The 64,298-nt window shown below is 28.0% G+C and overlaps 3 protein-coding genes across 4 annotated transcripts; 2 read left to right on the top strand and 1 right to left on the bottom strand.

Moving 5' to 3' along the window:
* Positions 1–23,554: 23,554 nt before the first annotated feature.
* On the top strand, positions 23,555–36,114 carry LOC132935753 (uncharacterized). Of its 2 annotated transcripts, none has more exons than XM_061002365.1 (3): positions 23,555–23,822; positions 31,583–31,805; positions 35,275–36,114. In XM_061002365.1, the coding sequence occupies exons 2-3, from the start codon at positions 31,619–31,621 to the stop codon at positions 35,628–35,630; spliced, it is 543 nt and encodes a 180-aa protein (XP_060858348.1). In that variant the 5' UTR covers positions 23,555–23,822; positions 31,583–31,618; the 3' UTR covers positions 35,631–36,114. The 2 variants fall into 2 exon arrangements, with proteins under 2 accessions (XP_060858348.1, XP_060858349.1); XM_061002366.1 differs by lacking the exon at positions 23,555–23,822 and adding an exon at positions 23,837–23,980.
* A 5,172-nt stretch (positions 36,115–41,286) lies between these two features.
* Positions 41,287–48,025, top strand: LOC132933682 (condensin complex subunit 2-like). The gene is made up of 12 exons (XM_060999962.1): positions 41,287–41,478; positions 41,563–41,679; positions 44,104–44,208; positions 44,282–44,452; positions 44,517–44,793; positions 44,858–45,049; positions 45,260–45,436; positions 45,541–45,787; positions 46,078–46,174; positions 46,300–46,443; positions 47,457–47,564; positions 47,630–48,025. The coding sequence occupies exons 1-12, from the start codon at positions 41,455–41,457 to the stop codon at positions 47,837–47,839; spliced, it is 1,869 nt and encodes a 622-aa protein (XP_060855945.1). The 5' UTR covers positions 41,287–41,454; the 3' UTR covers positions 47,840–48,025.
* Positions 48,026–55,562: 7,537 nt separating this feature from the next.
* LOC132933683 (BUD13 homolog) lies at positions 55,563–63,996 on the bottom strand. The gene is made up of 6 exons (XM_060999963.1): positions 63,381–63,996; positions 61,066–61,159; positions 60,385–60,664; positions 60,173–60,324; positions 56,219–56,415; positions 55,563–55,883 (listed from the first exon to the last, which is right to left on the bottom strand). The coding sequence occupies exons 1-6, from the start codon at positions 63,391–63,393 to the stop codon at positions 55,711–55,713; spliced, it is 909 nt and encodes a 302-aa protein (XP_060855946.1). The 5' UTR covers positions 63,394–63,996; the 3' UTR covers positions 55,563–55,710.
* Between the last annotated feature and the right edge of the window lie 302 nt (positions 63,997–64,298).

Genomic DNA, 64,298 nt, shown 5'->3' with positions numbered 1-64,298 from the left:
GTACGTATTTACAATAAGAATCAATAAGAATTTGAGATGGTAATAATTTGGTAACTAGTAACCTGAATAATTATTTATGTATAACAATACATAGGTACTGTTCATTTCAGTGGTCGTTCAAAGTTCTTTTTCGATATATAAGAATATTTTAAGGCTAAACCATCCACCTTCGTTTTTCTGAAGACGTCAAAATATGGTTCTACATATTTTTTTCAACACAAAATAATTAATTCGTAGACGCATAATAATTTGATAGGTAGGTAGTATTTTTGGACAGTTATTATTTATCATAATACCTACTTTTTTACTTTTAAATTCGAAGCGAAGCAGGCATTTTTTAATATTCCAAATTGTAAGAAAGAACCATCGAACAAATTGTGAAATTTTTGTCATTTAATAATATGATAGGTATGCATTAATAGATTAATATAACTAATTCGACTTTGATTAGGTATATAAGCAAAATAAGTTATTTAATAACTTAACAGTTAAATACTTAATTTATAAGTTCATATTTATATATATATTATGTAAATCACCAATTATTTATTTACCTGTTAATTGTGATATTTATGTATATATTATAATAATTTTCTCAAATATGAAACTGGATTTGATATATCTGGAGAATTTTAAAATTGTATGTTTTCTGCCTGATTATTTTTTTTAAACATTTCCAAATTGAAAGATATACAAATTTAATAGAAAATTCATACTATACTATGTATTTATACTGTACATAAGTTACACTTATAGTTATAACTAAACCACAATCGTCGTTCACCGCTCAAAATGTTATGGACTTCAAGTTTGAATAACTCTATTTATTTTTATTTTTATATAAGTTGCAATTTAATTATTATTGTGTTTTATTCGAGTCAAATTCGTATCGTTAATTAGTGTAAGAACATCGAATTAAATACAAAGTTACTCATATTTACTCACTATACATATATTTATCTAGTATTTAAACTGAAATTCAGATAACTATAATAAACTATGATATGAGGGTAGTATTTTTTTTATTTGGGAAGAGTTTTATTCCAATAAAGAAGTTTTCACCGAGCACTTCTTATTTACCTACAGTCCTACAACTATTATTTTAGTTTTCAGTATTTAATATTTTAATACCAAAATATGTCCATATATCCTATAATATACCGCATTTACTAATTGGTGACCTTTATTTAACACCTTTTAAATTTCAACCAAACAAAAATAAATCACTATATTTAAATACATTTCAATAATACCATGTAAATGTTGTGACACGCATTCTGTGGTGCATAGATTTATCCTCAGTCGTATTACGTCATATACTCATATGTGGGTGGTAATAGTGTAATACACACAATAATTTTAGTTTATTACTACAAACTGAATTACACAACGACCGAGCTTACTTGTATACCAACGAGCACCATTGGTTTATACATTTATGTATAGGATGAATAAAATATAATAGTTTGTTAATATTGTATATTTATATCCTTTTGGTTTTTATAAAGTTGAAATTGCAGGATTATAGGTAAACAGGGTGATTTGCCGAGAAATTTCCTCCTTAACAATGAATTTATTCAAATATTCTGATTTCGGGAATTTTGTAAGCACCTATACTTACGGTTAACGATCATATTTTCAATTGCTTAGATTTTCTTTGAAACTTAAAGAGTTAAATATTAGGTTCTTAAATCTATTTTACATTTTTGTAAGACCATATTTAAGGGCCATTACCCTTAGTATATAAATTTTAATAATCGTCCGAATTTTGGTTCAGATACGTCAACATTTAAAAAAAAGTCATCTCCTTAACAGTTTAGGTACAGTACAAAAAGTTGATTCTTATATAGAAAAAAAGTTTGTATCGCCAAAATCCCTCCTTAAATGGTACCTACAACAAATATTCATCATTTAAAATGTGGTACTTAAAGACTATATGACATAAACGCCAAAGATATAAAAACACATATCATTTGTTCCAAAATTAATGGGTGGTTGTAAACTCTCTCGATTTGAATTACCTGTAAACTCTCCCGCTATGGCCAATTCTCCCGGGTCTACTTCAGTACTATAGATACCTGAAAGGTTAAATATGTAAACTCTCCCGAGTTTGTAATATCTTCGTTTGTATTTTGTAATAGTACCTATCATTATACGGAATATGATATGGACAAAAAATTCAAGTAGGTGTATCGTATATCAATTATAGTAAATAAAAAAAAAATTATAATTCATTCAGGTGAACATAATCTTAACATAGGTCAGTTTTCTATAGTTTTAAAAATCGGGAGAGTTTACCATTACCCAAATGAATAGGACATAAGCGCCAATAAATTAAAATAAAATACAATTATACTTAATATAATATGATACAAACGCCAAAGATATTAAAAATAAATACCTATATAATCGTAAGAAATTGTATTTTATAACATGCATAAAACGCCTTTATTCATAATCCTGTTGTAAAATTAATTTTAACTGCATAACTACTAACTATGTACCTACACTTAAAAGTTACAAAATAATGTTATAACTCAAAAACTCTGTCGCTCTATCGTAATCAGATAACACATTTTTATTTTTTACTTTATTTATTTATTTTATTTATAAACGCCCAGTGGGTATAAAATACAGATATTTAAAGTTATTTCAGTTTACATAATAAAAACAGGTTATGAGGAGCAACAAAAAAAACATTTATGACAACATTTAGAGCTAAAGACAATGAGATAAAATTATTTTTCATACAATGTTTTAACACTCCAAGAGAAAATGAAAAAAAAAATCAAAATGATTAAGTTTATTACCTTAAGTTAACATTTGGTGAATCAGTGTGAAGAGACAAAAGTTACGAATACTTACGAATGTAGTTAGGAATATAAAATGTGGATCCTAACGTTTTGTTTGATACATTTATATTAATTAGAGCAAGTCAATTTTGGAATTTAGTAAGATATAAAGCCAGCGTAGTCATTCAATTTCCTTCTGAATTCCGAGTGTTCAATATTAAATGTTAAGTCTAATGATTGGAATGGTAAATCATTATTGTTTGTTTTATAATCCAACATACGTAAAAATCGACTTGGTATTCATTACAATTTTTTTTTATAAGATACTTTTGATGTGGGCTACTGCAGATTCAATAACCATAGTCCAAAATCAATCGTACGAGAGAGAAATATAAAACACGCAAGCAAATAATCAAGAAACTCCCAGCAATTACATTTTAAAAACCCAAATACACGTTTGTCGATTTATATTATACGTTTGGCGTTTTTGAACGATATGGTACTAAATTTAATAATGAAGAACACAGGTATCTGGAATTTTGGCGCTTTTGTACGATACGATTTGTTTTTTTCTGATCTCGTTTTTGGTGCATATTTCTTTCACCGGTAATTCTGTATGAGTACTATAAAATATAAAAGGTGGGCAAGTGGGTACAGTGGGTCACTGTAATGGATGGTGTTAAATTTGAATTCACTGATATAATATCATTGTGAGTATGAGAAAAACGATTCTGAGCGAAGACCGGTCGGTTAGCCTATAATATTACTATAAGTATGTTTAATGATATAATTGTGATTAAAGTAATTTATGTATTATAACCTATGTACGTGGTCCCTTGATTTAGATTTTCAATCCTTAGCTATAAAAGTTGAACATTTTATAAATTACTAACTACAAAATAATTATTAATTTTTAAATTTGATAAATTTTGTCAATAGTCAAACTTCAAATGCTTATTAAAAAAATTGTTTATTTATTTTAAATATTTTCAACTGCTAAAGTAACAATATATCAGGAGCCTTGTATTAAATTTTCACGCTGTTTGGCCCAACAAATAACATTTTATTGATATTTACAGGGAAAAAAAACTAAAAAAACTGAAATTAAAAATTGTCCGTGAACAGCTCAAAACGAGTCAAAATATTTTCAAAAATGTTATGGTGTATAGAAAATAAGAATATAAACATTCAGTAAAATTTTCATGTATCTACACTTATTTGTTTTTAAATAACAACAAAATAAGAAAATCGCTAAATGAGAAAGCGAGTGAATACCCAATGTTGTAAAAATATGAATTTCAAACGCTCATAAAAATTTAATTTGACTTTCTTGTAGACATTTTTTTTGTTGATAAAATTAGACAAACTTATGAGAAATCTTCTATATCATTTTCAAATCTTGGATTTAAAATAAAAATTGTTACGAATTTCTAACTCAAAATAATTTGTACATTTTTGAGATTTTTACGTGTCTGGAGAACATTTGAACTTTAAATACTTATAAAATGAAATTATTACTATGGATTTTTAATATTTTTCAAATTTTATTTTAACAATATTTCAAGAGTCTTGTCTTAAATTTGCAAGTTTATTTACCCAACAAATGAAATTTTATTGGCATTCATAGAAAAAAAAACTAATAAAATTAGAAACTGAAAATGTTTGCGGTAACAGATCAAAACAAATCTAAATATGTATTTTAAAAATTTTATCGTGTATAGAAAATGCTAATATAAACAACCATAAAATTTCATGTATCTACGGTCATTTGTTTTAGAGTTATACCAAAAACTAAAATCAGTTTTGTCAAAAACCGATTTAACGTAAAAGTTCTCAGTTTTCCTTAATTTTTTTTTTTGTTTTTCTCGGCACTTTTTAACACTAATGGGAATATGGACCTCCCCGATGCACCAACTAGATTCACTTTTTTATCGAATAAGATACTGAAGTTGAAAATCAAACCATTATTTCGATTACATATCGTGTAAATAGACACAAAAAAACACACATCATTGTAAAATCAAAATACATTCATCGCTCCGCTCAGAATCTAAAATCAGAATTTGAATAAATTCATTATTATAGGAAAATGGGCGGTGATCATGCTTGGTGAATCGCATTGTATTATAATTTATAACAATGCTTATATTGTACTCTTATAGTATAACAAGTAGAATGTTCAATATTATTGTATGACACATTATTTTAGGTAGTTTCAATGGGGGCATTTAAGCGTTTTTAATAATACTTAATACTACCCAATTACAAAAAAAAATATTACAATTTTAAATCATAGCACCTATTTGGTATGTTTCAATATTATAATAATACTATATTACCTAATATGTGTTTATGTAATAAATTATATTATGTAAATTAATACATTGCTCTAAATGGACTGAATCAACCACCGAAAATGGGTCCCGGACCACAGACGCATATTCTAATAAAGGCCGGACCAGGTTTTGTCAACTTAGAAATAAAACAAAGTGTGTACTTAAAGTTTTTACTCATTTAAATGCTTAAAGCACAGTATACGCATGTATGTAGAATGTAGATATAGGTACATTGTACGCGCACCGTTGCCATAACGCCACAAAAATATATTCTTCAATTATGGGTAACAACCATTACACGAAATTTGCTAATAGTTGAGTAGTTAATTTTTGGTTAAATGTATATAACACTCAGATTTCCCACTTACGGGTAACATTTATATTCCAGAATGAGCATTGTTAATTATAAATAGGTACCCACCTACGTGTTTAAAATTATTGAAAGGCATTTTTGTCGGTGGGGTTGTAACCACTCGAAGTTTAATTTTAACTTTAAATTCATAATTTTGAAACTTAATTTAGGAAACTTATTTAAAAAAAAAAAAGAATTGTAACTATAATACTTTATACCACTGAATATATTAAGTGCCTACAATCTACATGTATACATTTATTTCTTACCTATATTTATACGGGGTGATCCGTTTAACGCAAGACACTCTTCTTTATTTCAGTAAATCAAATAAGTTTCTGAAAATATTTTTTTTTACATAATTTTAAGTCGATACAAAACAATACTTTTGGAAAAAATTATATTTTTTTATCGTTATTATAATTTTTTAAGTTTTAGTCTTTTGAATGACAACGTTCAATTTTAATTTAATATTCCAAATCAGAAAACTATTCGAGTACTTCAATCTATAAAAATCAAATTTCGCACAAGCGTAGTTTATTAGTTATATAACTTTAAGTAGGTAGGTGCATAGTTATAACTCATAAGCTACCTTCTCGTCAAAATTATTCGATTGTTATGTATCAACTCTGAGAAGTACCCACTCGAAAAAATGTTTTACTTTAGAATGATAAAAAAATAAAAAATACATGTTGTAATTAAAAAAAGAAAGCGATTTAAAAAAACGATAACGTTAAAAAAAAGTAAGAAAAGTATTTCCAAAAACGTTAATAAGTAGTTTTTGAAATGATGATGGGCGTCTAGTACAACATAATGGATCACATTTACACCACTTGAAAAATATAATGCAAAACAAGTACCTATATAGGCAAAGTAAATAAAAAACTATAATATGTTATTAAGTTTATAGGTATATAACAACAATAGTAACAACCCTGACGGGGCCTTGAGTCTACACACTATAGTAGGTCGTACAATGTCCATGCTAAGGAAAGTAGTCTCTGGCACTTCTAAGGGTCATCTAACGTTGTATATAATATTATTGTGTTAATAAACGATGTTACGTGGGGGTCAAGCAACGTGCAAACATTTCGGCCCCATCGTAGTGATGCCACAAAAAAAAAAAAAAAAGTTTACAATTTATATATGTACCTAAGACGTGTGATGCATGCAAATCACTGATAATATCGTATTGGATATTATAATATATAACCACAGCAATTAATAATACGATAAAAAAAATATAAAATCTCTTACTTCGTATTACTATAATTTCTGTACATTTGCGAAAAAACAACATTTTAAATATGATCACTGTCCAACCAATAACTGAATAACCACGCAATATTATTCTTATGACATTTCACGTGACGTGGAATTATTAATGGCTTTTTAGTTTTCAACTTCTACAGCATTTCTCAATAGGTATAAGAGTTTTCATTAAATATTAAAATCACTGGAAGAGATAAAAACTGTGTAAGAACTAATTACCTAATAACTACTGCAGTGGTGTAGTCGTAAATATTGTTTTGGGTATACACCTAAATTGAGAAATATATAATGCGTAGCGGGCTCTGCCAATCGACTTGAATTTATCTATTATTATACATTTATTTAAATACATAATAATATATAATTCCATTATAGCTAATTTGTTTATTTATTATTTATAATTTATAAAATATTCCACAGCGATTTTTTTTTCTGTTGGTTCTTCTATAATGGCTCCACTTTCCTTGATCGGTTATCATCGGCCGATCTGTGCTACAACAGCCAGCTTCCAACAGGGTTCGATACACTAAAAGGTGGCCCGCTTATATTGATAAACATAAGATTTGCCATATTTTTTATTGTCAATTCAGATCTTAGGTCCCCGTTCACATTCTGCTGTAGAAACTGGCAATGTTTTTATAAGTATATTTAATTCCTGTATTTCTTCATTTATTTTATTCGCGTGAATAAAATGTCTCATTCCTTGAACTAGTTCAGATGTATTTAATAAAAATCTACGGCCAATTGTTGTATTTCATTTTCACCATGTCTTATAATATCAATAATATCTATTGGCCATGTATTTTCGTTTAAAATTTTAATATCGTTTAATATTAAAGTATCATTTTAATTATTGTCGGGTAAACGGGAATGTAGATTATTACATACACTTGTTATGAATTGATTTGGGTTGATCCAAATTAATTTTTGATTATTGGTCAAACTGATTGTTTTGAAAAGCATAATTATTTGAGCTTCTTTTGCTCCTGATTTAACTTTAAATATTTGTTTTATTAATTTAAATATGTTAAATTACAAACATGTGTTATCAGTATCTAGTAACTACAATATACTTGCCTAATTTATTATGTTTACGTAGAATTCAATGTTTACAGTTTATTAATAACTTCTCATGATTGATAAATAAACCACGAGTAATTCGTAAAGTTATGACGTTTTGACAATTTTAATTTTTCCTATTTCTTGTAGTTTTATAATTAATTATAATTAGTTATTCTGATGTCCCGATTCTCTTGGAGTTATGAGAATAAAAAAAAATCAGAAATTTTCAAATTATATGTCTATTATTAATAAATTGTGGCAATATATGGTTATCAACCAATAATGGCTTCGGCCGTATACCCGCGTATTTGTTTTATTTTCTTTCCTATACGCATTTGAGAATTTTAACGTTTTGGGTATAAGCCGTATACCCGCGTATACCCTCCACTACACCTGCACTGCATAACTATAATACTATCTTCGTGAAATCGTAATAATTGCATAAGTTTGACATTATATTAATTTTTCTTGACTTTCAATATCACTTATCAGTATAAATATTATGAATTTTATATTTTAAACAAAGTTGTTGAAACTGATTAGTGTTTATGATGTGAGTGAAATTATTATTCGTAAGATCTTAAAATCACCACTAATGTTCAGTAATTTCAAATGTGAAACGCCTACTCAATGATTTCTATTTTCACCGCCTCATATTGTATTCCACTCGTTTACTTATTGTACCTACCTAATTGTACCTACAGATTGTACATTTTCATTAAATAAACGGATTAAAAAGAAAAAAGATCTTGAAGCTTTTTGTCATTACGTATTTTATTATTTACCATAATATAGGTACCGCTACATTTATACACAATGAAGTATTGAAAATATTTTTATTGACTTTCAGATATTTATACATGGAATCTATTCACAGCGCGTTCTATGGAATGTTGGTATTGATTTATAAGCTGTTACGCAGATAGGTAGATAGTTATATTAATTTAAAGTAATATCAAAATTATATCCGCTCGCCAATCGAGTTACCATTATTTCCAATAGATTAATGGAATATTTTAGAATATCAATAATAATACTGATGATTATTATTTTACATTTTTATTTAAGTATTAAGATATTAAAAAAATATATTACGATTCCACGCAAAACCTTAAAATTACCATGTTAGTAAAAAAGAAACGCATTAATTACAAAAAAAAAAAAAAACTGATTGTAAAATATTTATGATAATCAAAACACGTGATATTTAAGTCATTTAAGGTCTTAAATCACTTTCTCGTGCAATGTAATTAATGTCATCCGAGTATGTGTAGAAACTAGTTTGTTCGCAAGATCATACAGGATATCGATGGTAATGATAATGATGCAATTCTTGGAAAAATGTGACAAATTCAACTATTTCTCCATTTATGTATGAGATTACCAATATTTAGTATAGCTATTTGTAAGTTCAAAAAATAAAATACTATTTTATTTCAATTTTTTTAAAGGTTTTACGGCTAAAATAATAACTTGTTGGAATTACAGGACAAGAAATAGGGCAGACGTTAACTTCGTATTTAAATTTAAATTTCTGGTGTAAAATTTTTGTTCAAGTACCAACAATATTAAACATTAATTATTTATGAAGAATTAATTATTATTAAAAAAACTGTGTTCTTTTAGATTTTGAGGGAAACATGTATTTGCTTTGCAATGATGACGTGGGTTTTTTATGTGTCCGTCGTCATATTTTATTAGAATATGAAAATGCTTCAAGCTCCAACTTTGAGAGTAGTTTCTGGTAGAAAATTAGATCAAATTGGAACTTTAAGAGATCTCATAAGAAGAAATTACAATTTACTTTTTTAATAATTGGGAAAAACTAACCAAACATAGCGGAAAACAATAATATCTATAAAACACCAAGTTTTGACGCTTCGAAACATTGACCAAACATTCATAGATCATATTAGTATTATAAATGTAATCGTCATGATGCAATAATATTTAAAATATTTTAGCTCCTTTTGAGCTAACTATATACATACCTATAACTGCAGCAGAGTTTCGAGACATTGTTCTATTGCTTAAAATTTAAAAGTGATATTATAATTTTCTAAAATCGATGAAATGTTAAAAAAATAATCATACTATTTTTAAGCTGTTTAAAAACGTAAGTATGAATCCAATTCATTCTGATCAATCATCAATGGCAGGTTGGTATCGAGAGTTTACCAGTTAAATGCTGATGACTATACCAATGGTTTTGATAACAAAAGTACCTAATACCTATATTGTGCTATATTTTTAGAAAAAAGTTGTTCAACCTGCCGTTTTTATGATGGAAAAACAAATTACTTATAGTAATTTAAATAAATTATAAAATATTATTGTACGTTGACATTCCGTCTCCGACCAGAGACGTGTTTCGTATAGGTACAACGGTTTGTCATTGAATTCAAATTTAGCACATCCTGCTGAGTGCCGATTATAGTTCCATATCTAAATATCTAATCAATAACGTGGAACACTCAAAACCAGTTACTGTATGTCTATAATATTATAACAGGAAATGTTCTCGGTGTTTTTTTCATTAAATTTGTTTTCTAAAACATACCAAATATGTTATGTATTTCAAGTTTATATTTTTTAATTTTATAAAGTGAAATGTAAATGGGTAGTAAACTCCTAAACAAAATATAATATGTACCTAGTTTATAGTCCATACAAATATATTTTATACGTATATTATAGTATATTTATAATTGCTCTAATGTGTTGTGTTCTACTACATATCTAATTAACAAATTGATATATTCGAGTTTTCATTTGACTTTATCCTCTTGAAAGTCAAACTTACTTCCTTCTTACTACCTAAACATGTTTTTTGTATGTGAATAGGTACCTATATAACGCGTATATACGCGAGTATTATAATGTTCCCATAATTAGTATAGTTTTAAAATATCAAATTGAACTGGTTAATAATGGGTACTTGTTTTAATTTTCTATTGATTTATTGTATTCTTTATTATTATATCTTTAACTAATTTAAATTAATATTGACATATCATGTAAATACTAAATACTTCGTTGAACGCTTAAGTTAGTTATTTGCCGTATCAATTTGATATTAGGTAGATGAGTTAATGTGAAAACACTTAAGGTATGTTTAAAAATAGATCCTTTTCAAAACAATAGCTTTCACGCTATGATCAGAATACTCAATTATAAACAATAGTAATTAATAAATTATTAAAATTTTGATATTTGATTGATTTTTAAATTTAGCTACCAATGAAACAAAATAATAGATCACAACTAGAGTAAAATATTACATAAAATTGTTTACTCTATTTATTGTATTCATTGTTTTTGTTATTATTTTTTAGACCATATACAATTTTAATTTAATATTCCAAATTAGAAAAATTTTCTGAAAATTCCAATGCATACAAATATAATTTCCATAGAGTAACTAATTACATATAAAAATGTTAGGTTCCTATTTAAGTAGTATCACTGGACGTTCGTGACAAGGTGTCGCCTAACCACATATCTTGCTATTGTATATTGTTATAATATGTAATATATTTATAATTCCTGTTATTGAAGAATTAATACAGTTTGTAAATTTTTCCTATTTTAATAAAAACAAAAGTGTTTAAAGTTATGATTGGCGGAGTTGTGGACTAATATTTTACGAAGTTCGATAAACTTATTTGGAGAGGCTGAAGCCCCAGCTTTATTTCCATAAGCTTTATTGTTTACACAGATAAAATATAATTTATGTAAAAAAAAATTTAATAAAGTTTCTTGTATAAAATAATTCCACGCATTATTATAGGTTAGGTTTGATTAATAAATGTATTTAATATTATCTAGTTAGGTATATTACAAGTGCCTATATTCACAATAAGTACAATTTGCGCTTTAGTTTAATTAAATATTAGCACGCCCTCCCATAGCTCGACCAATTTGGTTAGCCCTACTTTGATAATTATAACTAATCAATTACTGTTTAAAAATTTGATTTTTAAACATAAAAGTATATGCTTAGTATATGCTAGTGTATGTTTGGACTATGAAATTATTAATGTACTATTTTGATTTTCAAAAGAATAAAACTTTGTGAAAAAAAAAATACGTTAAAACTTTATGAGATAATTAATCTTTACTATAAAAAAAATCACCCTGCGTATAATGCAAGCTGGTGCCAGAATTGCCAAACGTATTACAAATAGTTATTTTTCATGGTTCTATAAAAAAAAATACAATTCGTTATTATTCTTATTCTTATTATATTTATAGGCGTGTCCATAAAAAAAATATTTCTAAGATAGTTGGAGATAATATACAGTCCACTCAGATACAATTATATATATATATCAAATTAGTCATGTTCTCATTGTGTCAATTAAGGAATTTTAGATTCTAAGTGGAGATATCAATGATGTGTTTTATTTTATATTTATTTATTTAATTCGTGTGTCCTTCATCACTTTTACGAGCAATAAAAACATACTTCAATATTCAACTTTGAGTGTGGTTTCTGGTAGAAAATTGTATCTAGTCGATACTACGTTTGGTCAAAAGTAAACTTTTTGTCATTGCGTGTATTATTATCTACTATATATCTACCCAATGATATTTTCAAAGTTTTCGGATTAAGTAAGTTTAATCTATTTATACCACGGACCTATTCTCACTGTTCTATGGTACATCGGTATTGGCATATAAGTTTATAACAGCTAGTCATAAGTAATAACTAACATTTATTAAATTAAATAATATTATAATAACCATTAGATGAATAATGTATAAGCGATTTGTTTTTGGCAAAAATTAGTTCAATCTATTCGCAAAATAAATATATAATACAATATCCTTAGAAATATAATTTTACTCCGCTTGTTTTTCATCGTATACAATGTTTTATCATTGAATTCAAATTCGACACATCCATTAAATGCGACCTTCTCAATGACGTGGTACCCTCCACACCCACTTGTACAGTAGAGCGAGTATACCCAAGTTTTTCCCTTCATTGAAATGCTTAAAAACAATCATAATAAGTACCATATAATATAGGTACCTGGTACAAATAAACAAACACAAACATATACCTACGATATACATATTACATACCCATAAATAGGCACTTACTATAAATTTACCTTTAAACTATTATTTTATATTTTTAAACTGCTGCTTGTTGCTTTAATGCTTAAATTGTTTACTCATGTGCCGTATTTTAAATCGTCTTATCTACCAGCTATGTTGAAAAATACTGCAGTTGTGTTTTAAGATAATGGTTCAAATAAAATTATTTTCTTCAATACACGAAAAAACACACGTGCATGTGACGTTTCATTACAATAGTATAATACCGAAAGTGTTAAAGAATGCTGAATAATATTGAGACGTGAGAACCTAGTCAGATGTCCTATAATTATCTATATCATACATAGCCTGAAAGATGAATAGGTATAGATATATCTGCCAACAGTATCGGAAAGAACCACAACAGATTTTCGGGTGGTAAGAATCTTAGAAATCATTGTACCTAGTTAAAACTATAGTTTACACTATAACTGGAACAGAACGTGAGAATATGTTTGTTCGATTACAATCTATATTCTTATCTTACTTGTGAGCTATTGGCCGTTATTAGCATTTTAAAGTTAGGTACTGGTACCTGATTATACTTTGTTTTTCGACATTTGAAAAATCAGTAAATGTATTATTTACAATGCAGTTATAATGTGTCTGTTTCATAACTTATTCCAAAAAAAAAAAATGAAATAATTTAAGACATTTTAACTATGAAATATATTCCCTATTATATTATATATTTTAATATAGTTCAAAAGTTCAAATTTCAAAGTAAATTGAAATAAACGTCATTATATTTCGATGTAGCATACCTATATTATATAGGTAGTACCTATTTATATAATGCGGCAGTGGCGAATCCAGGGGGGGGGGCTATAGGCTATTCCCCCCTCCAATATTGACCGTATATTAAATTGATAGTCATTAATTATTAATTTATTTGTATTATTTATTTATTAAAGTATAGTCGCATGTGTCCCCTCCCCCCTAGATACGTCACAGCACTGCAATAAATATTTTTATATTAATTATTTGGATTTCGGTAATTAAAAATATGTTTATAAAGGTTTGTATATTATGATTAAAATAATTGTATACCTATAAATGATAAGATTGTAATAGTGGGAACCTATACTTTATAGCATACACTTTTTTAATCAGTTTTTTCATTAAGATTGTTAAAAAAGCGATTGATTTATTTTCTTTTATCAGACGTTAATTATATATGATTTTAATAAATAATACTAAAATAATTAATAATTTAATATGTTCTTTTGGATAATATTAATTCAACCTCCCGACTACCGTATTGCTATTGGTAAAATAGATTACCAATATCCGTATGAATATACGATAAAATATCTTTAGTAATATAGGCTGACAGTCCATCTCCATTCGGAATCGTTTTTCGTTTGCAATGACTTATCATTGGTACAAATTTAACGCATGCATAGGTATTATGAGAACTCATGTTTTTTAGTTAGTTTTAGATGTTTGTACTTTGTAATTTGTATGCAAATTCTAATTGAAATATTGTAAATAATTATTGAATTAATTTGACGACAAAATGGGTACTGTTAGTTAACTGAGTTTACCTGGAATAATAATGTACTATACTATACGTTTCTCCAAACAACGAAAATGGCCTAAAAGGCTGTAATCGTGTTTACATATATTAATATTTAATTATATTAAAAACAGTTCTGTTGTTATTGTCATTAAGTTTATTTAATAACATTATACATTTAAATTGATTATTATGGTTGCATTTTTTTCACACAAAATTATATCATAAAATAATAAACAATATAATATGAATCTCCGCAGACCACCTGTTTTTTCCGGCTGGTTCGTTTGCCTGACCAATGCATATACAAGTATATTGTAATAGTTGTAATATACACTAATATTATATTATAATAATAATTCTTTTGTTGGTCCGTTTCACTACTCTAATTATGGTAGGAATAACACCCTATTCAGCGGTTGATGCGTCCGATGAATGAGTATCAAAGTTTCTTTTAAATTTCTCCTGTTATTGTTATTATTAATATATTATTTTTATTTTTATCACTATCATCTCTTACATACTTACATTATTAATTTAATTTTTTTATTTTTTATTAATAATTGTTGCTAATTCTATAACTCCGTTGCATTTTGCATTATTTAATTGCTGTCGTGGTATATAGTTGCAGTGTATACCTATACTGTCTTCTGATATAGTGAGCATTATGCCCATTAAATAATTAAATAAAATCAATTTAATATTATAATATAATGAACAGGCTCAGATAGAAAGTCGGTTGTCTGTCAAGACCCTTAAAAAACCAATAATGTCAAATGAGCCTATTCTATATGACAAAAATCGATTTAATTTAATAATTGTTAAGTGAAACTGGCCAGTAACCGGTAACAATCAACGATATATTTTTATATGCATGAAAAATAAATATTTATTATGAACCTGAATGTTATATTTATTTTTGATTATCTCTTCAAAAATATTATTTTTATAGAGTATTAAAAGTATCTCCGATATTTGAAAACCACGTGCCAAATAAAACAAATAAAATTATAATATTTTCATTAATAAGTAAATATTTTTATCAATTTAAATAAAAATAATTACTTTTATAGAAGTACGAATTACCGAAACGTAATTGATTGACGACTAACGAGAATGTCTAGTAATTAGTTATATTATAATATTAGCTTGGGTTCATTATATATTTCATGCAGGTTAATTTAAATGTGGACCTATACTTATTTTAAATCATTTTTCAAATATCTCTATTACTTTTTAACCCAATAGTACCAATAATTAAATAAAACATTTTATGAGTAAGTAAATAATTAAAATAGGTATCATGAAATAAAATATTATAAAAAAACTAAAAATTATTTTTTTTACAATCTATATATTAAATAATACAATAAGTATACATTTTATCAGAAAATAAGATAAATTGAATAAGGTTCATGTGGTCGGAGAAAATATCCATTGCTATTACTCTACAAACATTTATATATATATATATATATTTAATATAAATAATAATGATTAGGTACCTAATAATATTATAGTAAGTTATCTATGCAGTATGCACTATAAATTGATTATTCGAACTTCCGTTATACTAACCTTCTATTATCTTATCTATTGCAGACGTACCTTCTGTTATTCGAATGTTAATGCGCATGTAACGCTGGTACACGTAATGGTGTGTATAATATGTTTTTTATAATAAACTAATGGTTATAATAATAATAAATGTATTTACAGTGCCTTATTCGAACGTTTTGGTCCCCGGTGCAACATATTTTGCCCCCCCCCCCCACCCACCCCCAAAAAAGTTATTCCTTGATAAGATTTACCTAACTATTATTTTGTGGCATAAATGCAGTTTATCTCTATAGATTTTTGAATTTTTTTTTCAGAAATCTATTTCCAATCTTAATTGTATTTATAATAGATAATAATCTAGATACATTTATAACTTTCTCTTCGATTGGAGATCTGAAAATAAAGTGTTAATTATTAATGTACTCAAAATATGCTTTAGGTACATATACTATTTTTATTTCTGATTCAATTGTTCAATAATGCCAACGCAAAACACCTTTCTTGGTTCGTACTTGTCTTCATAGTAGACCTTAAATATTTTGTCTAAAAATTGGGCTCGCACGGTCACGGGGTACACTTACACTCCCCCCCCCCACTAAATACGCGCCTGTACGTGTATTGTATTAAACGATTTACAATATCCGACTTTTGCGTTTTTGAACTAGGTGCGGTCCCAATAAGTTCAGATAATCGAGGTCCTACACTGTACTAATTGTAGTAAATTAAAAAATTCTATGGACGTATATAGTCAAATACTCTAATGTTATTACTGAACCCGTCCCAATACCTATCGAATTAATTAAATAATTAATACCTACCACTGGATTTCGAAATATGAAAACACAGTAGGTAGTAGTTTAAGTATATTAAATAAAATTGAGTTGTAGAACAATTTTTTTTAAAACTTGTCGGCGTTATACTTAGACACTTTTACAATAATGTATTCAATTTAGAATTATTTTACGACACCTTGATATGTTTTTCCCCAAATAGACTGATTTTAAAAATATAATTTTTATGTATGTACATTTATAAAGTCTGCGTACAATTGTTTCTATATTTACAAAAAAAAAATTTAATTGTATAATATCAAATTTTGTGCGTCATTTTAAGTTAAAATAATTATAAAAAACCGCTTATTATATTAATATGACCATTAATATAACTTCAAGTACCTATTTATGAGAAAAGGTTTCATGATTTTAGGAAGATGTTATGTAGGTTTAAGTGTGTTAAATAATAAAAATAATAATGCTAATACAGTATTATTGTGTTACCTTAGCAACATAATTAGTCGTTTAATAAATTAAACGTAAAACGATCCTTCCACGTATCATTACTTATTCATATTCTGTAATAGTCATTTAACACACACTTTAATGAATAATAGATGTTCTAAGTTTATTTAAACTTTGGAGTTTTATACTAAGTCTTATATTATTTCTAGCTAAAAAAAATTAAATTCCCAAATGGACCTATAATAGTTAGTTATAGTAATTGTTACAATAATAATGATGAATCGAAAATCAAAAGCTATTTTATTTAAATAATAGCAATCTTTATTGTCTTAAATTATATCATATTAAACTTTTTAGTTTTTATTTAACATGATTATTTTATTGCTTATACTTTCTTGAGAATGAATTACAAAATGCAAAGGAGATTTGGATATTTTACTCCTTAAAAAAAAATCTACCTAGGATCTATATACCTACCTTTAATTAAATAGGAAAACATTTAATATATATTTTAACTTATTACTGATAACTAACTTTAATTATTTATAATCTTTTAGTGTAAGACCTATATAAAAAAATGTATATTGTACCAATTTAATAAACGTATAAAATCAAAGACATTTTTTAATTTTGGTAATCTAATTTTTTAAACACCAATATGTAATGATAGCCACTCTTCATAACTAAGTAATACCATTGAGTATAATATATTGTAATACATATACTAAATACTCAATGGTAATACTAAAAAGAGTATCGTCGTCATAATCCTTAATATATATTATATTATAATATTGTATATACAGTCATACAGATGTTTATGTTATAACAGACATCACTAGTCATATATTTTTATGTCCTTATCCGAATAAACTGTTCCATCGGCCCGGACGACACTCATCGACCATCGGGCCGATCTACACAACAGCACTCTCCCTGTGTACACCCTTGGTGACAGTCATACTTAATGAGGTATACCTATAATAAGTGTTCAGTATAATATTTTTGTGTCCTAAATAATAAATGTATTCTTTCAAATATCTCTAATATATCAACCGTGTTCTTGATTAATATTAAACCATAAGAACATCAATATTAAACCTATTTCTACTTCCTTCATTCACATTCGAATACCTAACAAGTCTGCAGTCGAACTAGGGCAAGTTAATTTTATTATATGATTAAATACGTATATATTGCACACACAATCTATTTTCACATTATTACAAATATAAATATTTCCAAAAACTTGAATTTAAAAAGAAATTAAATATTGATCAGTAGGTACAGTAAAACTGAGTTCATTTATTCGCGAGGTAGGTACATACTACATATTATGTACTTCACATAACATTATGAAACCATGCGTTGGATACAATATACCCATAGGTAATTCCTAAAAGAATAATATAATACACGACACTATCACTATGTACCTATTTTAAGCTTGACAATGGATGGACCGCTTATAAGTACTATTTGTGGATTCGAAGACAATACATTTACGTTCTCGGAATGTATAACTACTTAGCGAGTGTACCTATACACCTACATATTGCACATTATATGCAATAATATGCACACACATCAAAAACCAGACAGATTTAATGTGCTTCAAATAATATAACTGTAAAACAGTATTTGTCTCTGAAAATCTGATGCTCTCGGACAACAATACCGGTCCTGTCAGCGTCCTCTGTAATTATTATAATAATAGATATATCCTTTTTCTAATAAATAACGCCATTAGTATATAGTTGTCGCGCTCGCATACACAAAACGTGTTAGATTATTCCGTGCATCGTATTAACTATGAACACTATAAAGGACTGTTCGGGCGTGTTGAATTCCACACGGGCGTATCCAACAATGACGCGTCGGTAAATGGCATCAAGTACAAAAAACTATGTAATTAAATGTAACGGCCAAGAAAAGACCAAGCACAGTATGGGTTGACTGTATAGGTGTATGTAGATATATATAATGCTACATTTTCCGTCAACATTGATTTCCCTGCGAAAGCTGACGAATAAACGAAAGAATTACTATAAATACCGTAGTTGTTCAACATTTTTATTATTAAACCGTTAGAACATGCATTTTCTACATTTACCGAGCATAAAAAACTGAGAAAATCTGGTGGCATTATTAAACTAGTGTAATATTTACCATCCGTCTAAGTAAAAAAAATAAAACACTAACGATACATTAACCAACGCTAAAATCAAAACAAAATGCAGCGTTGATATGAGTCGAAACAACTAATTCCGCACTAGTAGGTAATCATAGTAAATGTAGATATAATATGACATTTTCGCCAAATTATTATATTAGGTAGCATTTTTCACACGTGGTATAATCTTCAAAATATATGGACTTTTTTTAGTTATTTAGGAGGTACCTAGGACATTTGAAATTTTCAATTATTTTGGTTTTTTTTCAAATATCTATATCGATAGATACATTTTCGCTGTGTCAAAAAGCTTGCAAATTGAATTCAAGGGTTCCTCATAAGTTGTTATTAGAGTTATTTACAAAACCTAAAGATACATAGAGAATATATTTTTTATTATTATTAATTGATGTTCATACTTTGAGAATATTTTACACCTGCTGTACAGCAAAGAGGTTACTACTGTCCACTACTACCATCTTGTATCCTTTTTATTTTATTTTGGTTCAGATACATTTTTTTTTTTTGGAATTTCCCAAAAAAGTTAATAATTATTTTTAAATTTGCCACATTTTATTTCCATAACTGATTGAAGGAATCACAAAATTAATCGTAAAACAAGTTTGAAAGACTCTGCACTTGACATTGTACAAGGTGATACATTTAAGTGTCTAAACCAGGGGGTGATGAACCTTTTTCGAGTCACGTGCCAAAATGTTGTCATCAAAGTTTACAAATGCACGTTCCTGCAGTAATAATTTATGTGCATAGTTAGCTTCTTATAAATAATTTTTCTCGGGATGATGCGGGTCTTGAAAAAAATGTAGTGTAATAATTTTATTATTTTAATATCAGTTGTCTGCTTTGTTAGTCTTAAATATTTTAATGAAACACAAACAGCTTCATTCAATAATGAATTATTCCTAATAATTAACTGTGGAAAGTAAACTTTCACATAGTATGTATAATGTAGACGAAAATATTGAGTTTATTTAGGATCGAGCCGCTTTTTTCAAGCAAGTACAAAATATTATTTCTGGAAGCAGTGAGATCCAATATTTTATAATAAATTGAAGACTTCATTTTTAGAAATAATAAATTATTTTGTTTATTATTTTTTTTTCACTTAACTCAGGAATAAAGAATGAAATAAAAATTATTTTACTTGCCGTGAAAATTTGGTCAACTTTTGGCCGGTTTCCCACCTCAGGTCTTTATTTCGAAAGGTTATAACTTTTTTAAAAATATTATTTTTCAGGGCTTGCATTTGAAAAAAAAATCTGTTTTATGTTATTTACAATTAAAACGTTGTACACATTTTGCATTTATCGTTATTTAGAATAGTATTAATACCTATTAAATGTATTAATATTAACTAATGCGGGCAGGTGATGGCCTGAATAAGGAATATAATATAATCGATTCTAGTGTCAGTATGCATGAAATAAATTTTTCTACGAAACGAATATAACTTTTAAATTATTTCGTTTCTTGTATTTTTTGTTCAATGAAATTCTATAAATTACGTTTTGCGATATTTTTCGTTTAATGATATTCTATAAATTACGTTTTGCATTATGTTTTGTTTAATGGTACATAATATATTTTGTTAATCGTCATGTTTTGTTTAGCGGTATTTAATTATTTTTGATTATCGCTTTCCGTTACCATTACATTTACAAATTTCAATCGTTTTTTTGTTAATTATAACGTTATTATAACGTTTGCGAGCCCTGTAATAGTTTTACATAATTTGATTTCTTTGCAAAACAACACTTTTCATTGTAAAACCAAATCTAATTATTAACAGTTCAGAATCTAAAATTATTATAGGTAATGCAGATATTGTGGTGTATGTCGTATGTGCGTAGGCCGTTTAGGTATTGGGAATTGTAAATATTGTTTTAATTATTTGGATCGTTGAAAAAGATTTTAAATTATCATCACTCGGCTAGTCGTTGTATTAGGAAAATTATGTAGGTATCTAAGTATATTATATAACTAATAAATATACTCATTAGGTCCTCACCATTCCCCCCGTTGCGTTAAATGTAGGGAGGGTAATCTCTCAAGTGATAAAGGTTGTCCCTTTTAGAAAAAACATCATCGCAACCATCATGTTAAACACAATGCGATCAAATACAAACATACAATATTCATTCCACCCCTACCTTCACAGTAAGGCCACAAAGTGACTCCGATCCCCCCACTCTACTAAAAAAATGTAAACAATCATATGCAAAAATCACAGGTAATGCACCACCGCAACACCACCGCAGTTAACAATAAAATATAATCTCAAAATCCCTCAAAGAATTTATGTCCACCATTAGCCCACTACTTTTATTAACAACATTATTAAATAATCTTCCATCGTAAACTATTTAAAATCAAATGTGCCTATATATTTTCGATATTTTTAAATTGCTCTAAGAATAACCTATGAGATATGACTTATGAAGAACATAGTATGACATGTTCAAGCTTTATGACCGAGATAATCGATATTAAAAAATATTCGGAAAAAATACCAATAAAAGTAGAAAATGTTTATACATGAATACGTAGCTAAAAAAAAATCAAAATATTTTAAAATTATATCATGTCTAGAAAATGCTATACAGATTACAGGTACATTATTAAGTACATTATGCAAATTCCATCCCAATAGCTACGGTTTTTTTTATAATTTTAACGAAATCCTAGAGCTGCAAAATAATGCCATTTTATCGATGTTTCTTTTAGATTTTTCCGATTATTTAAAAGAGTATAGAGGCACTGAGAATTTCCTATTTTTGAATAAAGTACCAACTAGATTAAGTTTTCTAGCAGAAACCTGCCTCAATGGTGAGATTGTAGCACATTTTCTGCTCCAAAACGTAATGACCCAAAGATTAAAAAATGTAAAAAACAATCATCATCATAAATTGTATGTTTATACCTACAACCCATAATCATAATACATTCCTTGCTCTTCTCAGAATAATACATTAATAAAGTAAATATACTAGTATGTTCAGGTGCAGGTTACCTTAGTACATACGTATAAAAAACCATTAAATTGTGTTATGTTTAAGATCCGTAGACCATGCCGTGAACTCATAAATATATAACTGTCTGATAAGAAGTCACTGACATTAATATAGTAGTTACATTTTACTCTAATTCATCATTACATTTCTTAAAACCATAAATGGTTTATTTTAAATATTTATATATTACTTAGGTATAGTATAGGTACCTAATTTATAATTTAGTCATTTTTCAATACCTAATAATTTTTACTGAAAACACCATGAAGCACACAAAATTATTTTTACAACCATTATTTTGTCGAGTTTTTAGATTTGATAAGAACTCGAATTGTAAAATTGAAAAAATAAGTGCCAAGAAGTAAGAACATTAGTATTTTAAAAATGCAAATTTAAATATAAGCCGATATTTTTTGAAAATTAGGTTTACCAACTTTTTATTAAATACTCACCAACATTTTTTTAATAATAAATACCTATAATATTTCATACATATTATTTATGAATCGTGACTATATAATAATAATAATAAGGAGATTTTGAGGAGAAGCTCTGCATACCCATGTAATACAATTTAATATATTTAAGAGTGTTATTTAATTTATCGACACCAAAAATATGTATCATAAATTCATAAGGTATACAGTGATCCCAAGTTTTTCTATAAGTCCTTGCAGTTATTTCTATGATATTATACCGTGTGATTACACTAAATCATCCTCCCCCCCCCCAAAAAAAAAAGTTTCCTGTGGAAGTCCTGGAAAACGTCACGTGACTATTATAGTTCTTATAGACTATACTATTAAAATATTTATCGTTTCTCGCATAACTACGTTACAATAATATTGTTACATAAATACATAACACATTGATTATACCTATCTAGTAATGATCGAGATTTGCGTCGGTCGGCACGTCGGTTTCGCGGCGTCTTCGGCCAAACCGGTACCTATAATAAACATACGGCGGCCGTGACCGTGGTAGTGGTATTCGGCGGCTGCGGTTGACGCGGGCGAACCGGTGCGCGGTTTTTTTTTTTTTCGCTTTCCACAGGCTTTCGCACTCTGCCACCGCCCCGAATTCGCCTGGTGGGAATCAATTAAATACCCGGCACCGGACTGTACCGACGAACATTCGACATTTAGAGGCCGCGAACGCACTCGCCCAACACGCAACGATAATATAACACGTACACGGCGGCGCCGAGTCTCCTCCGATTTATTGTATCGGACTGGTCATAGTATCCGTCATTTTGTCCGATCGCCGTTTTTCACACCGCTTATTGTGACTTTTGCGAACTTCGTTTTTCGCTCACTCCTCGTTCGCCGCACAGCCGTACGCATATACGCCGCCGCCGTCGACGAACCCCGAACGAATCAGGTACCTACATGCATACTACTCTATAATATTATGTTTCAGTAACACACACAATAACAGTAACTATTATAATGATAACAATATAACGTGTATAACATTAACTGCTGTCGGACGGACGAAGATACCCGCACTTGGAGTGTACCACCTATATATAGCTATAGGTAGGTACGTCATATATTATATACTATATAGTGGGTACATAATATTATAATCTATATTTAATGGTAGGTGTATAGTTGTTGAAACGGTAAGCTGGAGAAACAGCGGTCTTATGTCAACCCAGTGCAAAAGCCTTCCCTAGAAGTCTAAAAATGCATTTTGGTTTAAGGAAGGCTTTGGTTTTCGATTGGTAACCGACTTTAGGGTTTAGACGGTTTGCGATTAAGAACGACATGGAATTATATTAGGTTCCTACTTATCTAGTAAACACGAAACCAGTATTATTTAAATATTATTTTGCAGTGCCTATGGGCACCTGCTAAACTAAATTAAAAGTAGATAATTCAAAACACAAAGTGTTACACAATAAATATATTTTATTTAGTGTACATAATTAAGTATTACGAAATAAGAATAATAATTATACTTTGAAAATTAAATTTTATATTTTAGTTGCTTCCTTAATTATAATGCTTTTTCACTAATCCCGATACCTATTTTTAGGGGGAAATTATACGGTGTATTATATAAAAAAAAATGACTTCACAGGAAATATTCTCACACCTAGTTAGTAATATGTCAGATTTTGATGGTTTTTTTTAATCTGAAAGAAGAGAACTTTTCGCAGGTCGAATCATAGCCCAAATTTAATTTTTTTTTTTAAATGGTGCTAGAAAAATTCATTTAAAAAATAACACATAATGAAAATTATTCAAATGTATATTTTAGCTTCTATAATAATTACTATAGTTTTAAAATCTGGCTTTAATCCATCCTGCAAAACGTTCCCTTTTTAAAATAAAAAAAAAAAATTTAAAAATCCGACTATTCTACGAGGCGTGAGAGATTTTCTTGTTAGACATGTGCTTATACTAGAAACGTACCAGCTCCGACATCTTTAATATTAAGTATTATACTGAACATACTTTTAATTATTATTTTCCTCATTAGTAAAATATTAGTGTTATTATCTTCAAAAGTCATTATTCTCTGTAAAATTATTTTATAAATTATTTTACTACACCTTCTTACCTTTTTTATTTCACAAACTTTTTATCCAACTTAATACTTTAAACTCATAATAACCAATAAATTTACTATAGTAATTAAGTTTGATAATTCTGGCATATTCTAAACTGATCTTAAGAGGACGCTACACAGCCATCTGTTGTCTCCGTCTTACAAGTGCGTAACATAGCAGATGTACGCTCAGGAGAACACGTTTAGTTCCGTTAGTTTAAAAATTAGAGTGAATCGGCCTATTATGAAACTTGATGGTAAGTACAATAATTGTGTTTGTATGTGGGTTTTTTTACGAAAGTTCATTTTTTTAGGAAGTTATGCGTATATAATATATTGTAAATTATAAATGCACATATCTCACTTCAAACCTGAATTATCGTAAAAAACCCACATGCGAACACATATAATGATGATCTTACCATCCAGTTTTGTAATAGGTTGATTGACTCTAATTTTTAAACTAACCGAGTTAAACGTGATCTGCTGAGCGTAAATTTGCTATGTTATACTATGTAAGACGGAGACAAAAAATATCCATGTAGCGTCCTCTTAATACAGAAAAACCTACTGTATTACTAGTAAGTATACTTAACATTTCATCATACAAGATTGATTACACTCACTCAAATACTTGGTACAATATTAAAATATGAATAACGTTACACCACGTTTTTCTTCTGACACCATAGCTACTGAAATACGTCACATTTTCCACTGATAAATAAATTGAGTCTGATATTTAATGGATCATATATTTTTCCTACAAAATTAGGTACACTAAAATATTTTTATGTTAGCGAAACAAATAAGTAATGACCACTTACAAATATAAACAGAAAAATAAAAATATAAAAAGTTACCTACCTATTCTCTAGACGCGGTTCATTCTTTAGATCAAAGCAAAATATTATATCAAATAAACGTCACAGACAAAGCAATTTCGTTAAATATAAAATATAAAAAACAAAATAAATCATTTTGCTTCAACTGTATTTGGACAGATATACTATATTTTAGTATTTACTATCACAAAAAAAATATAAGAAAATACTTTGAGATATATTATGTGTAAATAAGTAAACAATGGATTACATAGAGAATATACATAGGTATAATTTGGTATTTTAATTAATAATTTGCACACCAAACTGCAAACCGCAAGATAAAAAAAAAATTGTATTCCATCAAATAAAATAAACTAAAATATCACACATATATTTAGATTTTAGTTACCTATATAATTCATTAAATTGTATTAAATCATTTAAATTTTAAATCAAATATTGCTGGGAGTTATCAATGGATAACTTCCCAATCCTATTATTCGCCGTTAATTTTATATTCTTTCCTTTATCAAATCTAATTATTGTACAAATAACTGTATAGATTGTAGATGTATTTTAATAATAAATAAAAAAAAAAAAAAAACCAAATATATTAATATGTTCAAATATCTAAAAAGTATGCATCATTAATCCATAATATTCGCATGCTCTTGAAGTTACTAGGTATCCCATTAAATTAAAAATTTAATGTAATTCCAATATTCAAATATTATTATAGACCCAAATACGAATAGTACCTATAATAATATTATAATATATACTATACAACTAACAACGATTTAAAAATTACTTTTTAGTGATATCTATAAATAATAGGGACACGGGACAGTAGGTATAAATATACTTTTTTATCTATTATTATTATTTAATATTACTACCGATAAAATAACAACCATACAAATTGAGATCTTTACATTCGTTGTAAGTTTTAACTTTAGAGTATATCATAATAATTTTTATAAATATTGCAGACATTAATAACATAAAAAGTACTGTCTAGTGATTCAATAAGTTATATTTTATCGTAAGTATTAGCTAAAATTTGTAAGCCCGTTTAAAAATTAAAAAATATATTTACAAAAACACTAATCGTCTATTATAATTATCCATACATCGTGTTAAGATATAGCTCAAAAATGTTATTATTATTGTTTAATTTATTGTGAATGGCAATAAAGAATACCAAATGTATAGCGTACGTGAGGACTGTATTGTTGGCCATTGTTATTACACCGCAATAATATGTCGATATGTCTAATGAGTTGAAATGTAAGTTATTAATTCTTATATATACATTTTTTTTTATAAATGTACAAAATACTGATGGCACATTTTAACCAACCATAACAAACGGGTGTCAACTTATCTCTTCCTTGACTAATTGTCAACCATAGTTAATATATATAGGTACCTATATATTATATTTTCGCACATATCCAGTCATTATGTATTCGACTACGTGGATTTCGATAAGTATATAGATTACACGCTTAAAGAAAACACTAGGTTAACATTTATTTGAAATTCCTGAGCGTGCTTACTTACAATTTTACGAAACTATAGATTAATATCACAGCTAATAATATAATTAAATGTTCAGGTCTCCAATCATAAATGCTTTATAATTTTGACTTGAATATAATGATCCTATAGATGTCGTATATTATTTTTAACTTTTAAATTGACATTCTCTACATTGAGAAGTAGATTTTATATTCTTAGCCTAACAAGACTTCTGTGAAGAAAAAGAAATATGACACGTCTATGTACCGCCCCTCCTTTGTTCGCTACTTCGTGAGCATTAATCTTGTCTCTAATGGAGCTCATGTATTTGGTACGCTCGGGATAAAACTTTTATGTCTCCCGAGTTTTGACAGTTTTAATTCGATCAAAATTATAGCACAAACTCCTTAAAAAAATTGCTCAAATCATAGATTTTCATTACACTATGAATAACCACCCACGGTATACAAAATTACAAACATAAAAGCATAGGAAAAATGAATTTTCTTTTTCTTTCACTTCGACCTATATAAAATTCGTGGCTTTTTAAAAACGGTTCAATTTCCTCGTACAAAGAATTTAACGTTCCAACAGTAATACATCATGGAAACATGCATATTAATATAGTTCTCTCACTCAAATCCTATACCTATCAATTAATTCAATTGCAATAGAACTGCAAATCATTTCGCTCTAACCGACAGCACTTCTAAAAAACAATAATCAGTACCTATAATAACTACTCACATAATATGTTATAAAATATGACATGTATATTAGATTTTAGGTGCCTGTGTTGCAAACTTACCAACCACAAAAAAACAATAAGTATAAAGTTTAAATAATAAAAAATAGATTATTTTTTTTTGCTAAAATCTTATGCGTGGTTCGTTTATTAGTATAATTAAGATCAAGTTTACAACTTTTGGTGTACCTATAGTATTATAATATTTGCATAAACCATTAGTTGCGTTTGAAAACTATGTATAGGTATATAGTATATACTATATATAGGAACAATGATCGTGATCGTTAAAAAAGCAGTCTGCGCTTATAACAATTAATAAGTGTGTGTCTGCAGTGTACCTACTGTTAAGGCCGTAAACGTCATGTTCTGAAGTTGGACGATTCCAAGTTCAATTATGTTGAATGACCCGGCTATTGCAATAATACGTCATGATGCCTACCTACATTATATTATTATCACTCGAATACTCGACTGCAACTGGTTTATCGGCGATTCCAAAAAAATACTATACTTTGTCACTCATTAACAGTCGTTTAAAATGTGACAATAATAATATTATGCAAAAGGTATCGATTATATAGATACATCGAACGCAACACATATAGGTAGATCTAAACTATTCGTATATAATAATAATTCATAATAAATCGAATCCATTGGCACACAAATACGCGATTTGCATAATATGATATACATGTGACCTATACGTATAATAAATAATAAATATTGATTTGTGAAACGTCGTATGAATATAATATATGTGTACAACTGTAATATGTAACTATACATATATACGCGAGTACCTATATCGGGAACGTTTTGGCTCCCACCGAAATACCTCGGCGTCGCCGGTCGTTTTAAAATTTTGAATCATTATTCATTATAAAAGTCGCGTGAAAATAACGGTTAGGACCGCACATCGAATGTTAATAATCGTATTTGTTGTCACAGCTCGTGGCGAATCACCGTCATCATTATTAATGGATGTGTATGTATAGTAGCTAAAAGCGGATACGGTCTATCTGCAAAAGACTGAGTTGATATTCCAAAGTGGCGTGATATATAAACGTTTCGGTTTCCGACTGGAACGCGACTGGAATGACTTTAAAACTTAAAATCATTATTGCCGCCGCACCAAGAGTTTCGATTATAGAAGCAATAATTAACGGACACAATGGAAATGTACATTATTAGAAATCCGATAGTCGCGCACATGCATATTAAAACGCCGGAGTGCGTATACATACACATATTTACTATTTTATTGTCTGTGATGATGGGTACGTCTGTACTATATTGTAATAATATGCGGTGAGAGTATTTGGTGCCAGCCATGAATCTCTGTTCGCGACCGTCACATTGTGGTTTTCATTGCGACTGGACACCCGCATAATATTACATTAGACGCCGTCGATTACAATGGAATTTAGTCGAAAATGTATAGGTAGGTTAGGTACGTATGACGCCGTGTGCTCCACTCCCGAGTTTGGATCTCACGATTGTCGTTCGATCGGAAGACAAATGACAATCATTATCATTATATGCAAACTAGAACGATCCTCGAAAATCAACAAACACACACACACATACACGGTATAATGAAAAGTAAGCCAACGTTCATATTAACTGCTCAAATTCGATATAAGTATAGCTTGTTAATAATGCCATTGATTATACATAATTACCATGTATAATCAATGATAATACTCTCTCAACTACTTCATTAAACTATATAATATGACATTATCCCACAATCTTCTTCGAATAGAATAAAAAAATTAATAGCACAACAAACGAACAAAAACATTAATTCGTATACTAGCACGTCTAAAAAAAATACTATAATGTTTTTATTTTACAATGAACAGTAGAATATATAATATAATATATTATAACCCTTAAATATACACAATAAAGTACCATTGATTAAATATACAGTACAATATTAAGTATATTTAATCAATGACAGTACCTATCATAGTATCATATCATACAATATAAAAAAACATACAAGAAATAAACAATTAATATGTTATACATAATATATTATTTTAGCGTATACCCACTATAAACTATTTGTAAAAAAAAAAATAAAAGAAATCGAGAGAAATTTACTAGAGAAATATTCAAGGCAAATTTGTCGCAAGAAAGTATCTTACCATAATCAGACAATATTCATATTCCGGATATCCAGATCAATTTTGGATGTATAAACTATTTAAAACACTGCAAAAATCCCAATTATAATCATCCTATAATAGAAATAGTTTCTATAATGTTCATTTTTGAATAAGACATAAAATAACTGGTTATACAGTTTAATACAAGAACTTACTCATAACAAAATGACAGATCCAAATGCAGACTGGCTTGTTGAGTAATGGGTAGGTACTTTTAATATATTATTCCAATTTTGGTCAATAGCTTGTCGCACTCTGCAAGTTACTGGCAATATATGGGTTCATATAGGGATTATATGGATTAGATAAACAATATTATAATGAATTATTTATTAATACTTTTTAATTCTCATTTCCATATCATTTCCATATAATATAAGGCAGTATATTATGTGTACCTAATCTAATTAAAAAAAATGATGTTTTTGTTTAAAATAATATTTAAGTAGATACCTACCTAATAATAAATTAGTTTCGTAACTTAAGTATTCATATCAATTTAGAGTACCTATCTACGAAAGTTAGATCTAGTAAATTAATGAGCATAAGATATTTTTCCATTACTTAAAAATTTACTGTTCGTTTTCTCTATAAACTATATTATAGTCTATATTCTATAATAATATAACATTATACCTAAATGCATTAATATTTAACATTTTAATACCTGTCATACATAATATAATTATACATTAGTTGTCCTAATAATTTGGAAATTGGAATAATATATTTACCGCAGTAACCGTTATTTTTTATTGGTTTTTAAGATGTTATATTTATCTGGTATCTTATAGTATTAACCTACTGTTGATACGCATATTATTGACATGTAACCCGATATACGATACACGATCCACGTTCCAATTCCACGTTCTATGACATCGTTTTAGAGTCAAAAATATAGACTATTGCCATGAAATGTCATTAAACGTAATACGTAGTTAGGTACATATGAACTAGGGGATTATCCAGCTTTTACGTGTTTTTTTTTTTTATCATTATTTTAACTATTTTGTCAAAATTATTGATAACTGCAAATAAATATAAAATAAAAACTTCAATAGTTAAGTCAAAGTTGTTTTGTTTTTCCGTAGTTGGTATTTATTTTTTTTTTTTTCGTACTCGTTTACTTAATTGTTTGTGCTTATCTATATGCATATTGCATTTTGTGCTTAAACTGCACAAAAAATATTAAACTATATGCACTGATTATGTTAAAACAATATTAATTGTGTATCAACAGTCCGAATACGATCGAATACTATTATTATTATTATTTGTTTGTCTTGTCTTTTTTTTTCTTAGATTTCAAAGTCGTCGAAAAAAAACCAAATATACACAATGAACAAATTACTATCGATTGTCGTTTTGTTGGCCGTAGCTGTTTGCTCGTGTCATTGCATCTCGGATCGTAGAAGCATCAGATCAGCAACGCCCGAGGTTTCTGCCGACATCGACCCGATCACTGTTGACGCCATCGCACCACGTGATTCAGCAGCTGCAGAGACTGTCGATGTGTACAACACAGGTAATATTGTATAATAATACCGATAAAACTTCCGCAGGTTTCTGATCTATTCAGAGGCTTTTAGATTCTGAGCGGAGCAGTGAATGTGTTGATTTTACAATGATTTTTTTTTTCATTTGTGTCTGTCATCACCTTTCGGGACGGTAAAAATGCTGAGATTTTCTTCAACAATATCTTTTCTGATAATAATGCGAATCTAGGTGGTACTTTGGTGGGTCAAAAGTAAATAATCCCCAGGAGTTTTCAATAGCACCGGGAAAAAAAAATTAAAAAATTAACGCAAAATTGGTTTTTGACAAAATTGATTTTGATTTTTGGTGTAATTCTAAAAAAAGTCAATAAAATTGTATTTGTTGGGTCAAAAAGCTTTAAAATGTAATACAGGGCTGCAGATATATCGTTACAATATCAGTTGAAAAAAATTAAAAATACATTAACCCAATTTTTTTATAAACTTTTAATGTTCAATTTTTGACAACATTTATCAAATTTCAAATCTCAAAATGATTTTGTAGTTATAAGTTTATATAATGGTCAAATATCATAGCTAAAGAATAAGGATTGAAAATGCAGAGTGACTTCCACTTCCCGCTTTTTTTTCTTTTTTTTTTTGTTACTTCCGTTCATCTAGAAATACGCAAACTTACCCAACGGTTTTCGAATAATTTCATAAAATATGTACCTATTAAACAAATAGGTCACAGATTGACATGTAAAATAAAAATTATTGTTTTTAATTTTTTCTATAGGTATCTATTAATTATTATTGTCCAAGTCCAATTATTATTTATATTATATGTTATATTATACGTATGAATAATATTTAAATTAAAATGATTATTTCATAAATATTTGGAAGGGACTTCACGCTTTGAGTGGAAGGGAGTGTAAATTACTAATGAGTAATCCAAACCATGTAGGTATAATAAGAATAGGTATAACGTCTTAGATTACTGAAAATATAGATACCATAGTTATTTTATTCAATACGAACCAAAATATTCTTATACTTAATAATTTGATATTATGCTCTTGTTTTTATAAATTACATAAAAAGTAAATATTTTTCATAATTATATAAAAATCAAATATTTTTCGTCTTTAATTTGTAAACCGCAATGTATTGGAGTTGAACTATATGAAGATTCAAATAAATTAAATAATCTCTAGGACAGTTTAGTTTTTTTTTATATAGGTATAGTATTGACTTAAGCGTTTTTGTCTTTGGTATTTTGGCCAACACACATAGGTAATTGTGCTATTCTATACCGTTTGTAGTCATGCACCATTGAGTAGTTGCGTTGAAAAACCAACTCGTGACAATTATTCGAACTTCCGGTGGTATCGCTTATTATTTTCTTTGTAACGATGTTAAGCATTTTTGTAATGGTGTACACAAGATAAACATGTATAAATAGCACGACAATTACGAATTTGAGTTCACTATGCAGCTCGTATAAAGGTACATAATTTTTTCTCTCTATATAAAAAAAAAAAAACAAAAAACATTACGACCCTATTTTTTGACCTTATTATATATTGGTTGTTATTGCTTGTTATATGATTACAATATGTATAGGTATTTACCTAGCATATATAAAATGTATGTGTATACGTAATGATTTTCTTCTTCTTGCATTACACCAGTACTTATACCTACGTAAACCGCGGATTTATTAAATGAAAAATCATCTCGCGACGCATTATTCTATAGTATTATCTTTTATAGGTTCTACCTATTACCAGTTACCACAACAAGTCCATGCGACTTGTACTTAATGCACGCGTAGTATCCACGTACTACGTATACACCTGTATAACTTACCGACTGGTTACTCCCAATCTCCACTTCACACTAGTGTTTTCATCGCAGCTCTCGATATGTAAAAGGTAGAATACATCAGTTACATTGTTAATTCGTATTTGTATGATCTCCACTGAAACACGTGATGTTATACTCTTCACGAAATATATACCTACCTATATAGTCTATACTTAATATACCGACAGCGACGGGCTATGGACTATAGCCTACACGTCAACGTTCACTTCGGTGCTCTCATTACTATTATCGTGGATAATCAACACAGTAGATACGATAAATAATTTAATATATATAGTAGCTATACTATAGCTGGTATAATATTATAGTAGATACCGCTACTGTATAGTCTATACCTAGTGAGTAGTGGCTATAGTATGAAAGTATAATATACTAATATAGGCAGTAGGTACCTATAGTCTATGTAGGTAATGTGTATAGTTGTATAAACTATAGTAGTGATAATATAGTTAATTTTGTAATCACGTATGTGCCATGTAGTCTAATAGCCCATCATATTATAATATATAGAATACAAAAAATCTATTCAAGTACTCACACAAGTATTTATTTATACAATGTAGGTATAGACATGATACATAATATATATACGAGTATAGTTATCGTGGAATACTTACCGGTTATACTACTTACCCGCGCTAGAGTGAATTATTTTTCTTGATGTGGCCAAGTACTTTTTTCTCATATGAGACTCACCTCCAATGACTATAATCATACGTCGACTACTATACGGCGTGACGACGAATTATCGTTGAATTAGAAATTAAATAAATATGCTCTATGTAATGTTACATATCAGTATAGGTACATCACTGCAGATATTAATTATTATAATATATATGATTATATTAATTATTAACTATATACAGCCATTTTCATGATTTTTCTTCAATACAGTTAAGTAATTAAAAGATACACTTTTGCATAATATAATGTATAGTCCGGTACCTACCTACATCATAAGTTCATAAGATAAAGGTGACTAACATCATGTATCTGATGAATTGCCCCCTATGTCGTCACGTGAACCATTGTTTTTAATAATCCATCGATTATCAGTGTGATTTTTTACCATAGACCGGGCGGGCATATATTGTTTTAGTTCTCTCTTTTTATGAGAATTTATGGGGGGTATATAGATACCTAATGTGTACACGTACATACACGATGCATATATATACGCATACATACATACATACATACATACATACATACATACATACATACATACATACATACATACATACATACATACATTACATGCATATAGGTACATATACCATTAAATAATACGACGAAATGAGATGGCTTATATCAGCTGTGGCTACAATTGGTGAGGTTGACGACAAGTTGGAAAAAAATTTTAAATTTTAAAAATATCATCAAGTATATACCTATTATTTAAAATAATTATTAATATTATATTATGCAAGGAAAAACGGTTTCTGAAAAAATGTATTCGTCTCAGGGGGCTAAAGATAAGCATTTGAAAGGCTAAGCACCCCCCCCCCACCACCTCCTTAAATTGCGCTTATACGACCCATCTATATACCTAACACCTGCAGTATAGATTATATTAGTAACCATATTGCTTATAATGATATTTAATGGCCGCGAACCGTTCAGTTTCAGCCAGGGGCAAAAAGGGCGGCCACAAGCACAAGATGGAGATGATGCACATGGGCCTGAGCTACGTGAAAATGATTCTTAGCACGCTGATGGCGGCCATCGGGCACGTGTTCGCGTTCAAGAGCGTCGGGCTGAGCCTGATCAGCGTGCTCATCCAGATCGCACAGTTCATCATGGTGCTGAAGAAGAACCGCGAGAGCCAGCCGCCGTCGTACAAGATCGTCGAGACCCCGTGGCACACGTCGCCCACCGAGTCGTACGGCGCTTACGGTTCGTACGCCGGCCACGCCAAGTCATCGGCCGCGGCCAACTACTCGCCGTACGCCGCGCCGCAGGTCAGGAGACGCCGGTGATGACGGCGGTGGGGACGGAAGGATGTCCGGTGCGCGGAAACCGGCCGGCCGGACGACATTAATATTTACGTACCTATATTGTTATAGCAAATAATAATAACAAACCACTGGAAAATGCCACCCGCCGTCGCGGAGGCATTATACGTCATACCGCGGAACATAACATTTCGGCCATTTTTAATTATTATTATTATTATCATCATTACCTATATATTTATTATTATATATTTATTTTATTTATTTATCATGACGAGTGTGTACGTGCGTGTACATGTTACTCGCTCACATACGAATATACCTATATCATTATCATTATTATTATTATTATTATTATTATTACCAATTTATTATGATTCGTTTCGCGTCGTCTGCAGCAGCGTCAATAGCGCCGTAGTTGACCGCGCACGACCGCGCATTATTGTATATTATAATAATATATTATTATTATTATTATATAATATAATTGTTTCTTTGTAATGACTTATTTGATTTCGCGCAATTTATTATAAAACACGTTTCCAAAAATCGAATTGTCTACGTCGACGCCATAATAATAATATAATAATATTATTGCAAAACCCTTCCCGCGGCGGCCCGTGCTGCAGCTCGCCGCCCAACAACGCGTGCAGTATAGGTAGATACATTAACGTCGTTAGTGCAATCACCGGGTACATAATGCATACATGCACAGTAATATTCGCTCGCCTCGTGGTAACGAGCTCGGATCGTTACATTGAAAACCTTCGTATTTTATGCAAATCTTAAAATACATTACAGCGGTGCAGCGTTACGGTGTAGGTATACCTAATACAATATTAATGTCGTGCGCGTTTTCAAATCCCGTTCCCGATTATACAATATTATGTAGAGAATTATTCGAGTCTGCAGAACATACCGAACAGTGAACACCGAAGGGAACATCTTAGATATAATACTATTATTCATAGGTGATCTTTTTTGACTTTTAAGTGCGTATATATTATTATATACGTCAATATTCTTAAGAGTTTTAACTTTTTCGAAAAAATTATTTTTACTTCAATCAATGAATTAGGTACCCAATCGAAAAACAACATTTTTGTCCTCAAGTTTTTTCATTAATATGCCTACATTTTAAGTTTCTTATTCCTGGGTACGATATTTTTCAGAGTATACAAAGATATAATATACATAAAAGTCGAATTTCAAACGAGTATTTAATTGTATTGATGAACGGGGTAGAGTCCCGACTTCCATTTCGGTTTCGGATATCGGTATTTATTTTTTCTGATTTCGTTTTTGGTTTTGAATGCCGGTATTGGTTTTTTTCGATTTTGTTTTCGGTATCGGTATCGATTACGGTTTTTAACGGTTTTAACCGGTATTCAAAATCGGTATAAAATATCGGTTTCAAGTCCTACTTATAACCATTATAACTACTCATTCAAAAATCGATTGTTATGTAATGAAGTAAGTATTACAAGTAGGTACTCCAAAAAATAATATTCTGCTTCTGAATATGAAATTAAAAATATATAATAATGTGTTGTCGTTCAAAAAAATTAAAAACTTAAAAACTTGTAAGCATATGATTTTTTCAATGAAATCAAATTATTTAAGAATAATATTTTCATTTCAAAACAATTTAATTTTTCGAAATATAATAGTGCTCACATGTACCTACCTATAGACACATAAATAGAACACTATATATACAATATTAGAAAATTATAGTCAGTATTCCATGCGGCATTCGGCATTTCGGCTTTCTATTTCTATATGATCAATGTTGTCTCAATGAATCATTGTTTTACTCGTCCGTGCTATTGTTATCTTTAAATGTGTAGTTAGGGGTGCATTTTTAAAAATATATATGATACAATAGGTTTCTCATAAGTTTTTATTGCTGGAATTAAAAAAAAGAAAGTTTAGCGTAATTCTATAAATACTTTTTATAAGCATATTTTAAAGTTCAAATCTTGGAAAAAATTCGACAAAATCGCAAAACTTTGCAAAGTATTAGAAAATAACTCTTATAGGAAGTTTGTAATGGAAAAAAGAAACTTCTGTGTGAAAAATTTGCAAATGTTATTCGAGTAAGTGAAAAAAAGAGTTATTGAAATAATATTTATTTACTTGTAAGCTTGAGGGTCGTGGCGTCACAGGGATCTGCATGCCACAAAAGATCAAGAACCGCTGTTATATGGACTATATAGTAGGTATAAACCACCCAGTTTATCTAAAATGTATACTTGTAAGTTATAAATCATAACTTGGAAAGTTGGAAATGAAAATAGAGTATATAGGACATATAGGTAGTTTATTGGAAACTACCTACAAACAATATTATTACTAGTACGTGTACAACGTCCTACTCTAAATAATTTATTTTTGTATACAATTTTTTTTAGTTTAAAATAGAATATACATTTGGGGGAGGTTCATACTGTAAACCCCTCAATGCCTTAAGTCACTATAACATAAATTCTATTTTTTGCAGTTGGAAAAAATCCTAACAATAAAGCCTGCCTACCCCATGTAAGGTTTCTGAACAGACTATATATAAATACATTATATCAGTAGGTTTTTGGATGATAGTTAATGACGTAAACGTCGTCCTTTACCTAGGTACATAAGATATTACCATATTGCTTACATGCTTACACGGTTATACAGCAATAATGAAGGTATTTATATAAAAAGCGTAAAATTCACAATGATATTTTATACAAAACTTCTATATAGGACATAGGTTCTATATTTTTAATCTATACACTCTTATATATTATGTGTATAGGTACCTAGGCACCTAACAAATAGACTATAGTTCTATGTATATTTATTTATTTATTATAGTCTAAGTTTACTCTTTTAAATTTTATTTTCCAGTGTTAAATGTTTAAGATGTAGGTACCTACCTATAATTTATAATTTTTTAATACTTCCGTTATTATAACAGCTATATAATATACAACAATATAGAAGTGTTATCTATATAGCTGTATTGAATATTTGAATATGAATAGATCTATTGTAACTTTGAGTCGAAAAAGTTTTTAGTTTGTATTGCATTTAAAAATCAATCGTCATTATCACCGTAACAGCGTATAATGAGTAGCCGAGAAAGTAGGTACATCGTACACTCCTACCTACAAATAGTTAGGCGTACATTAAATACAGAATAATAATTTATAACACGTTTTTTGACATATCAATTGTATTGTTTAAACTTTTTATCAATGTATTAATGTATAATTATACAAACAGTTCTGACATTAATTGTTAAAGAATTTTTCGTTTGATCATTGACGTCAACAATACCTCTAGGTATAGACTACAGCGACCTATAGGTAGTAAAGCGTGCCTAGGTGTGTCTTAAATTTGATCTATTTGTAAATCTTTCTCTCGACGAAGTCAGAAATTTTTCTATGTTCAACGTGTGGGACTTCAATATAAATTATAATTATATTTTAGTAGGTACATAATCTATTCTCGAGGCGTATAATAAGCATATTGTACATGGATAATAGGGCAATGTGTAACGATACACTATTATTATAGAAATACTAGCTATAGTATTAACGTAATTTCTGAGGCACGCTGTATACTCGGAAAATAAAAATATAAATATTAAATGGATTATAATATGATACAGGTACCTACCATCATGACTAAATAAACAGACATGATCACCAAAAACCAATTTTTCATATCACTGCGCATTTTCCCCAGACATGGCAAAAACAGTACAATTCCTATATAATTGTAAATAATGCAAATAAATTTTTTTTGTATGATATTAGTTTTTCTTCCGCTCTTACTTAAATTATCATTTTTTATTTGCAATGACATTTAAAAAATATTAAGACTAATTTTAAGTTATTTATAGGCATTTAATATGTACGAATTTTCTTATAGATTGAAGACTCTAAATAATTTTTCAGTATTTTTTTTTTAGTCATTACTAGTTTAAAGTTTAGCGAAATAGAATTTATTTAAACAAATAATTATTACGTTATTTCCTTCGAGGGTTTTAGTTACCTATTTTATTCTAGTTAATGGTAAAGAATATTAATTTTTTTCTAATATTTTTGTTATTTTGCATAATACTTGCTAATAAAATAGAATACTCAAAAATACGTTTACTAGTCACGCACTGCGGTCCAAGAGATAGGTGTTCTATCTGTATTTAGCATGTCTATAAGTATAGTGTATCGATATTCGATATGACAATTAGGTATGCTGATTTATCTATCTTCATAATTTCGACACACTAATTACGTGTGACGGTGGCAGTGGCGTGCCCAGGAAATTTTAATTGGGCCTGCGGGGGGGGGGGGATATAAAAATATGTTTTTTAAAATTTATTTTTTATCTTTGTGTCTGTCATCACTGCTTTAGGCAGTAACACTGCTTCGATTTTCTTCAACAGTATCTTGTTTGATGGGAAAGTGAATCTAGTTTAATACTTGAATGGCTATGTCACATAGGCTTTTTATTATATTTTAATTTTAAAGTGAGTTATGATTATTTCAAAATTGTAAATTGTTTGTATGTCTTAAAATCCTCATAGCTTGTAAAATATAATAAAAAGCCTAGGACATTGCCTATTTATCTTTAAATTGTATAAGAGATCGTATGAATAAATTATAAAAATGGTAAATACCATGATAAAAAATATCATACACACAGATATAGATACGGACTAAGATATACTCATAGATAATAAATATTATCTATGGATATTGGATATACTAGATATAGATAATAAACATATCATTATTTACAACAAGGTGGATTTAATAAATTTGGATAAATCCATCTCGATTTACACCTTGGAAGGCTTAGATCATATTACACCTATAGATCTACGTATTACCTAAAGGTATTAACTGTGTAATATTTTTTATTTACAATCTTTATTAAATAATAATTGTATTATAAGAGTGCTGTCAGTTTTGATATTAGAGTCAATTGACCTATCATCATACGTTTAGGTATCAACATAGTCTGTGTTCTCCCGTTGGTTTTTTACGATGTTTTAATTTTTAACTGAGTTATGAGTACGTAAAATATTAATATTTGAAAATGGTCATAACTCACTTAAAAATTAAAATATCGTAAAAAACCAATAAAAGAACACAGATAATGTTGATGATTTCAATTTACTCTAATATTAAGACCGACAGCACCCTATTGAATTATTGAAACTGGTGAACGAAAATGTCCTATGTCGTACGCGTGTGTAAGAAAATTGCCGCAATATCCTTCAAAGACCGTGATTATTATAATTATTGTTAGTCGGTGGTTCTACCCAGCAGTGTCGGCTATAATCACGGATATCTGTACAGCCGTTTACGAAAACTGTTAACCACGGACTACGCACGACAAATTTAATTCGTCACGGGACTACGTAGATCACGGATCTTGTCCGTGCCCACGATTAAAGATAGCCGTGGTCCGTGCTGTAGACACACAGATATATAATAATAATAATATATATCGTTCCGTGCGTAGACCATAGATCAAGGTGTATTGATACAACACACCTTTCCGTAGACACAGTGTGGGCAGTAAGCATGTAAGCAACATCTGTCCAAATCACCGTTGCACACACTGATAGTTGTATGTGTATAGACCGTCGTTGTAGTTGTTGTAGTGGAGTGTTGTAGGTTAGGTATTATATTTTTTTGAAACACGGCATTGCTTCGGTAACGTTTCGCGCTGCTCATTTTTTCCTTTGTGTTGTACCGTTGTTGTAACGCGTTGGAACGGCAAACGGCGTTTGTTCGTAAAATATAATACTGCAATTAATTCGGTCTCAAGTGTTGGACGTCCATAAGAAATGGAATCAAACAACAAACCATCGGTATGTCTATGGCTTATTATATAGTTGTTTTAAACGTTTAACTATTAAATAGTTAATAATATTATACTAAAACATGTGTTATAGACGTCACGGAATCTCCTATCCGATTCGTCGGATGACGATGATGAACGTCTAGAAAATATGTCAACCGAAGAAATATGTCTTAAAATTAAGATGTGCCGTAACTTGTGTTTTGGAAACGTAAGTCTTATAATTATAAATGTATTATACAACTTAAACATTGACTTTTAACCCACGCCCATGCCATTTGTGAGTGTTAGACTTCCATTAAAAAATTAAGCCATAAGCAAACACGTTTTCATGATTCGTTGACAATCGCTTAAAGGACATCACCACACTAAACACAAGTTTTCTTAGATTTACAGGTGTTTGAAAATATTTGTGTGTTGTCATAGAGCCAAAGTCTGAATGGTGGCGTATGTTTTACGTGTAAAAATGGGGGGGGGGGACTGCGGCATCGGTTCTTACGCGCACTCTCACCGGTTTGAATCCCAGCCACAGGTGGCATCGCTCTCTGAGCAGGAAACTGTTTAGACGGCAAGACTCCCAACCAGGCATGGCAGGAACATACGGGTGCCCAATTAGAAATCCTGCCAAATAGACGTCCAAATTAGGCTTTCAAGCCTACTCCCGGACATAGTGCCATACGCCAAAAGAACAATGTGTATAAGTGTCTAGATTAACAACAATTTATTTCAACCGTAGAAGTGACCGTGAGTCGCGAACGCAATAATTTTACCTATTTATAACTTATAATATATATACAATAATAAGATACATTCAATTTTAAATCACACCATTGTCTTAAGCACATAATTATACTTAGGATAATGAAAATACCATCATAAATTACAAAAATCATTGTGTAAATCAAACTACTTTTACACTTAAAACATGGGTGGCTAATCACTCGACAGCTTTATGACGTCACGCTGTTATTCACCAACTTTCATTACCTTGATGAATAATCATTTTTTTTTTATTTTGGATTTTTACCAAAAGTGTTTTCATTATTTGGACTACAATAATTCATCAATAAACTTAAAATTTATAAAATGGTGTTGTGATGTCTTTTAACACTAATTATCCAACAATAATCCTGTATTATGTAGAACTAACGATTATGTTTCAAATACAAAATATGAATAAGATGAAATGAAAATACACAATGAGGAAAGCAGTATATAGTAAATCCAGAACAAAAATGATTACGAAAATATAAAATTATATTATTTTTAATGTTAGGGCGATAGAATAAATTTAAAACTATTTAAATTGTTAAGTTATAATATTCAGAAACAAATATTTGTATACCCAACATATGTACAGAAAAAATTATTTCAAGTATATATAATTGGTAAAAATCAATTTACTATACTATACTCTATTCAGAATAAACTTGCGCTTTCAACCGAGTCGCTGGAAGGGTCTAACCCCCTCATGGCTCAAGTCAGCAATGAGTAAGACAGTGGTTGACGACTGATCACAGTGCATCTGACTTTCGTCAGGAAGGGGGGTTCAGACCCATCTGGCGGCTCAGTTGAAAGTGCGAAAGTGGGCAAGCTTATTCTGAATAGGGTATAGTGCCACTGAGAGAGCGCTACTCGTTGGCGCATCCAAATGCTCCGCGTTTTCGTACCCATATTTCTCCCACTCTACCATATAGTTGTAGCAACGACAGTGGCGGCAGCCAGCATACGGGCAGGTTTAGTGGTGGAAATGAGCGAGATCGGACAAATTTTGGTCGCCGCCCAGTAGCGGTCTCTCAGTGGCACGAGTATATATGACGTAATTAATTACAAATAGTTATTGAGACAATAAGTAACAACGTACTTTTATAAAGATACATAATGAGTTTATGATGTAGGTACAATAATATTTTTAACAGGTTTGTATTCTATAATATTATATACACATATTAAACATTTATAGAGAATATAAAAGTACCTAGCTGGTGTCATGCCTTTGAAGAAGGTACTTGTACAGAAATTGTGGATAATTGCAAGCAGTTTTGTAGATAGATACTTTTAGAGTAATTTAAAAGCTTTACCTAACCCAACAAATTGAGTTTGACTTGCATTACAATTTAACAAAATTGGCCCTATGATTTAGTACACTATAAAATATTAGTTAGCTATACTGCTTGTCAAGTTAAGAGGACATAATAGGAAACCTGTATAATAATTATATAGTTTTCTTTCTTAACAATGTACAACAAAATAATATTTGTGTTCAGCAAAATCCATGTTGTGTTATAACTTTTAATAGCTAGCTGAGTAAACATTTAATTGTAAGAATATTATCTGTGTTCTGTCATAGATTTTTTTTAATTAGTTTAATTTTAAAGAGAGTTGAGTATTTTTAAATTCAAATATTTTATATAGTATTTATGACTTGCTTTACAATTAAAAAAATAATGTAAAAAATCACATATTTAATATTCTTAACTTTAATTATATGTAGGACTAATTGGTAAATATACTGTAATATGAAAATTCACAATACAAAATTGATTCTGCTGATTTGCCATGATGTTAGCTATTAATTAAACCTATTGTTGAATATTATAAATTAAACACTAACTTTTTTAAATTAATTTTTTAGAAAATAAATGTTTCCAACGCATTTGACATTGATATGATTGGATATTTTTATTCTTGGCTGGAGAAAAAAAAAAGCTCAATCTTTGATGATAATGATGTTACCTCGGTAAATAGTTTACAGATAATGTTAATTTAGACCTTGAATATACTAATCTGTTAAAATTGTATTTGTTTATTAGTTCCAAGAGATTAGTGACTATCTTGAAGCCTCAGCCAAAGTCTATTCTTATCGTGTTGACAATTTGACAGAAACAACTAGTAGACTAGTTGAACAATTTAAAGCCATGAACTACAAAAAAAGTACAAATCCAATGGATGATAATAATGCACCGAAAATTCAGAAACCAAGGGTATCCCTCAACATTTTTATAATAATGATTTTTTTTTTTTATTAAATAAATATTTGGATTGTAGAGACAAAGAACGATGCTGACAACAAGTGAAAAATTAAGACGTAAACCGAACGAAAATGGAACTACTTTCAATCCAGATCTAATAAACCATACCACTTTTGGCTTTAATTGTAATGAATTATTTTCCACTGGTCGTCCATCTAGCCATCTTTTATCAATGTACTCCGGTAAAACCTTGGCAGAAGAAATGAAAGATGCTAAAGATAGACAAAAAGAATTTGATGAAAAAAAAAAAAATGAAACAATACAAGTTGATAGAAGTTTTTTACATATGATGGGTATGAATTATTTGAGTATTATATAAAAATAATTTAATACATATTAATAGAGTTGTTATTTTAGATGAATTTATTAAAGGAGGAGCTATCTGCCCTGAATTTAAAGGTTTTATAGCCGAACGTGACAAAGTTGACGATTCGAAAGAAGATAAATTAGACGGTATTGAGTATCGCTTTGATCCTAATATTCATACATTTCAAAATAATTCGGAAGACTCTATGCGTGATGATAATGTACCGGATAATAATGAACTTGGTACTTATATTATAATATATATAATAATCACTTAATAGCCCATGGATACCTTTGTATATCTATACTGAAAACGTATTTAAATTTACATGTTTTTATACTTATATGCAAATTAACCTTAAAATTTGTAATATTCATTATTAATAGATATTTATGGACTTAAAAAAAATGTTTTACTTTTAAAATAATTATTTATTTTAATATGTATTTAAGATCCTAATTCAAATGATAAAGATAAAGATACATCAGTACTTGATGGACTTTTGGAATGTATTGATAACGTTGATAGAGATTATAGTTTTTTTAATCCTAAGCTTCTTGCTAATTGGAAAGGACCAAAGGCTTGGAAAGCGCAAGCCATGATGAAAGCATTAAAATCGTGCACTCCAAGTATGTAAAAAAATATTAATTTGTTTATAATAATGTCGAATTTCTTTATATTTCCTACAATTTCTATAATGAAATGATTATTTAAAATCTGTTCTAATTTACAGAGGAACGAAAAGAAATTGTTTCAAATATTGATGAATGTACTCAGCAAAATATTAAAACTAATAAGAAACGCAATCAAGTTAAGCATGATAAAGTTAAAATAAACTGGTTGGAAGCAAGCCAAATAAATGAAATATTTGAAAATAATATTAAAGGCAAAGAACAAATATTAGCTCGTACACTACAAAAATGGGATCCACTTGATCATATATCTGATACACAAACAATTGATGTTGATATTAAATATAAGTAAGTAAACAATTATTATAACCATTATTTTTTTTTAACTTATAGCCATAACTAATATAGTGTCAAATTATATAATAAAATGTATACTTTAAATAACTAATCCACTCAAGAGTTTATAATTCTACATCTTCTTTATACGTTTGTCTTATTTTATATATGTAAATAAGACAAATATGAGTTTCACAAGTATTTGTGAATTTGTATTCTACTGATAAAAATATAATTGTATGCATCAATATATCAAAAAGTAACATTTTTATCAGCCAAATAATACAATTTGTTTAAATTAGGTTTGATTTTTTACAATATATTGAAATTAAACCAGATTGGTGGGTACACAAAAACCGAATAAAAGACATTTGTTCTGAAGCTTCAAATTCCTGTCAGGTACAAACACAAATTTAAATGATTAAATATTATAGAAAATATGCCTCCAGTTTGTATTTATAATACATATTATTCAAACCATTTCTATACATTTCTTAAAATATGTGTGAATATTATATTTCTAGAATATCAATGATTGTGGTGAAAGCATTGTCGAAACATCAGAACCCATGGAAATTGATAATGGAGACCCTGAACAGTCAACGAATGAAAATGATGAAAAAATTATAAATTATAGAACTAATGACATATTGGATGTATCTGTAGAGGTAATTTATATATTTACATTTATGTTTTCTCAAAATTTGATTTTTAAGTTGTTCGGTAGTTATATTTAATTTACATCACAATTAAAGAGTATTTTTTTATTTGCATACAAAGTCATGTTTTAGATTTTAGATCAATGAATATTTGAAGCACATTGTGGCATTTGTGAACATAATGCATATTATAAATAATATATTACTATTATATTATTATTAAATAATATAATAATATATATACTTTATATTATTATTAAAAATTATCAATCCGGATTTTATTATAAATCAACATCAAACACCTTTTTGGAAAATATAATGATGTGATATGGATATGTAATATTAATTTACATAGAAATAAAAAAAAAGATTATAGATTGATACAATAATTATTACTATAAACATGATTTTTAAACTATTAATTCAGCTTTATAAATTAAACCTGTTACTCGGATTTACGGATTGAATCCGCCAATCCGGATTCTATATTTCAATCCGTAGTCCGGATTAGGTCAGCCAATGTCCAGAACTAATACAAACATAAGTGGGATTTTGGATGAGTTAACAAAAATTAGTTTACTGTTTATTTATTTACAATTCAACACTTTTTACAATTAATGATAACTTAAAAAGTAACAATGCACAATACAACGATTTACAAATTTGCACATAGTTTTTTGTGCTTTTTAAGATTGACTTGACTCTCCTCAATGGCGTGTAACATATGGTCCAAGTGTTGCTCAAGGAACACCTTAAATATGGGTGGGTGGACATTGATAGGAGAAATATAGGACATTTTATAGGTCGGTATAACAATATTATGAGTGGTAGGTCACTTAAAATTATTTGAGCAACACCAATTTTTTTATGATACATGCCACCGACTCCTTGGTCAAGCACAACTACACACAGACTTCCACTAGGGTGACATCTGCCATCTGGTTCTGAAACTGTTAAACTCCCTCATATGTTTCCAACCTATTATTACTATTAATTTAAATTAAATTAATTTTTGTTTCTAGTTGAACTCTGAAGATGAAGATATTATGGGCAACATTAAATCTGAATCAAGAATGGATATAGGAGAGTTAAAAAAAGAAATATCTGATATTATTGACGAAGAATGTGTTGTAAGAATTTATATAATGATTAATGATGTTTGTAGTCTTATTTATAATCTTAATTATTTTTAAAGGAAACTGATCTTGATAGTGAATGGAGTTCAAAGTTATCATTTTTTAACTTGCTAAGAAAATTAAGAATTAATGAACGCGACGGACTTTCAATACCTATTGTATTTGTTGGCCTTCTCCATTTGGCAAATGAGCGAGGTCTGAGATTGCTCGAAGAACATTGTACCATAAATGATATGGAAGAAACATTTATTACCAAACCAATGAAATAAGTAAATGTAATTTATGATTAAAACCATTTTATATTCATTGTTTAAGTACATAAATTACATTTTCTTTTTAGTCTGTGTACCCATTTTATAAAAGCTAACATAAAATTTATAATTAAGAAATATTTTATACATACCTAAGTAAATTCATACAACATTTAAAATATATAATTAATACTTATAATTTAACACTACAACTATTTCATTTTGTTCATTAAAAATTAAAAAGTTAGATTTAAAAATAATTCATAAATTAATTTTAGTTGTACTAAAATACACTTTAAATTTAATTTAAATGTTTTATATTATTTTATTCCAAGTTGCTAATTTCAATTATGAGCAAACTATTTTAACATAAATTATATCTATAGTTCAAAGCTTTGGTTATAAAAATCACAACTTTTAGAGTGGGTTTTTTTTATATTTAGTGTTTTTTTTACATGGAGTTATTGTATTGTTATTATTAGGGCAGAGGACTTTTAGTCATAAGAAGTCACCAAATATGCATTTATATGCAAAATAAGAATATACTTAAAATATGCATTTTAAAAATAAATCTGGCATCACACCATAAACAATTATCTAATTATTAATCAAATTAATCTTATCGTTTTATCGGCAATCTTCAAGCACTTTAAGAAAAAACATGCACATGCGGACAATTAAAAATCATATTATATGACAACAATTAAATTTAATTTTATGTTTAAAATAAAAATGTCAGTGAAGAAAAAATTTATAAAATTATTAATTGTGTTAAAATATGTCTTCAAAAGTATAAAATTGAAGAAATATGCCCTAAAAACAAAAAAAAACTAAACATATACATATACATTTATATCAAAAATAAAATTTCAAAATTATCTCTGTGAAAGCGTGAAATGTATTTGTTTTGCACTCGGCTATTTTTGTGACTGTGCAAAACAAATATACAAATGCTACAAGCCTTAGTTATTATATATCTATATTCTTTTTAAGATTAATCACATTCAGTGATAACAATTAACAACAAGATGTAGCAGAATTCATTGATGTTTTGAGGAACATATTGATTTTACAATGATGTATTTTTTTTTAAATAATCTTTAAAATAAGTTTATTTTTTTTATTTTTTTATTTATTATATTTAACAATTTTGATTATTTTTTTATTATTTTAATCTAATACATTTTACATTAATTTTTAAATATAATTAACTTTTTCCATCATTAGTTATGTCTATTTTCATCTGATTAATCACTTTCAGTGATAATTAACAACAAGATGTAGCAGAATTCATTGATACCTTCTTTTTTGAGGAACACTGATTTATTTTTTTATACATATTTTTTTAACTATCTTATAAAAGTAAATTATTTTTCTTATTTTATTATAATACATTTTACATTATTTTTTTAATATAATTAACTTTTTCCATCATTAGTTATGCCTATTTTCATCTGATTAATCACATTCAGTGATAATTAACAACAAGGTGTAGCAGAATTCATTGGTACCTTATTTTTTGAGGAATATTGATTTTACAATTATGTATTTTTATATATATTTTTTAAATTATATTAGAAAATAAGTTCATTTTTCTTATTTATTAAATTTAACAATTTTGAATATTATTTTATTATAATACATTTTACACTAATTTTCAAATATAATTAATTTTTTCCATCAATAGTTATGCCTATTTTCACCTGTTTATTGACCTTAACCTAAAACATCTTGTTGTTAATTATCACTGAGATAATTTACACAACAAGATGTAGCAGAATTTATTGATACCTTATTTTTTTTGAGGAACATATTGATTTTACAATGATGTATTTTTTTATATAATTATTTTTATTATCTTATAAAATAAGTTAATTTTTCTTATATATTATTTTTAACAATTTTGAATATTTTTTTATTCATTTTTTATTACAATACATTATACACTTATTTTTAAATAAAATTTTTTTTCCATCAATAGCTATGCTAATTTTCACCTGATTAATCATTTTCAGTGATAATTAACAAGATGTAGCAGAATTAATTAATACCTTATTTTTTGAGGAACATATTGATTTTACAATGATGTTTTTATAAATTTTTATTTTTGTGTGTCAACACCATTTGGGGTAGTAAAACTGCTTCGTTTTTTTCAGCAGTATCTTCAATGGGAAAGTGAATCTAGTGCATTTGGGAGGTTAAAATTTAAAATTCCCAATAGTTTTCAAAAGCGCTAAAAAAAACAACATGAAAATTGAGGAAAACTGGAATTTTTACGCAAAATGGGTTTTTGGCGTAACTTTAAAATAAATTACTGTAGATACATGACATTTTCACTGAACATTTACATTAGCATTTTCTATACACCATAAAATGTTCAAAAAAATTTGACTTGTTTTGAGCTGTTAACAGACATTATCAATTTTCAGTTTTTTTTCTATGAAGGTCATTAAAATTTTATTTGTTGGGTAAAAAAGCCTGAAATTTTAATACAAGGCTCTTAAGATATTGTTACAATGACATTTGAAAAATATTAAAGATCCAGTCACAATTTTTTTTTAAGCATTTAAAGTTCGAATTTTGACAAAAGGCGTAAAAATAACAAAAATTTGCAAATTATATTTAGTTAGAAATTCCTAAGCATTTCTCTTTTTAAATCTAAGATTTTAAAATGTAATACAAGATTCCTTATAACTTATCTCTACCTTTATCAAAAAAAAAAAATATCTATAATATAGATAGTATGATAAGTGGTATTAAATTTTTATGAGTGTTTGAAAACTTACCAGGTTACTTATGTTATTCTGTAACCAAAAAATGTCAATAATTTAAACAATATTTTTTTTTTATAGATTTATTATGTTAAAATTTGGAGGAAATTACATATTAAATAACTAAGAATAACGATTTTAGTTATTTTGTTATAATTTTAAAATATTAATTCAACTTACTGGCTACCGTATTAATAATAACTAATAAGTAACAACAATATAAATATAATATAAAACTCACAAACAGTCACCGCTCAGAATCTTTTTTTGTATACAAAGATATTATAATATAATCATTGAATTCAAATGTAATACCATCAATGAATACAGTGACCCACTGGCCACTTGTACCTACAGTACAGCATAGCGACATCCACTTCCCAACCTTTTTTTTTTTTAATTATCTTATAAAATAAGTTAATTTTTCTTATTTATTATTTTTAACACTTTTGATTGTTTTTTTATTATAATACATTTTACACTAATTTTTAAATATAATTCATTTTTTCTGTCATTAGTTATGCCTATTTTCTGAATTACCATGTTTGGCAGCACTGGTCTGATAGTGCTTTGTACAGTTCGTGGGGATTTATCAAATAACATTTTTAAAATACTAATACACTTCAATAATAAGTTATTTAACTATTATAACCTGTTAAATTGACTATAATTACTTTGATATATTGTTCCAAATGGTTTTAAAAGTGCAGCATTCCCATCTATTTAAAATTTCTAATTAGATTATTGTATTTTCAAACCTAATAATTTAACTATAAATTCTCTGTTTTCTCAATAATTTTATTTTTGTGAATCGTGTTGCTTCCTGTAATTATACCCGGCACTTCGAGTGTTGTGTTCCCGATGTGTGCATTTTTGTCTCTTTTTTTTATACTTGGAGAGACCCTGTCAAGTCGTCGGATATTTATTTTTTTGATTTGTCTTCCTGCAATTTCAGTACATTTTGTAGGGAAAGCCATTACTATCCATAAACATTTGACAGATTTACTCATTTTCGTGGTATGCAGTAAATCCAGTGGCGTCATTTCAGTTTTCAATAGAGGGGGGCAAAGGTTTAGACCGGCCCGAATGGGTAAAAAAAAAACCGCAAAAATATTAGTAGTTTATTAAGATATCTTCTTTTTTTTATTTTTGAAAATCTATTAACAGCATTATCTATAAATCAATTTTACCTGATTCATTATAAGTATATAAGTATATATTATATCATATATATATATCTTATATAAGTATATGATATATTTACAAATTAATATTATCTTAAATTATAATATATTTTTTTTTATTGCTTGCTTACCGGCTCAAGTTTTGTCTGTTTATTAACATGCTAGAAATTATTTTCGATACTTTTCGAGCAGTTTGCGGTAATTTTATATTTTTAGTCGCACCACTTAACCACCCATCTATTTTTTTTAGATCATATTTTTCCCAAATTAAAAGATTAATGTAAACATGCGTCACGAAAAAAATTAATTTTAATTTAGGTACTCAACTAAATTAACACAATACGCAGAATAGTTGAATCATACACGACTGTCGCAAGTTATGAAGTCCGTGATCAATGATAAATAATAAGAGCGTCAATCGGTTGTTGTTTTTAGAATTTGTAATCATTTTAGATTTTAGAAATTAAACTATACGAGATTATGATACTAACTGTTCATTTTCCTTCACAAAACACACTCACACAAACAAACATACATAAATACATACATACAATGTGTACGTCCCCGCATACGTCTAAATATATTCGAACTATCAATTAGTAAAAATGTATCATTGTGACAATAATTTCTTAGTACATACTATAATATTTTCTGAAAATATTATAAAATTCCCAGACAGCAAATGTTTGACTAAAAATATTATTATAACATTATTATAGGCACGTTTTTGCACTAATAAAATATAATAATGGTAAAACGGCAACAACTGGACACCGGCCCATAGGGCTGCTTTTAAAATCAGACAGGGGCAAATGCCCACCTTGCCCCCCCCCCCAAATGACGCCACTGAGTAAATCGGTCAAGTTAAGTAAGCTAAAATTAGTTTCACAAATTTTTTTTAATTTTACAATTATTTGAAGAGCATATTTAATGATTATGGATAATACAATTTGAAAATTTGTAAATAAAGATAAATGTACCTATACATTCATTTTGATAACTAAGTTTTTATTTGTTTTGGGTTGTAACTAATAATATAACGAAAGACACTCGTTATATAATTTAGTTAGATTGTTTCCATGTAATGAAAATGTAATAAAAATTACTTTTGATAACTTCTATAGTAACTTTCTATAGTTATAGTATAACTTTCTAACTTTTAGAGTGTTAAGAATTAAAAAAATAAACAATTGTGTGCAGGAACGTATTTAGGCGGAGGGGGGGGGGGGTGATCCCTGGCCTTCGCGCTTTTTGCTTACATTTAGAGGCCTCTCGTTAATAAAAACTAAACCATAGCTAAACACATTTTCATGGTTCGTTGACAATCGCTTAAAGGACATCACAACACTAAAAACAAGTTTTGAAAAAAGTAATAAAATCTGTTTAAAAATTGGTTTTTGCCCTGGGCTTCGCAAATCCTAAGGACGGCCCTGCCTGTTGCCCTAGGTGATTAATTTTATAGTCAATTTAGGGGGTGAGGAATTTATATTGACATACTATTATTGTGTATTAGTTGTATCTAAAAATAAATAAATTTATATACTATACTAGATTCTGAGCGAAGCGAGGAAGCTAGTGGTTTTACAATGATGTGTGTTTTATTCTTTATTTTTGTGTCTGTCATCACCTTTTAGGACAGTAAAAGTGCTTGGAATTTTTTCAACAGTAACTTTTCTGATAGGAAAGTGAATCTAGTTGGTACTTTGAGGGGTCAAAAGTAATAATTTCTCAGTAGTTTTCAAACGCGAGGTGAAAAACAAAAGAAAATTAAGGGAAAACAGGAAATTTTACGCAAAATTTGTTTTCGAGAAAATCGATTTTGGTTTTTGGTGCAGCTCTAAAACAAATGACCGTAGGTACAATTTTGACTGAATGTTTATTAGCATTTTCTATACACCATAACATTTTCCAAATATTTTGACTTATTTTGAGCTGTTTACAGACATTTTCAGTTTCTATTTTTTTTTTTTTCTATAAATATCAATTAAATTTTATCTGCTGGGTACAAAAGCTTGAAAATTTAATAGAAGGCTCCTAGGTTATTGTTTCGAAGGCAGATGAAAAAAATTAAAAATCCTTAGTCACAGTTTTTATTTATAAGCATTTAAAGTTCAAATCTTGACAAAATACTGAAAAATCACGAAATTAGCAAATTATTTTGAGTCGAGAATTCATAAAAAATTTTCTTTTTAAATCTAAGATTTGAAAATGTAATACAAGATTATCCATAAGTTTGTCTACCTTTATCAAAAAAAAAAAAAATGTCTATAAGAAAGTCAAATTTAATTTTTATGACCTAACCTAACAAATCATATTTTTGATTTGTTATGAACTGTTTAGGAACATTTTCAGTTTCCAAATTATTAGTTTTTTTTTCCATGAATCTCAATAAAACTTTATTTGTTGGGTAAAAAAGCTTGAAAATTTAATACAAGGCTCCTACTATATTGTTACAATGATATTTGAAAAATATTAAAAATCCTTAGTCACAGATTTTTTTATAAGCATTTAAAGTTCAAATCTTGACAAAATACGGAAAAATCACGAAAATCAGCAAATAATTTTGAGTTGATAATTCATAAAAATTTTTCTTTTTAAATCTAAGATTTTTAAATGTAATACAACTCATAAGTTTGTCTACCTTTATCAAAAAAAAAATGTCTACAAGCAAATCAAATTAAATTTTTATGAGCGTTTTAAATTCATATTTTTACAACATTTGATATTCACTCGATTTTCTTATTTTGTTGTAATTAAAAAACGAATGACTGTAGATACTTGACAATTTCACTGAATATTTATATTAGCATTTTCTATACACGATAAAATTGTGAAAATAATTTGACTCTTTTTGAGCTGTTTACGGACATTAACTGTTAACGGACAATTGTCAGTTTTCAATTTTTTTAGTTTTTTTTTCTATAAATATCAATAAAATTTTAGTTGTTGTGTAAAAAAGCGTGAAAATTTAATGCAGGGCACATGATATAATGTTACAATAGCATTTGAAAAATATTAAAAATACATTGGCACGGTTGGACAACTTTCAAAACCTAACCTAACCTAAAAGGATAAAAAAAGCAGCAGAATAAAAAATTTAAAATTAATAAAAAAACAGGTTGAATGAAAAATAATATTTAATAAAAAACTAATTTCAATCAGAAAGGCTCATTAAATTAAAAAAAACGTTGAAGAAAAAAATAAAATTAAAAAATCTCCAAAGTCCAACAGTGTCTAACAAATAGATATGAACCTGTGTAGCACAAAAATTATGTCCCAACAATAAGTTCTGCTGCTGGCGTGACTTGGCAGTGCAACTACAAACTTTTATACCTGTGAAAATATAGTCCAACAAAGTTTGAAAGTTATCCAATAATGTTCAACAAATCAAGCCGGAAATTTTTCATAAGGGTGACATTTCGCTAACGTAAAGTTGTGCTGTTGGCAGCACAAAAGTTTCGAAAGTTCTACCGGCTAAAATAATGTCCAACAAATTTTCAGTGATCCAGCAATGTCCAACAAATCAAGCTGGACATTTTTTATAGGGGTGAAATTTACGTTAAGTTGTGCTGTTGGAGTATAGATGGCAGCACAAGTATCTAAAGCTCTACCAACAGAAATAAAGTCCAACAAGTTTTTTGGGTGTATTGCATATGTGTCTGTCATAGTTGTGCTGCTAACTTTATAAGGGTTCGTAAAACACCAACGAGAGAACACAGTTGATAATGTTCTTACCTAAAAGTTTGATCATAGGTAAATTCAAATTAACACAATAAACACAATATGTATAATTAGTAGGTAGATAATATGATCTATTATTTCTAAGAATTTGAGATTTTATCACTGAAATTTGTTTTTACATGCTTATAAAAATACAAATCAAATATAGGATAGGTGCCTATTATAATTAGCTCTAAATGTCCATAATACAATTTCACAAATCAGAACAGCTCCATTTATATGCTTCGTCTTCCAACGCTTTCTGTGAATTTTGTTGCAATAGCCATTTCTGTTCATAACCATTTGATCTATCTACACCATCCCATGTAAATCCTGGTCGAATTCCAAACCTATTTGGTGGACAAAATCCTCGAAACTCTCTTATTTCTATTGAAAACAAAACAACATTTTAGATTTTTTTTAAATTATTGTATTAATATTATTAACTGTGGACTGTGAGGATATACACAGCCACAAAGGTATTTTAAATCATACCAAGTGATAATATTATTGAGCATTATATGTTAGAAATTACATTTTATTGATTTGTATACAATTTAATCTAAGTAAAAGATAATAAAGTCAAAACAAAAGATTTCCTTTGTTATTTACATATAAAATGTTTTTTGTATGAAAATGTATATAAAATAACATGAATTATATTTAGAACATTATAATTCATGGTTCTTTTAGTGAAAATATTACAAATATTAGGAAATTACCATGTTTCACACCATCAGGAGAATCTTCACCCATTCTATGGTTTTTTGTGATGTACTCAAGCATTGGATCTCCATCTCTGATCTTAGATTTCAACAAATTCTCCAAGTCTTGGTCATCTGCATATCTTGCAAATGGTTTTTGCATTTCATGTAGATCAGACTGGTGTTGTTCCAGAGCGTCCTTAACTTGTTTTACCCTAAAATTATAAAATATAAATAAAATATGGCTTATCCCGTCTGTAAAAGTCAGATTACCAAAAAACTAAATCCTGACTATCTCTAATCAACATATTTCATGGAATCTATTCATATTTGAATTGAGTGTTTATATTATTGTCAATGTGGAGAGACAATTGTGAACCAGTCATTATTCACAATGCCCAATTTTGGTGGTTTAAGTGCAAATTAAACTTGAACATGATTCTCAGGCATTGTAAAGTGTTAAAATGTTAGCTACCAAAGAAAAAAAACCATATAATAAAATTTACATTGTGTATTTTACTTAACCTTTTTTGTTTTTAATAATTAATTTAATATTTTTTTAATTTTAATTTTGAGATCTATATTATTATGATCTAATTATTCAAGTTTAAAATAATGCGAACCAGGGTTTTCTAAAATTGTATGGTTACCGACAAATGATAATATTATAAAATAAAGGAACATAATAGTACATCTGGAGTAGTGAAAGGGTAAATAACTTAATTTTATCAAGAATAATGTATATTATTTTAATTTTATAATTTTACTAGCTATCTTACTAGCATATTGTTGCCTGTAAAAAAATTCCACCATTTATATAATTCAAATGTTTATTTGTTATTCAATATTCGATATAAAGATGTTCAAAACTTAAAAAAAAAAAAGATTTAAGTTTAACTTTGATTTTTATTTTATTTTCAACATGATATTTTACATATTTCATAACACTTATTGCGTTTAACTTACATTAAAGTATTTATTCATTAATTATATAACATGCGTATAAAAAAAAGTATAACATCAAAATAAGTTTAGCCCCAGTATCTTCTATGCAAAAATTTGTTTTATTTTTATAAATATATATTATGTTAAAAAATGTATACGACATCGAGCTACAGCAAGTGTAAGTTAGCAACTTAAGTAAGCGATTTATGCCAAATGTGCATTGGCGCACTACGGGGGTGCCAGGGGATGCTTAGCACCCCCAACTTATATTGAGCAAAAAATATTATATTTTAAAGTGTTATTTTGCATTTATAAGAATGAGTTTCCAGTTTGTTCAAAAATTGCCTTAGTAATAATTATTTGCTGGAAGATATCATGTGCGCGTATAATCCAGAAGTATATATGTATATATACTATATATCTGAACCTTTACAAATTTATGCAAGTTGCATTAACCATTCCAATTTCATCAGCAACATGTAAAAGGTTATTTTTATCAATGCGCCGCATTAAGAATTGGTTACGCACCAGTATAGTGCAAAATAGATTTACTAATCTTTATATATAGAAAGCTAACTAACAAATGGGTTAAAAAATGAAGATATAATTGACAAGTTTGCTAAAAAATCTAGATTAGATTTAATATAATTTGTTTATAATTCTTTTTTATTATTAATATAAAAATTGATGAAATAATTAATGTATGATATAGCTTAATATTATTATGGTATTGAAAAATAAAAATGAATTATAAACAAATTTAATATAATTAACCATAATAATATTAAGCTATATCATACATTAATTATTTCATCAATTTTTATGTTATAATGTAACTTATATTTATAAATGAATGTACTTATATTTTGTATAAATAGATGATATATTAATTAGTAAAAATTGTAGTTAATTTATTTAATATTTTAAAGGAAAGTATTCAACAGATTACCTATATATTGGACAAACAAGATTTTTTTATTGAAAATTCAATTCACTACTTCAATTGTTTTTAATGTAGTGGCTCATAATATTATTTAAAATTAAATAGTTATGCCTGGTATGTTACTTTGGGGTAAAACATTTTAGCACTTACAAGTTTAAGACTGAAATGCAACTGTGCTTATTAAATACCCTTTACAATTATGAATAGCCAATAGGTAACCTATAGGAAAGATCGCCAGCAATAAAATCTGTATACATAACCCAATCAATAATGACCAAACAACTACTCTTATTCAAATATCTCAATAATTTTCTTGCGTGCCAAATAATGCGTATTTCTAAAAATACTTTTTAATTGCACATCTTGAGCATAGGAGGAACCACAATTCTAAACTTTAAATTTGTACGTTTTGTTATTTTGGGGAAAAGTAAGCAAATGCATGCGTTTGTGTTAAGAGTGTGTTATTTTACTGAAAATATGGCGCGACTGATGTTTTTTTAAATTTTATTTTGCTGGACAGATAGTGAAACTGTTGTATTATTATTACTGTAATATCAATTTAATTAATTAATTATTTGAACTTTTCTCATTAAATGGCTCATCTACAAACCAAACACTTGCGTTGAAAATAAAAATAACGCTTATCAGTTTGGTAAACCTTCAGATATAGCTGTCCAAAGAAATCGCTTTACAAACCCTTATTTTACACATTTAGAGATTGACTTATCAAAAAACTGTTCTTAGCTAATGTAAACTACCTACCTGCCAAATTTCAGGTTCGTAGGTCAAGTAGTTTTCAAGATTTTATATTTAGCCAGTGAGTGACTTTTGCATTTATATATATAGATAATGAATTTGTTTTAATTAGTTAAGCATGATCAAATATTGAGTAACTTTGAACTACATTATTTACATGCTGATTCACATTTATATATTTTTAATTGACACTTCTGTATGAAAGCATATCCACCATATCCTTGTGAACCCAACTAAAGTTGAGACACCACTCTTAAATACATTACATTTTCAGGTACTTGAAATATTATGCTAATTAATATATTAAAACATTATTCAAATTTAATGAAATACTTAAAAAAATTCTGAATGATTTTTATTAGACCTAACCTAACATAAGAATTTTTCAATAATTATAACTGAAGTATGGTTTTATTAATAATTAGTAATTAGTATAAGGTTCTGATGTTGTTGCATTTGCATGTTTTTATGTGCTATTAGATTTGTTACTAAGTAAGATAAAAATGAGTTTCACATATTTTTATTTTTAAAATGTTTAGAGCATATTTAAGAATAGAATTTAAAAATTTTCACAGATGATGTATTTCTGTTTCCGCTATAACAACAAATACTAAAAATCCGTCAGAATATATAATATAAGCAATGTTGCCAACATGTTTAATGTTTATAGATAATGGTACGGAACCCTTCGTGTGCGAGTCCGACTTGTACTTGGCCGGTTTTATGTTATATTATGTTTTAAGTGATAAACTGCTTATTATTTTTAAAATTATGTATAGTATTTAATTTGTCAAATGATATTTATTTCTGTAAAATTATAAAAATGTAAGTGAATTGATTTTGTTATGTTAAGGTAATATAGATACTTTTCTAATTGAAAAGTAAAGTAATTACAACACAATTTAATTCAAGTTTATTTACTCTTTATAGTTTTATACAATGGTTTTTCAATTTCCAATTTGTAAATATACACATAAATGTGTTTGTATAGTTATAATACTCAGAAGAATTTTACTGAAGGATAATTTTTAAAGCTATTTATTTATTATTCAAGTTATTTTAGAAATAATGTTTTAAAAATTTAAGAATATAAATGACAAATGTTTATTTTGTCATTTATGTCATTTTAAAAGTATAAATCATCTATAGACTATAGGCACATCAAATTAATTAACTTTTCCTAAGAATATTAATTCTGGTCTAACGGTTTATAGTTTTATAAAATATTTTCTTATAAAATGCATATTTTTAAAATATATAATATGTACATTTTTATGTGTATTAAGTCTGAGCCCTAGTAATAAAGAATAATTTACAAATTCAGTTACCCTTTTCCCCATATAGCATATTTTGTTTTGTGCTCTTTTAATATTTCTTCTTTCTTCTTTTCTTCTTCTCTTTCCCTTTTGAGATCTCGTTTTTTGCCAGTTTTTCGATCACGTCTAATAGGTATATCATTTTCTACTGACTCTTCATTTTTCTAAAAATGTTTTACATATGGTTATGTAATGATAATTGATTGAACTTATAATTTATATACCTCATTTATTAAATCTCTTAAAGTAGACTTGTTTATTTGTTGTACATAATTGTTGACTTGATCTATGTCAATTTTAATTGAATCTTCTTCAATGTCACTATTGCTACCTATTCGTTTCCACCGATTTTTATTTTTGTACATGTCCAATGTTTTAATATCTTTAGGTCTCTCATCAATAACACCTACTATTTGAGGTGCAAATTCATCAACTGGATCAAATCCAATATTATTTTCATAATCATTTTCAACGCAATCAATATTATCATCAATGATCTGAACTCTACAACAGTAATTACAAAATTAAACTATTTTAGTTATTAATATTAAACTATAATAATTAGACAGAAATACATTTTAAACAGATGAGTCTTGTGTTCAATTTCACTATTAATGGACTTTTGGTTTAGAAAGTTTAAGTAAATCTATCTAACATGGAAAAAAAACACATGAATGTTTGATGATTTTAATTATTAAGTCATATGCATATTAAGCTTTGTCCTGTACATAAATATACATATTTGAGCCGTTTTATGTTTCTAAACATCCAACTTCTAACTATAACAAATTTAAAGTAAGTTAATTTTATATTATGCAAAATTTAATACAAGCATCTATTTGAAATGTACATAACTAAATCATACTAAAAGAATTAGGGATAATGGTCATATTAAAAAAAAATACCTTTTTGGAATTTTAGTTTTTTCTTTTTTCTTCTTTCCACCAGAAAGATATCTTTTTAGATATTCTTTTTGTGAAATCACCTTTTTTTTAGTCTCTGAAAATATAGAATAAGTTTTTAATATATTATAGGTAATTTAAAACAAATAAATTATGCTGATTGATAATATTAAAAAATAAATCTATGACATGACCTGTGGGTTCTTTGGTCCGGACCTCTCTACTATTGAGCCATATTTCATAATTTAATTATCAAGATTTGCTTTTAATGGAAATTGTAATAATAATAGATATCTTACCTAGGTATAACTATACAAAATATACTTAACATATAAACATTGTTCTAATATATATATGAAAAAAAAATGTCTAGACTCTAGTCATATGTGTATAGCATTTATGATAGTGCATTGTATTGGATACAAATAGCAACTATAGTAGAAACCGTTTATAATGACACCGGTTGTAGTGACATATTGGGTGTAATGATTTAAGATTAAATGTCGCGGCAAAACTCCTATATTGTATGTACTAATTTGTTTTAGTTATTATGACGTCTATATACTGACTATACGTATGTTATGAAGGTTATTTTTGGTTATATTGGAAAAATATTTTATCTATAATGACTTAACTTTATCGAAGGTACTATTACAATACCGATAATACCAAAAATTACATCGTTGTTTAGTCAGTTTTATTTTATCGTCAGTATACAGGTAATCATCTCGTGCAGTTAAATGTGTTTTGTGTTTGTGTGTTAAATTGTTTGTGAAATGAGCAAAAGAAAGCAATTCACCATCAAAGAAAAGGCAAATGTCATTTTTCGTTTAAAAAAAGGTGAAAAAAATTCCGACATAGCTAATGAATTAGGCGTAGGTCACTCTACAATTTCCAACATATGGAAAGCTCGAGACAAAATCGAACAAGAGTTTCAAAATGAAAAATTATCATTTAAGAAACTTAGAAATTGTACACATACATATTTAGATAATGTTTTATTACGATGGTTTAAAAATCACAGAAATCTATGCATTCCAATTAATGGACCTTTCTTCAAAAGAAAGCCAATGAATTAGCTGAAGGCCTTGGTAAGCATGGAAGACGGTAATAGTGAAGAAACTGATAATCCCGATGGATATTTATCTATTAATGCAGTGTTTAATGCAGCAAAGATGTTAGCAAATTATATGGCTCTGAATAACGTAAATCCAAAGATAAAATTTGAAGAACTAGAAAAAAAATGGAGCGTGATTTTTATACTAACAAAGTTCAATCTAAAATAACAGATTTCTTTAAATAATAATTGAACTAATTATTTTAAATACATATGTATGTACAAAATTAAATGTTTTTATCTTTACTTTTTTCTATATTATACATTGCATAAATAAATAATAATAATGTGAATTGAAGTTACAATTTTTTTTCGTCATTTTGGTTATAATGACAACCGGTTATTATGACCTATTTTGTTTGGTCCCTTGAACGTCATTATAAACGGTTTCTACTGTATACTACTATATTTGTAGGCCGTGTCCATTGATATTAAACTTGTAAATACAGCGTTGAGTACAAATCTATAAGTCAACACAGTCAACACATTGTTTCGTCTCTTTACTCTCTTGTTTAAAAGTTAGTTTCTTTATATCTCAGAAGTTTCTGAGTGAGTGGGGACTATGATTTCTCTTTACATTATGTTAGCCAAAAATTATCTATAGGCTTAAATATCAACAGTCATGACTAACTCATGTTATATACTATTTTGTAAGCAATACTCTCTAAGTCTTTTATTATTTTGGAACTTGGTTTCCTTATAACTATTTGAGATGGTATAAATTGTTATTTGAGGATCCCTATGCCATATATTTTCAAAATACCTACCTAGCATAAACATACAATTCGGCAGTCGATAACAAAAGTGTTATTTTAATTAATCTGAACTATTTCGGTATCAAATATTTTACAAAACTGTAGAATGTGAGATTTGCTCTTTATAAAATGGTCAAATACTTAACGACTTTTTAAATATATTTGGTAGGTACCTATTTTCAAAACTTAATTTTTAAATTAACCGATGTATGCTCATGTTTCGTGCATACAGGTCATACCTATACCAGTTAATGAATGAAATAAAATAAAATTGTAATGGCAAAGATAAAGAATTAACTTAATTCTATATAAAATATCTGCATGATACTATTTAGTCTTTACACGTAGTTGCAAAACACACAAATATTTTAATATGTCCATATCAAAAATTTTTTTTTAAATAGGTAGGTACCTAAAAATACAAATCCATTGAATGTTGTACTCACCTTTTTCCGACATGTCTTTTTCAGTAATCTACTGATCTGTATTTACTTCCATTCAACTGGTAACGTAATATAATATTCTAATGTATAACATAGGTACTAATAAATAATAATACTATGAACAGTCCATACAAACAGTTATCAGTTATTCAGTGTAGACTGTGTAGTTAATGTAGTGTGGACCATGAACTAAAATGGTCTTAGTTTATGGTGTGGACTGACTATATTTTAGACGGTGACTTAAATAATATTATGCAGTGTATTTTAAAGTAGGTAGGAACTATAAAAAAAATAAAAGATTACACGAATCGCGACTCTTATTCTTTATCAGATATTTTAATTTTATCTTGGACTATAATAATTTTAAAGTGATTACAGTAAGTCTGAAATTTTAGCAATTTAAAGTTCAAACGTTTTGATCTTTTGATCTGAATTGTGAAAAGTGAACACTGAACACTGAATACCTACCATGACAAAATAAATTTATTTCGTCTGTTCGTCATGCTGAAAAAGCCGTTCTTTAAGACAAGATAAGAACGGTTCTTAATTCTTATCCACTATTTTCGTTATCAATATATGTTTGTACAGAACATGAAAACAGAAGTGTATAAAGTTGTAGTCAGAGAAAAAAGATTAAACATGCTGTCTTATTTAACCGAAAACCAGACGTTCAAACATCACTACATATGTAACTGGTACTCTATATTTATGACACTACATTAGCAAACAAAAGACTGTATAGCATAATATTTACTTTATACTTGAGATTAAAAACAGACCAATCATTGATATTGACACAACTACCCACACAAGAAGATCTGATATCCGTGTATCGAATTTTCTAAATTGACAAATACAAATCAACCGATTTAAATTGGAATCAAATATTGAAGTAGTTTGTTTTTGAGTTTATACAGACGT

Source organism: Metopolophium dirhodum, chromosome 1, assembly GCF_019925205.1.
Source record: "Metopolophium dirhodum isolate CAU chromosome 1, ASM1992520v1, whole genome shotgun sequence".
NCBI lineage: Eukaryota > Metazoa > Arthropoda > Insecta > Hemiptera > Aphididae > Metopolophium > Metopolophium dirhodum.
This window is presented reverse-complemented; position numbering and strand designations above follow the sequence as displayed.

Excerpts from the sequence above, each read along its gene's own strand:
- LOC132935753 (XM_061002365.1), top strand. The coding sequence starts at position 31,619 with ATGAACAAATTACTATCGATTGTCGTTTTGTTGGCCGTAGCTGTTTGC. Across the intron at positions 31,806-35,274 it reads TGTCGATGTGTACAACACAG|TTTCAGCCAGGGGCAAAAAG; the intron begins GTAATATTGTAT and ends CGAACCGTTCAG.
- LOC132933682 (XM_060999962.1), top strand. The coding sequence starts at position 41,455 with ATGGAATCAAACAACAAACCATCG. Across the intron at positions 44,453-44,516 it reads CGAAAATTCAGAAACCAAGG|AGACAAAGAACGATGCTGAC; the intron begins GTATCCCTCAAC and ends TTTGGATTGTAG. Across the intron at positions 44,794-44,857 it reads AAGTTTTTTACATATGATGG|ATGAATTTATTAAAGGAGGA; the intron begins GTATGAATTATT and ends TTGTTATTTTAG.
- LOC132933683 (XM_060999963.1), bottom strand. Across the intron at positions 60,665-61,065 it reads AAAACTAAAATTCCAAAAAG|AGTTCAGATCATTGATGATA; the intron begins GTATTTTTTTTT and ends TTACTGTTGTAG. Across the intron at positions 60,325-60,384 it reads TAAGAGATTTAATAAATGAG|AAAAATGAAGAGTCAGTAGA; the intron begins GTATATAAATTA and ends AAACATTTTTAG.